The sequence below is a fragment of the Protomyctophum bolini genome (genome assembly GCF_963924005.1).
Source record: "Protomyctophum bolini genome assembly, chromosome: 2".
NCBI classification, from domain to species: Eukaryota; Metazoa; Chordata; class Actinopteri; order Myctophiformes; family Myctophidae; genus Protomyctophum; species Protomyctophum bolini.
Window position 1 is genome coordinate 4,541,051 of NC_137863.1, and position 72,089 is coordinate 4,613,139.

Here is a 72,089-nt window from a genome sequence, read left to right on the forward strand (position 1 = left end):
GCTCCACCATGACCTCATAGGTCATAGGTCATTGTGTCTTACTCACCGCACTCCACCATGACCTCATAGGTCTTACTCTTGGGCTCGCCCTTCAGGCCCAGCTTGCCGCGGGCTCCCGTCAGCTCCTCCTGGCTGACCAGAGGAGGAGGACGCTTCTTCTTCTTCAGCACCTCTCCGGGCTAGTGGAGGAGAGGAGGGAGGTTACACACAAGTTAGACCATTCTGACCTGAGATCAGATTCTATAAAATGTTCTTCTACATCCTGACAGTTTTCTGAAAAAGCTATGTTTCTATGTCAGTCGATTTTTCAAAAGTAGCAGACCTACAAGCTCGTAGCGCGCCACCGAGTGGCGCGCTACGAGCTTGTAGATCTGATATTTTTCAATAGCTAAAGCACACCAAAAGGGGTTCCCACCCAAAATGGGTTAGAGATGTACCCCTGTTTTCCCTTTCTGACACCGATATAAGGATAAGGAAAACGTTACTGTCCATTACGTTTACATAAAATGGCCAAATTTGTCTTTGGCACGTCACCGGCAGTCAGTTACAATAAAATACACAGATTCATTAAAATACTACCATATATGAAATGCATTCACATAAACACAGCAACTAGTGATCATGAACAGTGGGTGTTAGGTGAACTATTTAAACATTTTCTTATCTAAAATGTCCACAGCAGCATATCCAGAACTTAGCGGTCGCGATCGATCAAACCATACTGAAATTAAAGTTAGAATACCACTGATCTAGGAATAAATGTAAATTCTGTTAATACTTGTTAAAGTGCAGCTACAAAGTTAGTACAATAATTATGTAAATAGTACAGTAAGAACTGAAGCACCCAAACAATGTGATAAATGAGGTGGTATCGAATGGCGTGGACTAGCATTAACATATACCGATGGTCCGATACCAGAAGTTTAGGCAGTATATTATGCCTATATATATATACGATATGGGTGAATTAACCACTTAAATCCCAGCGTCCGTGTTGTGGAGGGAAAAGCAGCCTTCACAGATAATAGCTTGTCGACCGGCTATTTGCGGGTAAAGCTTTCTCCATGGCCATACAAGATAAAACAGAACAGACACTAGAATAGAGCCCTGAGGGACTCCGGTCAACCATGTATACAATAGGGTTTAAATAAACTAGAAAGCTTCTGTGACGAATTCTCTTACCTGTGACATGGTGGTGGTGGTCGTGTGTGGTTATAATCCCAGGAACACTCTTATCCGGTGTGTGATAACAAAACAAGCAGCAAGTTGTTATTCTGATCCTCTACTCAGGGTCCAAAGAAGCCCGACCATTATATAGCCTTGGTCCAGACCCCCCCCCACCCCTCCGTACTCGTATCAGTTCAGTCGGACCCCCCCCCCCTCCCTACGCTACCCCTGTACCACTCTGTGTTGTTGTCAGTATGTATTATTAGGAGTGTGATGTGATGTCTTCCCTTCTTTCCGATCATGGGCTTATATAAAACCAACAGCTGATAATGCAGGGCGCCACACACACAACAAGGAAACATGAGAGGCTTGATAGCACACAGTAAGCAGAAGACTATGAATGAGTGTCTGCCACTGACTCACTATCTACTCTACAGTATATGGTGGTCCAGTGATATAGACTAGAGTATGCGCGTGACATCATCATCAAACCTGGAAGTTATGCAGGAATGCCTCCTGAGTGGCAAAAAACTACTTTCTGGCCTTGACAGCCTATGCATCCAAACAGAAAAGTCCAATCTGATTGCATTAAACAACATTAAACAATGTTAAACTCAATTTGCCTGTTGCTTTGCCACTCGATTTGCCACTCGATTCACTTTAAGCGTGCGCATACCCTCTACTGTATACTATATGGATCAAGGAGACCCCCCTACTCCCATGGCTTGGATTCTGTTCGGGGTCTTGTAAAAGGTTTTAACATTTGTCAAGTGTTTTGGCACACAGCTTGGGCTAAATCTGACTCCCCCCACCGATTACTACGACAAAGTCCAAAGTAAATTTTATTTGAGTAAAAGGGGGTACATACTTTAGTTTAGACTAGTCATTGGTTAAGGTTAGGTTTAGGTGTGCTGCCCCGTGGGAGGTTAGGTTTAGGCGCCTTTAGGGTGAGGGTTTGAGATAGGTTGTAGTTGTAGGACTAATGACTGGTCTAACCAATGACTAGTACAAAAAGTACTTATCCCATTAGGACTTGAAGTCAATTCTACAAGTAAAAATAAATCCAGTTTTGCCATGTCAGTGGTGCTCAGAACATGCTCATGTCGAGGACTCGAGGGCCTCCAACATGTCACACAGAGCTCATACCATCAGTCACAAAGAATGACATTCTTTTTTTTTTAAATTTTTATCCCACGATTTTGTAACCCAGTTTTCTTTTCACCCAGTGCCAATTATCTAATGTAATCCTGGGCGCTACACTTCCTCTGCCAACCTGGGGGGGCAGCGGACTGACCTCATGCCTCCTTCTATGCATGAGGAGTCCAAGCTGCTTCTTTTCACCTGACAGAGGGGAATTTCCCCGGCCGGACGTAGCGCGTGGAAGGGACACGTTATTCCGACCAGTTCCTTTCCCCTCCATCAGGCGCCCCGGCTGGCCAGGGGGAGGTAGTTTTAGAGACCAGGATTACTGCATGTTTTTTGTGAGGGTACCTACCCTAGGGGACACGGGGAGAACATGCAAACTCCACACAGAAAGGCCCTTTCGCCAACCCCCGCCTCGGGTATGGGCACTGATGACGCGGAGGAGGAAACACGCCACCAGTGCCCACAGCGTCCCCAGCGGGAATCGAACCCAGGACCTTCTAGCTGTGAATGACATTCTAGTCCACAATTCAGCAGAGGTTACGTTAGACATGTTACAAATGCACACCGCACCACACATTCAGTAGACTAAATGCTCTACACTACGGAGCTCCACGTTACAAAATGCCAGGGTGCCAATAAAGGCTTCATGCCAGTATCATATCATTTTAAAGTCAGCTCCTAAAATAAAACCAGGCCGAACCCTGCGTGTTTAGCTAGCAGAGTACTTGGTACTTGATGACTCAGGATGATGCTTTCATCGATGTACTGTATGCACTGTAACAGGACTCTATGACGTGGTTTCTCAAAGTGTGTGTAGTGGCACGGTGACACCGTAGGGCAGTGGCTCCCAAAGTGGGGTCCGGGGACCCCCAGGGGTCCTTGAGGGAGTTCCAGGGGGTCCCCTGCAGCTAAATGATAGTTTGGAACCAAATGGACCCTTATGGGGTCTGTAACTCTAAGAGCGTACATATGGAAACATAATGGGTCCATTTGGTTCCATTTGTACACTCTCAAGAGTTAAATTAACATTGATTTTACAATATACATTGGGGGTCCCAGAAATAGAAATGCCATTAAACCGGGGGTCCTTGAAATTAAACGGGTTGAGAATCTCTGTTGGAGCCGTAAAAATCTTCTCTTATGGGGAGAGACAGTGAGATACAGTACATGGGGGTCCCTGGCATATCTCTTCAAACAGGGGTCCGCGGGCTAATGAGTGTCAATCTGGGGGTCCTTGACATGCAAACGTTTGGGAACCACTGCCGTAGGGTGCTGCGAGTGACCCATGTCCAAGGGTCCCACAGAATACTTCATACTAGTACGAGTACTATTAGAAATGCATTCATATGGCCCGGGCCTTTACTGCATGTCACTCCCCCATCTCTCTCCCCCATTTCCTGTCAGCCTACTGTCTGTCCCTCTATAAAAAATATAAAATAAAAAGGCGAAAGCCGCAAAAAGAACATAAAAAAAAAAAGAAAGCATTCATATCACTTCAACAGACAGATCCACTATGCTTGGTATAAAACAAGCTCCAGAGTGGTCAAACGTGTAAAGTTATTTTCAATTAAATAATTAAGTTTTCTGTATAAATAATATATAATTAAGATACTGTATCTTAGGGGCAAATATTTACATTTTAAACGCACCGTAATGGGATAAATGTAAGGTGCTAAAAAGTAACAATGCAATCAGGATGCAGTGGATGAAAGGGGTGGGTTTTACAAGTGTGCCCTGAGGTAAAACAATAAGTTTAACCCATTCCGACCTGAGGACAACTCTAAAAAATATCTTCTAAATAGACAATATTCTGAAAAACCTCATGTTTCTATGTCAGCGGTTCTCAAACTATTTCTTATACGTTTTTGGCCTCCGACCCGCATCTGAAAATAGGTTGTTCCAGCGACATCCCAGAAGCAAATATTTGAGTTAAAAACGTTTGCTCTGAAAGAATATATATATATATATATATATATATATATATATATATATATATATATATTCAAAGATTTGCTCTACATTTTCACGATTTTTCAAATAAAGCAGACCTACCCGTACAAGCTCATACACGGTGCCGTGCTATGAGCTTGTAGATCTGCTATTTTTCAATAGCTAAAGTATAAAATAATGCTTAAAACACCAAAAGGTCCAGCTATATATGTTGGTGTGTGCGCGCGTGTGCATGTATAATACTACAAAAGGCACAGGCACAAAACAGAATGCATCTGCTGTGTGTATATGAGAACATGCCGACGTAGGGACTTCGGGAACATGGAAATGACACTCTCTGAACTACCTCAAAAGTAACCGTGGTGTTATTCACTCTCGTCTATACTTAAAAACACCACAAGCAGCTTTGGAAATCATTCAGCATTGTGTTTATGTGAACCATAAACATATAGCTACTAGAAAGAAAAAAAAGATAAATGCCAGTCTGAAAAAGGATATGGCTGTTGTGTTGGTCGGTACTTAAAAACACTGTGAGGTCATGTACTAATACATGATTTCATGTAGGTCTGCTGTACATGAGCAACGTTTAAATGTGTTTTACAATACAAACTACATAAGTAGGTACATAAAACATGTCTATGATGACTATTTGTTTTTGTGTATGTCGTGTACCGTGTAGTCAAAGCTATTTCAGGACACAATCATTATTGCAGGTATAGGAAAACTCGAGTGCGTGATCTAAAAGGGAAACTGAAATTGGTTCCACTTCCACTGTGCAATGCCAAAAACACAATTAAATTGATAATTGCAATTATGCAAGAATGACTTAAATATTTTAATCATGGCAGCCCTATAGCGATTTCAGGACATAATCCTTATTCAAGATGGGAAATCTCCTGGCTAAGCCTGGCTCTTTTCCCCTCCTCGTCTGCATGTTCTTTTAGTTTGTGAGAAGTACTGTACATACTAATCCCTAAATGTACGTGAACGGTCACGATAAAGATAACAAAAATCTTCATGTTTTGTTTTTTAAAGAATCAGTCTGCTTCTCTGAACTCACATTTCCGCTGGCGGCGTCATCAGTGCCCATACCCTGGGGGGAGTTGGCGAAAGGGCCTTTTCGTGTGGAGATTGCATGTTGTCACTGTTGTGATTGTTCTCCCCATGTCCTCTAGGGTAAGTACACTCACAAAGAAAAGTGTTATTTTTCTCCACTAGATTTTGATTTAGTATTTTGAATAACACACCATTTGGCCGTAGTCCCATTTTGTCTTCTGAAATGGTTTAGTCTTAATCGACTAAATATCAAATACCTTAGTCTTAGGGCCGATTCACACTCTTATTTTACCGCTGTTTCGGCGCTGTAGTGCCGAAATGATTTTGGCTCGTGAACACTGCAAAAAACATCTCTCTCTAAACCACCACCCCCTGGCCAGCCGGGGCGCCTGATGGAGGGGAAAAGGAACTGGTTGGAATAACGTGTTCCTTCCACGCGTTACGTCCAACAGGTGAACAGACTCCAGCTTGGACTCCTCATGCATAGAAGGAAGCACAAGGTCAGTTAATTGCTCTCCCCAGGTTGGCAGAGGGAGTGCAGCGTAGCGCCCAGGATGACATTAGATAATTGACACTATGGGTGAAAAGAATGGAGGCAACAGAGTCAGAGCCTTAAGGGTCAACTGACACACACACACACACACACACACACACACACAGTGACACCCACATGTGTTAGAAAAGTATAAGATGGGACAGAAAATCAGTTAGAACGGAGAGTGAGAGACAGCAGAGAGAGACAAGGGGGAACCTAGGCGCTCTGCCTGGGACGAAGGCCTCAATATGCTGTAACCATGGAACGAATGCTTGGAACCTGTAACTGATTTCTGACCAATACATGGAAAGAAGGAAATGTGCCTGCTTGGATCTCCTATTCATCTCAACAGCAACTTCAACAAGGGAAATTAGGTCAATTCATCCACAGAGCCCTGTAAGAAAAGACACATCAAAAAAGAAGAAAAAAAAATAACTCACATTTGATATACTTTATTGCAAAAGCATATATGATATAATAATGTATAGGTCTCATTGTTTTGTCAGTCATTTTAATCATCAAACCTTATGTTTTGTTTTTTTGTTTTGTGAAACTTAAAAAGCCCTCTTTGTCCTGGTTTTGAGCCGCGGGGTAACCATGAAAGAGTCCATGATGCTCTCATTCCTTGAAGCTGCATTTACGTCTCTTTGTCCTCTCCAAGAACGCAACATTCAAATCATTACAATAACCGGCACCATGATCATCACAGCTCCCCCTCTCTCCTTGTACCACAAGGACACAAATAAAATAAAGAAAAACAGGCACACATTCACACGCGACTCCGCGAACACACACACACACACACACACCATTCTCTCCTACATCATCTGGTGGTCCACAGTCAGTCACCAACAGTCTATAGAGGTCTGTGTGTTTCTCTCCCAAAATGCTCAACATCTAGAGTCTCGCGAGCCAGACCGTGTTTTGCCTCGGACAATTTTCAAATGCTTTCAGTCCGGCGCAACTCTGAAATGATTAGAAGGATAAAGTGGATGTGATGCATTGATTCTCCCTATTTTTCAAAGATAGCAGACCTACAAGCTCGTAGCGCGCGCTATACGAGCTTGTAGGTAGGGTAGTTGTAGGTAGGGGTCAGACTATAATATTCCTATAATATAGGACCAGATGGAAGCCTTATGTTCCACCGGGAATGAAGAGGATTAACCCATTCTGAACGGGAACCCATTTTGGTTAGCATCACGTTGTGCTTTAGCTATTGAAAAATAGCAGATCTACAAGCTCATAGCGCGCCACCGAGTGGCGCGCTACGAGCTTGTAGGTCTGCTATTTTAGAAAAATCGAAAGAACGACTGACATTTTTAGAATCTGATCTCAGGTCAGAATGGGTTAATCAGACCAGTGTGTGTCCAGTGGAGTAACAGACTATTGTAAGTAACAGAGCATTGTGGAGATTGTGGAATAGTTATCTGGCTGCGCGAGACTAATACTCAACATCAGAACCTGCTGAATGCTGCATGTATTAAATGTCTGAAGGTCAAAGGTCGGTCGGAGCTTCTGGTTTGAAACAGCCAGATATAGACGGGAGTTAAATATTCACTCAGGCACATCGTCGGGAAAAACAAAAGAGCAGACAAGAACAAAAAATCACCAAAAGAAAATCCCTCCCACCAAAAATACATTGCACTAACACAACGATGACAGAAAATGAAAAAAAATGTGCAAGATGGATGTGTGTGTGTGTGTGTTGGAGGTTGTCGTTTTGGAGGTTGTCATTTTTCCAAAAATAGCAGATCTACAAGCTCATAGCGCGCCACCGAGTGGCGCGCTACGAGCTTGTAGGTCTGCTATTTTTGGAAAAATCGAAGAACGACTGACATTTTTAGAATCTGATCTCAGGTCAGAATGGGTTAATCAGACCAGTGTGTGTCCAGTGGAAACCTTTGTATGAATCTGATCTCAGGTCAGAATGGGTTAAGGAACACTTCCGGAGGAGGCGTTGTCTCCCCTTTTTGCCACCCCTAGAATAGCACGCACCGAAAGGACAGAAAGTAAACATAGGATCCGTTAACAGTTACAGAGAGCTCTTATTGCCTTCCCTGCAGGGACAACAGGGAATACAGTAGGTGGACCAAAGATCACAGCTGATTTAATTAGTACCAGTGGACTGTATTAGGGATGGGACGGTATGAGAGTTACACGGCACCATTATTGTGGCAAACATTATATATATCGAGATCAATGACATTCATTAAGAATTTGCTGAACATCTTTTTGTTAACCCATTCTGAACCGGAACCCATTTTGGTGTTATAGCATCACGTCGTGCTTTAGCTATTGAAAAATAGCAGATCTACAAGCTCATAGCGCGCCACAGAGTGGCGCGCTATGAGCTTGTAGGTCTGCTGTTTTTTGAAAAATCGAAGAGCGACTGACATTTTTTAGAATCTGATCTCAGGTCAGAATGGGTTCATCAGACCAGTGTGTGTCCGGGTGGAAACCTCGTATGAATCTGATCTCAGGTCAGAATGGGTTAAACAAATTCCCCAGCATACCTATTCTGGAGGGGTAACATTTGGCCAAAGAAAATTATAATCAGATCAAGCTTTTTGAAACCGACTCCTCGCCACTCCTCCCGACACACTCGGTTTGAGCAGATATATAAATGACGGCGCCGGACTGCAAGTTGGGATGGGAGTGGAATTCAGGCGCCGTCTCTAATTATTAATAGATCTATGCCCTAAGTGTGTAGGCCGTAGGGAGAGTGGCGAGGAGTTAGTCTTAAAAACGGGGTGTACCAAATGCACTCTTCACCGGTCCGTTTTTTTTAGTATAGAGGGCTTTGAGTTTGCAGCTCTAAAAGAACAAATAAACTCGCGGTTATTTTTTTTTTTCATAATATAACGATTACGATGGGATATAACGATCATCGTCCCATCCCTAGTAGAACGATGAAGATTCCCATCATCTTCATCAACGAGTGCTACCGCTTTCTCTCCCCCTCCTCCTCCTGGTACAACAGTCACAACACACGTTCACATGACAAGCATTACAGACACACAAGATATAATTATTATACGGCACTATGTTGTGTAACAACAGGTTAGGTAGCGTTGGAAAAGGGTTAGGACGACATCAACCAAACATTACATTACATCCTAGGGGTGTCAAAAAAAATCGATTCAAATTAGAATCTCGATTCCCATAACGAACGATTCAAAATATAGATTCATAATTTCCAAAAATCTTTTTTTTACAGTTACAGGAGTTTTCACTACATGGTGTTTGTGATGTGAAATGTAAGCTTACACCCTAATCACAGTAACATTTCAAGTTACTGTAGTATAGTTACTTCAGTTGGCTGGAGTAGATTGTGATGAAATCCTATGTATTGAATCGAGAATCATTTTGAATAGAGAATAGTTTTGAATCTGGATTGAGAATCGAGTTCAATCGAATCGTGACCCCAAGAATCCGAATCGAATCGACTCAAACTGCCCCATGGGGCGATATGCACTGAGAGGAGCCAGACTCAATCTGCCTCACAGGGCGATATGCACTGAGAGGAGCCAGACTCAATCTGCCCTATGGGGCGATATGCATTGAGAGGAGCCAGACTCAATCTGCCCCATGGGGCGATATGCACTGAGAGAGGAGCCAGGCTCAATCTGCCCCATGGGGCGATATGCACTGAGAGGAGCCAGACTCAATCTGCCCCATGGGGCGATATGCACTGAGAGGGACCAGACTCAATCTGCCCCATTGGGCGATATGCATTGCAAAAGGCAGATGAAGGCTGGATATGCGAGGCTAATACTCCCCTGCACGCTATGGTGGTTGTTAAGTCTACGCATGAAAAATAAATGTTTTTAAGACATAAAAGGAATCTTACATGAGGCATACATACATACACGATCACTTTGTTTGGGATGTGGCCACTTTATATATATGAAAAACAGGATGACAAAGAGGTTTTTATCGTGGATAATAAGTCAGGCTGTTCACAGTTGTTCTGCCGTCCCACCCCCCCCCCCCCCCCCCCCCCGTGAAATCTTACCAATATAATTATACTGTTTAGGCTCTCTGTGCACAACTGTAGTCCCCGTTTGAAGAAGGGGTCACACCTAGAACTAGGCCGGACACAATTCGCAATTAATTGAGATTAATTCATTATAATCGTCACGATCATTTCCATGTTCAAAAAGTGGTGGAAATAGCCGATCTACAAGCTCATAATGCAATTAATTAATTAATCGGAAAGAAAGATGGAAATCTAGGTTTAGGCCAGCACCTACGCAATGTCATTTAGTGAAGAATCGTGCAGCACTAGTTGGCTGTCCAATTCATTTTAGTTATTTTGTTAGTTTATTTTTTTTAATAAATATGTAATATTATTTAAAAAATGTTTTTTTTACCAATGATTTTTATTTGTGTTGCATAATCGTCAACGACCGAAACACCAATCAATCGCTAAACTCACTTATTTGAGCGAAAATTAAAAAAAGAAAAAAGGCAGGAAAATGGAAAGAAGAAATGGAAAGAAGAATGAAAGGTACACAAAGTACATGCATAAACTTTCCTTAATGATTATATCTGGTCTCAGACGTATTCATTTATGATTTTCTCTAATATTAAGGCTATTTTTGCAGTCAGTTTGTATTGAGGTTGGGGAGAGGGGGTCGCAAGACATGGCCAAAACATTTCCCGGGGGTCCCCAGCCCAAAACACGCAGAGAACACCCTGCAATTATGTGCTTTTTGTGTTGTCCTTTTTACCCCTTATTAATAAAGAATTCAATCAATCACAACTGGAAGAGCCACCAAGAAAACTGGGACTCCAGGTATGCACAGAGCTGATGAAAACCAGTGTCAACAGCTTTTCCCTATAATAATAATAATAATAATAATACTCACATAAATGACTTAGTATATAATGGTCATAATAACATGATAGCACTCTTAACGCCCTTATGTGTCGTTAAAGAGGATGGGGGTTGAGCCAATCATAGGCTCCGTAAGTGGTCCGTTAATTGGTACGGGGTTGAGCCAATCATAGGCTCCGTAAGCGGTCCGTTGGTACGGGGTTGAGCCAATCCTAGGCTCCGTAAGCAGTCCGTTGGTACGGGGGTGAGCCAATCCTAGGCTCCGTAAGCAGTCTGTTGGTACGGGGGTTGAGCCAATCCTAGGCTCCGTAAGCGGTCCGTTGATACGGGGGTTGAGCCAATCCTAGGCTCCGTAAGCGGTCCGTTATGGTACAGGGTTGAGCCAATCGTAGGCTCCGTAAGTCGTCCGTTGGTATGGGGGTTGAGCCAATCCTAGGCTCCGTAAGCAGTCCGTTGGTACGGGGGTTGAGCCAATCCTAGGCTCCGTAAGCCGTCCGTTACGGTACAGTATAAATGTGCTTTAAACGGCAGAAGAAGAACAACCCGTTTGTTTCCCAGTTTCTCGAATCGTAGTTTAGAGACAAACATGCAAAAGTCCTGTCTTCAGTAGAGGAGCATCCGATCCGATGGGCTATGGGTTCCTATATTCCATGTTCCACATCTTCAAAAGTCCTGTCTTCAGTAGAGGAGCATCCGATGGGCTATGGGTTCCTATTATATTCCATGTTCCACATCTTCTCGCGACGCCGCGGTCCACACAAGTCTGTGGGCGGCGTTTTCAAAACGCCATGTCGATTCCGAGACATATAGGGAGTGTGTGTGTGTGTGTGTGTGTGTGTGTGTGTGTGTGTGTGTGTAGGGTTGGGAAACTTTTAGGGTTTTAATGATTCCGTCTCCTAAACCATTCCCCGTCTCAACGGTTCCATTCCGTAACGGTTCCCTTTAACCATTCCTACCAAAGGGGTTCCAATTCCAAAATGGATCCCGACAGGTCTGTGTAACTCAAGAGTGTACCACATTTTACACTCTTCCCGAGTGTTATTGTGGTGGTTCTTGAAAAAATAATAGAACCACTGGTATTGAACATTGTACTGTACATACATACCGTACGTGAAGTCCACGTCATGCCAGCCTCTGACAGTGTGACGATGAAATGACCCATTTCTGGGGAAAACGGTTCCAAATGCGATGATGGAACCCATACCGATGCCGGTGTCCCTTAATGTTGGATCCCAACCCTACTGTAATGTAGGCGGAGAAGGGAGGAGGGGGGGGTACCAGTGCAGGTCTTTGAGACCACCAGACAGGGAGGGGGAGGATGGGTGGGGGGGGGGTCTTTGAGACCACCAGACAGGGGGGGGGGGGGGGGGGGGGGAGGGGGGTCTTTGAGACCACCAGACGGTTGACCGTTGGTTCACTTCAAACAGGAATGCCCATCCGATGCTTCTTCTTCTTCACGGTCTTCAGGCCGGCGAGCCGACGGACGTCGTCCTCGTCCGACTCGTCCATCTCGTCGTCCGCAGAGAAGAGGATCTGAGAGGGACAGAGAGGACCAGAGGACAGGTTAGAAGAGGATCTGTAGAGGGACAGACAGAGAGGACCAGAGGACAGGTTAGAAGAGGATCTGTAGAGGGACAGACAGAGAGGACCAGAGGACAGGTTAGAAGAGGATCTGTAGAGGGACAGACAGAGACAACCAGAGGACACGGTTAGAAGAGGATCTGTAGAGGGACAGACAGAGAGGACCAGAGGACAGGTTAGAAGAGGATCTGTGGAGGGACAGACAGAGAGGACCAGAGGACACAGTTAGAAGAGGATCTGTAGAGGGACGGAGAGAGAGGACCAGAGGACACGGTTAGAAGAGGATGTGAGGGGGACGGACAGAGACAACCAGAGGACACCATTAGAAGAGGATCTGTAGAGGGACGGACAGAGAGGACCAGAGGACACCATTAGAAGAGGATGTGAGGGCGCTCACTGGACTAGCGGTCCAGGCACATCATGCCACATAGAGGCTCTGGCCTGACAGCGCGTCGCGTGTTCGAGTCCCGTTCATGACGACCTCAGCTGCATGTCTCTCCCCCTCTCTCTGTCTACTGGAAAAGGTTCCCCTATAAAGGGTCATCTTAGAGGGATGGGGAGGGACGTACTTGTTGTGTTGTGTATGTAATGTTATGTATTTTAAAGTATTGTTCCGTTCAGTGTGAGAGGACCTCAGTGGAAATAAGTCTTTGGACCTTGAATCGCGAAATGTTGTATTATGATTGCTTTTCTAAATAAATCAAATCAAATCTCTCTCTCTCCCTCTTTCCTGTCTGTCTTCACTGTAACTATCAATAAAGGCACAAAAGCGAAAAACTAAAAAAAAAAAAAAAGAAGAAGAAGGACAGAGGACACGATTAGAAAAGGATGTCTGAGGGACGGACAGAGAACGAGAGGACACAAGTAGAAAGTGTGGCTCTGCTACTCTTGGTGCTAGTGTGTGTGACGCTTAGTATGACTTAATTAAAAAGACAAGAATACGGAGTTAAGCGGTTCTTGACAGACATCGACGATAAACAAAATGTTATTAACCTAGGATTTATCTACATAATGTACTAAATCCATTTCAGGTGAAACGTGTGACTTCATGTGTTGGTATTGAGTAGGAGAACAGAGCTGTTTTTATAGGCCTGTTAAAGTGACTGGCTGTGGCCGTTAGCTGGAGTGATTAACAGCCTGTGTTTGTACTCTCTCTCTCTCTGCCAGAGGGTTAGTCAATAATGAACTAAAGACCTACCCTTTTTAACAAGGCTTTCCCCCAAACACACTGATTCTATTCCTTGAGCCATGCCCTCATGTTCAATAACTGTTTTCCTTGATGCTAAATTGTGTGCTTTTGCCTACCGTTTTATATTTTTTGTCTACTAGGAATCCATTACTATTATTATTATTGTTATTAATGCTCAGTACAGACAGGAGAGGTCAGGATGAATGGTGCACACACGGTCCAGTGACCGTCACACACAGGTACAACTAGAAACAGGTGCTCCTCGGAGCACAGGTCTCCACCAGGTCAGGTAGGTTCTTGTGGGTCAGCAATGTGGGGTGGCAACGCTTTTCCGACACACCAAAGGTCCGAAGCGCGGGGACATGCGATGTGAAAATGCAATGGTCTGATATGCGCTGCTCCCGTGCTTGCGGTTATGGTTAGGTTAGGGATTGAGGTTTCGGATCAATAGTATGTCGGAACTCGGAACTAAAGCCTGTACCCAGCAATGTTAGGAATTCAGTCATTACATTACAGAGGTGAGTGGAAATCTGTAGAAGTTGAGGGGTTAATGGTGATGAAGCACAGACACAGTTCGTGATTTGAGGGGTGATTTGAGGCGTGCTTTGAGGGATGATTTGAGGCATGATTTGAGGCATGATTTGAGGCATGATTTGAGGGATGATTTGAGGCATGATTTGAGGCATGATTTGAGGCATGATTTGAGGCATGATTTGAGGCATGATTTGAGGCATGATTTGAGGGATGATTTTGACACAGACAGTGGGATACAAACAGCCACCGTGGGCACAGAGACAGTGGGGGCCAAGCTGCCGGTTTGCGTTCTCTCTTGAAAGACCCTGACATTTAAATGTTCCAACCGTTGAAACATGCTTGTTTCAACCTGTAGGCCTGTAAACGAGAGTGCAGCTCAGGCCAGGTGTGTTGGTAACCTGCGTTCCGTTTTACCACCCTAAATACACTCACCCGTCCTAGAGCCACAACACTAGGGCGAGCGACCATGCTCTGGCACCACCGAAAATGTAAAGGAGCATTCAGTGATTTGTTTGATTTGGAAAACCCCCGGTCCGCCCGCCCGGTAACAAGATGTGCACATGCACGCACTACAGTGGGGGGGAGACGCAACAGACCAACAGCATGTATGTTTCTATGTCAGTCGTTCTCAAACATTTTCATGTCAAGGACGCCCAAAAATATATGTAATTGGCCGCCCAGAAGCAAAGATTTGAGTTAAAAAGAATATATATTCCAAATGTGCGCCACATTTTCACGAACAGGAGACCTACAAGCTCGTAGTGCGGCACTCGGTGCCGCACTATGAGCTTGTAGATCTGCTATTTTTCAATAGCTAAAGTATAACATAATGCTTTAAACACCCGCCCAGAATGGGCTAATGAGAGTGCAGCTCAGGCCAGGTGCGTCGGTGACCTGTAGCACCCTAAACACTGACCTCAGATTCAGAGTCGTCGTGGGAGAGGGTGACCTGTATCACCCTAATCACTGACCTCAGATTCAGAGTCGTCGTGGGAGAGGGTGACCTGTAGCACCCTAAACACTGACCTCAGATTCAGAGTCGTGGTGGGAGAGGGTGACCTGTAGCACCCTAAACACTGACCTCAGATTCAGAGTCGTGGTGGGAGAGGGTGCGCCTGTAGCACCCTAAACACTGACCTCAGATTCAGAGTCGTGGTGGGAGAGGGTGACCTGTAGCACCCTAAACACTGACCTCAGATTCAGAGTCGTGGTGGGAGAGGGCGACCTGTAGCACCCTAAACACTGACCTCAGATTCAGAGTCGTTGTGGGAGAGGGCGACCTGTAGCACCCTAAACACTGACCTCAGATTCAGAGTCGTGGTGGGAGAGGGTGACCTGTAGCACCCTAAACACTGACCTCAGATTCAGAGTCGTGGTGGGAGAGGGTGACCTGTAGCACCCTAAACACTGACCTCAGATTCAGAGTCGTGGTGGGAGAGGGTGACCTGTAGCACCCTAAACACTGACCTCAGATTCAGAGTCGTGGTGGGAGAGGGTGACCTGTAGCACCCTAAACACTCACCTCAGATTCAGAGTCGTCGTGGGAGAGGGTGACCTGTAGCACCCTAAACACTCACCTCAGATTCAGAGTCGTGGTGGGAGAGGGTGACCTGTAGCACCCTAAACACTGACCTCAGATTCAGAGTCGTGGTGGGAGAGGGCGACCTGTAGCACCCTAAACACTCACCTCAGATTCAGAGTCGTGGTGGGAGAGGGCGACCTGTAGCACCCTAAACACTGACCTCAGATTCAGAGTCGTGGTGGGAGAGGGTGACCTGTAGCACCCTAAACACTCACCTCAGATTCAGAGTCGTGGTGGGAGAGGGTAACCTGTAGCACCCTAAACACTGACCTCAGATTCAGAGTCGTCGTGGGAGAGGGCACGCCTGTAGCGCACTTTGCCGTTCCCCCGGGCGTCCTCTTCCCGCTCCTCCAGCTTGTCTTTTTTCCGGTGTTTCTTCATGAGGAAGTTGTCCACCACCCAGAACATCAGGGCCTGGCAAAGACACGGTAAAGACACGGTAAGTCACAGACAGTCAGATAGTGTTCATTTTGTCGACTAAAGCCATGGCAAAAAATGTTCCTCCTAACACATTTCACTGAGGTGACTAAAATGTGACTAAAACTAAATTAAAACTATTCAAAAGACTACGACTAAAACAAAAACTGACAAAAACAACACTGCAGTCAGTGTTCATTTTGTCAACTAAAATGCAGACTACCTTTTTTTCTCCCCCCCCCCCCCCCCAAATACAAAAAATAAATAAAAACGTCAACAAATAAAAAGTAGACTAGAATATCATGGAGGGACTAGCGGTGAAGAGATCCAGTAGAACTAAGACATTTTTTTTAATGCTTTGTTGCTCGATAATAGGCTAGCCGGTCTACAAATTGAAATGTATTTCGGCAGATTAAAATAATTAATGCCCAGTCTGTAGATTTAGTCAACTAAAAATATATGATATTTTACTTTAAAACGGACTAAAACTAGGCTAAAATTAAAAACATTACACATGACTAGAATAAGTTAGCGTCACGTAGCCAGACAATAATCACTGCGTTGGCAGATTCGTCTGGCTATGCGAGGCTAAACGTATGTATAAAAGTATGAACAAAACTAGGTGGGGTGGGGGTAAGGAGTAAATATATACATATTTACAAATAGTATACATCTCCAATGCGGTAAGTACCTGTGAGGCAATAGAGCGTCGCAGTGCCCAGGAAATGATTCCTCATATAATAAGACTTTTCAAAAAGTATTTTATTTAAAAGACCTTTTAAGCGTCGTACAAAGCCAACTCGAGTTGTGACAAATCATCACAACAAACTCAATTTCTTTGGGCCGATCAAAGAATTAGAAAAGAAGAAGAAAACGGCAGGTTACAACACTTTTTTTTGTTGTTTTTCTTCTTTGTAATTATTTGTTTGGTCCAAAATGTTGTGTTTGTGTTGTCATGATTTGTCACGACTCCAGTTGGCTTTGTCCGCAGCGTAACAGTCTTTAAAAAAAATACTTTTTGAAATGTCTATGAGGGAAAAATGCATTGGGAACAGATTGGGAATGATTTCCTGGGCCTGGCGTCGTCATGAAAGCGGGCGGGACTGGGACGCTCTATACAGCTAAAATACAGAAGGTAACACTATTTCACCACAAATTAAGTGCCCCACATTAAGGCCTAGTTTTCGGTAAAGAGGTGACCACTGAAAACTACAACATGACGTCAAGCCGGTGGTCACCGCTCATATCTCGGTTACCTCTCAACCGAAAGCTGGACTATGGGTAGACCTTTAGTCTACACAGAAAACGAGGTGGAGGCTGTACTGCCTGCTCTATAGTGGGTAGGCCTTTAGTCTACACAGAAAACGAGGTGGAGGCTGCAGTGTACTGCTTGCTCTAGTATAGAGGGTAGTGAGACCAGGGTTTGAATTCTTACTGACCTCAGTTTCCTGTCAGTGTCTCGCTCATTTCTAATGAAGCAAACATTGCCAAAAGATGTATAAAAAATAAAAAATAAAATAAGACTGTTAAGACAAATTTTGGGCACTTTATTATATCATCTGTCAGGTGGAAAACTGTTGCTGTTCAGGGTTAAAAATTCAAAAGTAGCAGATCTACAAGCTCAAAGCGCGTCGCTTCACATCACGATTCAAGTTTGCAGATCTGCAACTTTTTAAACTTGTGTTGTGGTGCTGTAGTATGACCAAGTATGTAGTATGACCAAGTATGTAGTATGACCAAGTATGTAGTATGACCAAGTATGACCATTCATTTTAGAGAGAAAACAACCAGTTGATATGGATACAGGAGGTTTATGGCCGGCAACAACGAGGTAAAGATAAACTTTATAAAATCACAAAAGGAAAATAAGACTCTTACGTTAACGAAGAATGGAACGATGAGCATGACGATGGCCAGTTCCAGATGAGGATTCTCTATGGGGAGAGCTATCTGTGACGCACACACACAGTCGCACACACAGTCGCACACACACACACACACACACACACACAGTTTAACACACATACACTATTTGACAGACAAAAATGCGTGACCAAAATATCTCACTCACTAATTGTCTTGAGATTTTAATCATGTAAGGTCACGTGTTGTGAGCTTCATTTTTTGATTTTTGTGTCCATTTATATTTATCTATACCTAAAACATCGGCTAACATTCGTAAAACATAGTCGTGTTCTAAAAAATACATACTGTACATGATAAAACACATGTGGTAAGTACATGTATATCCGCTATTTTTGACAATTCATTTGACTCATTTTTAAAAATCTAAGAAACATTTTTCAACAGGGATGAGGTTCGAGATGTTCTAATAAGGTTAAGCGTTGCTGCTGACCTGCTTCCACTGGGGGATGAGGAGGATCTTAATAATAGGTCATAGATGATAAGGTTAAGCGTTGCTGCTGACCTGCTTCCACTGGGGGATGAGGAGGATCTTAATAATAGGTCATAGATGATAAGGTTAAGCGTTGCTGCTGACCTGCTTCCACTGGGGGATGAGGAGGATCTTAATAATAGGTAATAGATAATAAGGTTAAGCGTTGCTGCTGACCTGCTTCCACTGGGGGATGAGGAGGATCTTAATAATAGGTCATAGATGATAAGGTTAAGCGTTGCTGCTGACCTGCTTCCACTGGGGGATGAGGAGGATCTTAATAATAGGTCATAGATGATAAGGTTAAGCGTTGCTGCTGACCTGCTTCCACTGGGGGATGAGGAGGATCTTAATAATAGGTAATAGATAATAAGGTTAAGCGTTGCTGCTGACCTGCTTCCACTGGGGGATGAGGAGGATCTTAATAATAGGTAATAGATAATAAGGTTAAGCGTTGCTGCTGACCTGCTTCCACTGGGGGATGAGGAGGATCTTAATAATAGGTAATAGATAATAAGGTTAAGCGTTGCTGCTGACCTGCTTCCACTGGGGGATGAGGAGGATCTTAATAATAGGTAATAGATAATAAGGTTAAGCGTTGCTGCTGACCTGCTTCCACTGGGGGATGAGGAGGATCTTAATAATAGGTCATAGATAATAAGGTAAGCGTTGCTGCTGACCTGCTTCCACTGGGGGATGAGGAGGATCTTAATAATAGGTCATAGATAATAAGGTTAAGCGTTGCTGCTGACCTGCTTCCACTGGGGGATGAGGAGGGTCTTAATAATAGGTCATAGATAATAAGGTTAAGCGTTGCTGCTGACCTGCTTCCACTGGGGGATGAGGAGGGTCTTAATAATAGGTAATAGATAATAAGGTTAAGCGTTGCTGCTGACCTGCTTCCACTGGGGGATGAGGAGGATCTTAATAATAGGTAATAGATAAGGTTAAGCGTTGCTGCTGACCTGCTTCCACTGGGGGATGAGGAGGACCAGGATGATGAGGATCTTCTCAAACATCATGATGAGGATGTAGAGAGCACACTGCCCCGCCCAGGCCACGCACTGCACCGGCTCCCCTAAGAACAAGAAATAATAATAATAATATGAAATTGGCTGCCGACCCCCCACCGGGAACCCCCTCAAGGACCACTGGTGGTCCCTGGGCCACTGGTTGAGAACCACTGGTATGGCATATTTCAACAACAAGGCAGTTCAATGTGCTTTACACAGAGCATCAGGCATAGGAAACAATCATACAATGGCATTAGGATGCAATAAAACAGAAGTTGATAGGCCTGTTGAGGTCGTGTTACATTCATTTAAAAGAAGCCCCAGACCAGCCCAGACATGCAAGTCATTCTCACCAAACATTGGTTTTCAAGATTTCAGCGTGCACATTTTCAAAACACTTTTATCAAGAAATGTCTTTAACCCATTCTGACCTGAGATCAGATTCATACGAGGTTTCCACTGGACACACACTGGTCTGATTAACCCATTCTGACCTGAGATCAGATTCTAAAAATGTCAGTCGTTCTTCGATTTAAAAAAAAATAGCAGACCTACAAGCTCATAGCGCGCCACTCGGTGGCGCGCTATGAGCTTGTAGATCTGCTATTTTTCAATATCTAAAGCATAACATGATGCTAACACCAAAATGGGTTCCCGTTCAGAATGGGTTAAGCATTATTAACAAGGTTCTTTAGCATATTTTCCAAAACGTGTCCATAGAAAATCTCATTACCGCAGTCTCATTGTTTTTTTTCCTAATGAATACATTTTATATTTTTACTGAACGTGAATGTGGACAAAGCAAAAGGACATATTGTTCTTGTTCCCGTCTCTGCTTCTGTGATTTATGTCCTGTAATGTATCTTGTAAGGTATTGTGTTCATGTCTTGTCTGTATCTCAAACGGTGACGTCATGGACACAAAACAAATTCCAGTGAAAGCTGACAATAAAGTTGTGTCGTATCGTTAAGTTACAGATCCGGTTACAGTGCAGAAGATAAAAGAAAACAGAGGACAGTGTAAGGATCTAGGAAGTGGAACTGGAGTGATATGCTCCACTTTCTTGTTAGTAAGGACTGGGACCGTACAATATTATACACTTATCCGAGTACAACATTTGCCTCAGATAAGTGGAGCAGAAGTAAAATAATGTAAAATTGGAAATACAAAGTATTAAATACCTCAAACTTGTACTTAACACAAATCTGTGAATATAATATTATTCTTTCAGAGTGAACGTTTTTAACTCATCTTTGCTTCTGGGAGGTCACATATGTTCAGATGGTGGTCGGTCGGTGGCCGAATACATTTCTAATTCTGGGGGTCCTTACATGAAATAGTTTGAGAATCACTGACATAGAAACCGTTTTTTTTCCCAGAAACCTGTAGAATTGTTAAATTTTGGTCAGGTCTAAATGGGTTAAGTACAGTACGTAAGTATATGCATTTAGTTACTTTCCTCCACAGCCTGCAACGCATATCATTACCACAACAATTATTGTCTTAATCATGATACACAAACTGTGCAGGACATGACAATGCAACACTGCTGCAATAAGTGGTGTGGTGTAGGGGGAGATACTGCCCTCCGCTGGACGTTATGGGTATCAGCCAAGTGGAGGATGGCCTGTACTCAATGTTCTTCTAATCTGGAACTAAACAGTCCACCAGATACCATTCCAGTCCGTCTACCAAAAGGACCTTGCTAAATCCTATAGTCCGGCAGTCGGGGTTGACGGGTGGGAAATTTGGTATATTATAGTCCTTTTTATTGGCCTAAAATATTGTCTATATACATATATTTATGAATCCACTTGCTGACCGGCTGTGGTGTGGGTATTAGGCAATTTATTTTATAGGGGTTTCTTGTGACCCTACCATTAACATCCTATGGCAGGCAAAAATGTCAAACTCTCCTTTTGCTTCAAGTAGCTTCATGATTCTGAATCCATTCCAAGCATTAGTTTTGCACAGAAAAAAACACTCCTTGGACTAAAAACGGCCATAGAAGTCATGACAAAGGTCAGCACATTTGGGCAAGTGGCTATTGCTGTGGCTGTATGTATATAGACAATATTTTAGGCCAATAAAAAATAAATACTGTAAATACCAAATGATCCCACTTTAAACAAAAGAAGCCTGTCGGCTGCCGGTCTACTATGGATTTACAGTGCATTTGATTACAGTGGTTCTCAGAGGTCCTTGAGGGGGTTCCCACTCTGTATGATATCATAATTTTAATCACATTACCCATTTCTATGTTGGCATTTCATGCTGCGCAGCGCAGCTTGTACATCTGACATTTGTTTTTAAACCTTGAAAGTGATGCATTTTTTTTTTTTAAACACAAATCTTCTCTTCTGGAGGTCACTGGCACCAAACATTTTCAGAAGCACTGCATTAAAAGGGACACTTCACCCTTTTTGCAAAACAAATATATGTGTTAATGATGTTTCGTCTTTACAGTCGCGCACATTTATCCAAATATAAATATAAAACATCTCAGCATATATATAGCTTGTTGCTTAGCAGAAAAGGGAAAACAAATCAGCTCTAAAGATATTTTAAAATATATTTTCGTGAACGGAAATGGCAGCTTCCGTTACTCAGCTCATTCGGAGATTGTGGAGATCTACAAGCTCGTAGCGCGCCACCGAGTGGCACGCTACGAGCTTGTAGATCTGCTATTTTTGACTGACATAGAAACATGTTTTTTTCAGACCTCAGTCCAAAATGGGTTAATACATAATGTCCGGTTCAAATAAGCGAATAAATAAACTAAAAGAAAGCGATGTTCTCTCTCTCTCTCTCTCTCTCTCACCGTATTCTCCAAAGCGTAGAGACTCCCACTGCCTCCACTCCACCACCACGCTGACCGCCCTCACCCCGGCATAGATCAGAAGCATGCCCAGAGACGCGTCCAGCAGGAAGTTGATGAGGTATCTGGAAGGGAGAGGGAGAGAGAGAGAGATTACACAAATAAGTTAGCGGTTAATTGATTTGTCACACAGATAACTGCAATTAGCCATTTAACCTGTTTAGACCTGTTTTTTTTTTTTCGAAGTCTCCTGAACTTGAACACAGTATTTTGCGTTGAACAAATTTGTTTTAGAAATACAATGTCGTTACACACCGCATCTCCACTAGCTAAATTGTGCTGGGTTGTGCCCCGAAAATAGCTGATCTACAAGCTCTCAACGCGTTGCGCTGTGACGCGTTGAGAGTTTGTATATCTGCTATTTTCGCTATTTCAGTCCAAAAGTGCTCTCTTCTTACGTGATTTCAGCCCCTGCCTCTCTCTAACGCTCTCCATTTTATTCATGTTTCTTTATTTTCTTATCATTTTTATCCCACGATTTTGCAACCCGTTTTTCACCCCCTGTGTCAATCATCTAATGTGATCCTGGGCTCTACACACCCTCCACCAACCTAGTCCCCATATATGGGGGACAAGGGGAGAGCAACGGACTTGAACTCATGCTTCCTTCATGCCTGAGTGTCCAAGTTGCTCCTTTACACCTGACAGGGGGGAGTTTCCCTGGTTGGACGTATAGCGCGTGGAAGGAACACGTTATTCCAACCAGTTCCTTTCCCCTCCATCAGGCGCCCCGGCTGGCCAGGGGGAGGCAGTTTAGAGACCAGGATTGATTTATTCATGTTTCTACTAGGGCATTCACTTCTAGTCATTTTTACTAGTTGACTAGTTTACTAGTTGTTTAACTACCTTTTTGGAAATAAATATTTGTACATTTAAAAACTGTGCACATGGTGACTATAACCATAATCTACCTGATCTTGAGGCCTACAAAATAAAAAAATAAACCTTTTTTTTAATCAACTAGTCAACTAGTACCAGCAGGGTCGACTAGTGGATTTATTAGTCGACTAGTAAACTAGTCGGCTTAATGCCCTAGTTTCTACCGTAACTCACAGCGAGCAGGGGTCCTCCTCTGTGAGGTCAGACAGGAAGACGTTGGCGAAGTGGATGAACAGCATCCCGATGGCCTGTTTGGACGTGTCCAGGAACCTGGGAGGAGGAGGAGGAACAGTGGAGGTGAAATCAGTCTTATTCGCACCACATTTCCAGCTCGCAAATCTACCACTTTGGATGCTTCTGTGCGACGCTGTAGTGCAGTGGTTCCCAAACTTTTTTCGTGTCAAGGAGGGGTGCATACTTAGTTTAGACTAGTCATTGGTTAGACATGGGTTAAGGTTAGGTTTACAGTAGGGTGAGGGTTTGATATAGGTTGTAGTTGTATATTGTATTGTAAAATCAATGTTAATGTTTAACTCTGAGAGTGTACAAATGGATTGGTTTTGAAAAGGACATCATCCGCTTGAGATGCATCGTCAAAATACAGCAAAAACAGTAGACGGAACAATACAACAAATCATTCCATCATGCATACAGTGCATAAACGTTGGACAAGTTGCTGTCTTTACTCACCATATCTTCCAGGGTCTCCGCTCATGCTTGGGCTCCCTGAAGCGTTTCACTGCAGAGCAGACAGACAGACGGTATGTGAGTTATTACTGTAAAGGCTTAACATTTAAGGCATTTACAGTACTGAGGTCGATTTAAAAAAGGCTTCTAAATCCTGACAGTTTTCTGGAAAAAAAACCTCATGTTTCCGTCAGTCGTTCTCAAACATTTTCATGTAAAAGGACCCCCAAGATTATTATGTAATTGGCCGCCGACCCCCCCATCTGAAAATATCTTGTTCCAGGGACCCCCCCCCCCCCCCTCCAGAAGCAAAGATTTAACCTAAAAACGTTTGCTCTGAAAGAATACATATTCAACGATTTGCGCCACATTTTTCAAAAATAGCAGACCTACAAGCTCACAGTGCTCAGTGCTGTGAGCGGCACTCAGTGGTGCGCTGCGAGCTTGTTGATCTGCTATTTTTCAATAGCTAAAGTACAACATAATGCTTAAAACACCAAAAGGAGTTCCCATCCAGAATGATTAAAAGCATTCTCTGCTACCATATCATATCATATATCATATCATATCATACTGTATCATATCATGGCCACATGATGATTCAACTGGGAAAGGTGTCGACATGAGGTGCATCTAGATTACCCTTAAATTAGAATTGAGAGTGAGGATTGAACACACATCATGCACTCAGTGCAAGTGAGAGACACACACACACACACACACACACACACACACACACACACACACACACACACACACACACACACACACAGATCAAACGGAATCCCCCCCCCCCCTAAGCAATTCATTAGTTTACACAGTATATCACAGGGCTCCAGGGAGCTGTCCAAAGGGCCTGCTCTGCATTCTAACAGTGTTTGTAAATGTAATGGCAGCTTTTACTTCCCTCCGATGCACCGTGGTGGTGTGAACTCTAATTCCCTGCCCTGCGTCAGAACAATGCCCGGCCGGCATTATTTATGACGATATCACAGGGATGGTCTGACTTCTGTTTTCACTTCCCCATTCGGGTCGTTTATTAAACTGTCAACAGCAAATCTTAGTAGTTATGATGCATAATGCAAGTAAAGTGTATGAGTCAGTGAAGCAAGGGTGAGACTCACTGGAGCAAGGGTGACATGCTATTTGAGAAAGGTTCGACAGTGCAGATAAAAACATAAAGGAACAGTTTTGATATCGATATAGCCGTCATCGGTGGAGAAACGGAAACCTTGCATGTCCATGAAATGCAACGGAAATGAAGGTCTACGAAGTTCGCGATGCGAGCTTGTATATCTGCTATATGTTCACTGCTTTTGTAAGAGATCCATTCAGAACGGGAACCACCTTTTGGTGTTAAGCATTATGTTATGCTTTAGCCGTTGAGAAATAGCAGATCTACAAGCTCATAGCGCGGCACCGAGTGCCACACCAAAACCGTGAAAATGTGGCACAAATCTTTGAATACATATTCTTTCACAGCAAATGTTTCTAACTCAAATCTTTGCTTCTGGGTGGTCCCTGGAACTACATATTTTGAGATGGGGGTCCGCGGCCAAATACACATAACTCCGGGGGTCCTTGACATGAAAAAGATTCAGCACCACTGTAATAGAAACATACGGTTCTTTAGAAAACGGTCATGATTTAGAAGGCATTTGTAGAATCGTCCTCAGGTCTAAATGGGTTAAACATTATTGTCTGGGCATTAAAAATATGGAGATATAAGGTTTCTGCCCGACAGCAACGAATGATGAGTTTGAAACGACAGCAGCTGGTAATATAATACAACATTTTAAGCAGCACAGCAGAACTGCAGAGAATCTGAATCCGACAAGCTATAAGCAATTGGGGAAATGTGAAATGGAAAAGTGAGTCGGACGACTACTGTATATTCTTTTGTGTTTGGTATTCTATGGGGCCTCGCCTAGAAACGTATGAATACAGAATCCATATAGAATATGAACCCAATGTTGTACCATGGTGCCTCGGCCGACCGGCTTCTACTTAACCACTCATGTCAAAGTAGTTTCCCTATTTTGGGCAAATCATTGAAGGCAAATCTTAAAAAAACAAAATAAAAACACGTCCGTGTGAACTGAGTGGTGCAACTCCCCTCTCCCCCTGCCTCTCTCTCTCTCTCTCTGTAATAAGCACTAGGCAACAGTGCAACACTATCTCTCTCTCTCTCTCTCTGTTTCTGGCACAACAGCACCACTTTTGCCCCTACTGGTACTCATAGCCACACACATAGGTTAACACATAGGTGAACACGGACATTGCTGTTCCTTGTAGTGTGGTTGGTTGCACCACTAAAAAATTAACATTTAAAATGGAGGGTATGCGCGTGACATCATCATCATCATACCAGGAAGTTATGCGGGAATGCCTACTACTGAGTGGCAAAAAAAACTACTTTCTGGCCTTGACCGCCCATACATCCACACAGAAAAGTCCTATTTCATTGCATGAAATGACTTTAAACAACATTAAATTCACTTTGTCACTCACTGCGCAAGTGCGCATACCCTCTATTAAAATAACAAGATCGACAAGTGTTGCAATATGTAATGCTGCATTCACACTAGGTATAGGTAGATACAAAGATACCATTATATTTCTCAATGGAAGCCAGCGACATGAAGATAATAAGACAAAGACAAATCCAGTTACAAAGCTACAGAAAACCAAAACAAAGGTTGGGCAGCCAGGTTTCAACTTCAGCTGCAAAGACACAAATATGCTGCTGTGTGGTTTTGTACGCATTGTGAGCGATTTCCGCGACCTTTTAACCCATTTAGGCCTAAGGCCGATTCTAAAAACGCCTCTAAATCCTGACCTAAGGTTTCTGAAAAACTTCAAATATTTATATAGCAGCATGTGGAAAATGAACGGAGAATCATTTCCTGGGCCCTGGTAGGGGGCGGGACTGCAACGCTCTATATATATATATATATATATAGGACTGATTTATGGACTTATTTTATTTTTAATTAATCTCTGTGTGCGAGAAACGACATGATGACAGTTTTAAGAAGCCTCTGAAGGCAGCAGTGTCAGCTATGTGTGTGGCTGACAATAGTGGCTTGTTTTCCATCGTGTGTGTCAAACTTCTATGACACAGAGATGCCAGTAGGATGAGAGAACTGCTCGTCTGACCAATGCATTGGCTTTGTTTCTGTACTGGATATCTTAAACTCACAATCACAAAAGTGTAATGAAGTTGAAGTCCAGATCAAGGAAAGGTTTAAAAAAGTGTTGAGAACACAACCACGGATTGATTACAAGAGCGCTCCTGGAGAATGACACAACACCAAAGTATATCATGACATGATCTCCCAATTACAAGTTTCTCTTATACAATTTGAGAGAGTTCCCAAAATAAAAACGCACATGGTTGAAAAGCAACAACACTCCTTTAAAACATGGCCTTATATGGCTGTTCTTCCAGTCTGCTAGAATTCACACAAATAGGTTTTTGACTGCTGGTAACAGGTGAAAGAGTTATTCACCCTACTACCTCTGTCAGCAGTTATCTTACATGGACTGAAATGTCATTTTCCCATTACATTTCTCCAACACCGGCCAGACACCAGATGTGGCAACTAAACACTAGGATGAAAAAAGTTTTTCGACCTCAGTTTTTTTTTTAGGGACGAAACCTGAAAACGATGATGAAAACTATAAGAAAATAATGCTGACAATTTCGTCAACAAATAAGAAATAAATTACAGTAGAACTAGGACAAGTCATTTTATGCTTGGTTCTGTGTCATGCTCCGAATCTACAAGCTCACAAGCTTGTAGCTGATTTGCTTACAGATCTGTCATTTTCGCTTGAAGATCTGAATGAATGAGGCATTGTTGTGATGACTCAATCACGGCCTGTGATTGCCGGGAAAATAAACTGTAAATGTAGAGAACTATAATCATACATTTAGTCACCTAAAACTACACATTCAGGTGATTAAAATGTGGCTAAAACTAAATGGAATTTCATTCAAAAGAAATACAATAACTAAAACTAAATAAATTACACTGAACGACATGGCGGTCAGTACATTCTAAGTGTACGATCTGTGATGTCCATGTTTTTACAACGATCCAATTCCCTTATATTACATAAACTCAGTATGGTGACAGCAGTCACAGGACGACCACATCATTAGTGGCCACGTGTCAGAAACGACACTGGGAGAGGGGGGGTGGCCTGGCCTCTGGCTCTGAATGCACGGCAGGCCGGTGGCGGTGTGTCTAAATAAACATTAACCCAAGGGCTTTCCAAGTCCTCGTGTGTGTATGTATGTATGTATATGCTGTGAACTGTGACCTCTCGCTTTCCTGTCGAATGGACTGAATTCTGCGAGGACAGACAGACAGACACACACAGACACCCCCGTCAGCCGCTTGGCATGCATTTGGATGTTGGGGATATTTGATGCAGGCAAAGACAGACAGAGGAGGAGGAGGAGGAGGAAAGAAAAGGTAGTCGACGAACATTTTGTGTCATAGTTTTTGTTTGACGAAAACACCACTGCCTGCCTGGCCTGGAGGCTCGGGCCACGGCATGCAGAACCCAGCCCCAGCTTAACACTGCTGCCTGGCCTGGAGGTCTCGGGCCACAGCATGCAGAACCCACCCAGCCCCAGCTGAAAACACCACTGCCTGCCTGGCCTTCGAGGCCCAGGTCACGGCATGCAGAACCCTCCCAGCCCCAACTGAACAACACTGCTGCCTGGCTTCGAGACTCGGGGCACGGCATGCAGAACCTCCCAGCCCCATGCAGCTGTACATTCCTTCCCTGGTGCTGGGGAGGTTAGGCTGAAGGCTCTAACTCTTAACCGTGACACTGAAGTATACTGGACCACCACCAGACAACTAAGGACACTGAGGTTCTGGGCAGTGCTAAAAACACTGGCTTTGAAGCAGGAAACCACAGTGGAAACAAGGACTTTTTGTGTTCTCCTTTTCAGTGATAGTAAATAGGTTTGTGTTCTCCTTTTCAGTGATAGTAAATAGGTTTTCAATGTAATGAGTCCCGGGATGCAGGGATGGTCTTTTAGATGAGTTCCAGGGACATTTTATGAGTCCCACTTCAACGATGTATAGGAGTCATATTTTGCCATTTTTACAAATTACAGCATTTAACTCAGATTCATTTAATCTATATGGTTATAATGTGCTTATAATATTCATGTAGAAAACAGAAGAATAAATCATTATTATAACTAAAGCTAGCAAAATAAACTAGAATAAAAAACAGCACAGTAGTACAGTAGTGCATCCCGTGGATGCAGAGGTCGTTGTTTTATTGCGTCCCTTATCTATAAACTGCGTTTTGGGATGCAAAATGCACCCCATTTTAATCTCTCGCCTTTTAGCGCCGTTGTAAAATTGTACCACTGACTGTACCATTTTGCAAACTGTTAATAAGTGTCCAATCCATCAAAAGCTGCTCTACTAGTTTGAGTGTAATGGTTCATAAACGCTAAAGAGCATGATTTACACACATTGTGTCATTTGCCAAAGGCAAATCAGCTTAATCACTCAATTGTCTACGGGTTGGGGATAGAAGGAAGGAACACAATGAATATTCGAAGCAAAAACAAACGAATTGGATCAATAATATTGCCCTGGCGTCATTGATTAACCCAGGAGCTGTGATTGGATCATTGTCCACTTTCTCTCGGTCAGCACCTAAGTGTCTGATAATAGGACAGCTGGGCTGGCTCCCCCGTCTCACATGATGAGAGTACTGGCAGTATGTCGTCTGTCGTGTCGGGTGGGAACTTCTTAAGTCTTAACCCATTCTAGGGGGGGGAAGTTGGGAACCCCTTTTGGTGTTAGCATTATGTTATAATTTAGCTATTGAAAAATAGCAGATCTACAAGCTCGTAGCGTGCCACCGAGTGGCGCGCTACGAGCTTGTAGACACAGAAACGTAGCTTTTTCAGAAAACTGTCAGGATGTAGAAGACTTTTTAGAATCTGATCTCAGGTCAAAATGGGTTAATAATGTCCAAAACTGTTACTCGTCAGGATTCAAATTAATTCACGTAACCATCAAAAGTAGCAGAGCGTTGAGCAGCTTGACGTCGATCTTCCACTTCTGACGCTTTTGCGTGTCGCTCGCTGTAGGCGTTAATTTACGAGAGAAAAAAAACGTAACAAAAACTAAATAACGCACATAAAGTTGTTAGAAAATGGAGATAAGGTTTCTGCCCAACAGCAACGATGTACTCACTGACATAGTAGCGTATAGAAGGCATGTAATCACACATCAGTGCAGTGAATGAGCATGTGCTCACATGTCACTGTACAGACATTTAAATAACATCAGTGTACTGTAACTGTACCAGGGCCGACATGTATTCACACGCACGTGGTGTGTTCCGTGTACTGTACAGTACACACACACACACACACACACACACACACACACACACACACACACCAGTGTGTAACACAAAGGCATGTTACAGAATACAGACTCAGACCGATCGTCGACATATTTTTTGGGGGGGTAGAATGCAGACAGTCCCAGGCAAACGATCACTGATGCTTTATATGTCTGTCCATAATATGACCACGGAAACGATTACTTAGTTTGAATGTTCTCATCATCACGATGAAAATGCGCAGCTTTGTGTCTGTCTGTCTGTAGAGCTATATGCATAGGAGAGCCAAGTCCCTCATCATTGTGATGAAAGCAAGGCGCCGCTCCCTTCACACGGGTGTGATTTTTACTTATTTAGGACACAAGTGTCAGCTGCATACAAGGACCACAATGGAAACAAGGCAAAGACCTCAGGCCTTTTTAGCATCATTGTATAATCATACCACTGTGTACTATTTGCAAAGAGTTCACACACACACACACACACACACACACACGGCTGGCTTGCAGTCTTCACTATACTCAGTCACACACCAGTGAACTCACTGAACTGTAGATAGTACTACCGGTAAAATGAACACATCGGGGGGGTTGAGCTGTACAAAAACAGTGTATCGTAGAGTATCGTTTAGAAAAAGTCAAAGGTATCAGAACCGAGCTACAGGTGATAAACTCTCTTGCACGTAACATTTTTAGATAGGGCTGAAACAAGACAACAACTGCTTAAATCAGGCTTAAATAAAATGTACTAGTCCAGTCAGTCAACCCCATGTCCACATGCACAGTACTGCATCCGTAAGAATGCATTGGGAATGTGAAAGCATGGTACTGGGCTGGCTGACTTCATAAGCTTTGTAAGCAGTTGAGTCTCAAGGACACTTCGACACTTAACTCCGGGGGAGCCAGCCCAGTCCACAGGGATGGAACTGGGAGGGAACCTTCCAGTCAGATGGTTCCCATCTGTTCCACTGACTCTAGCACCTGGGCCACTCACACATCAGTGTACTGAAGACACAAGAAATAATAATACTCAGTTTACTCACACATGGGTGGCAGTGGCTCAGTGGGTTAGAGTGAACCCTGTGGGCTCCCCCAGAGTTAGTGTGGAAGTGTCCTTGAGCAAGACACTGACTGAACCCGTAATTGCTCCCGATGTGGTTAGTTGGTTGGTTGGTGGTGCCTTGCATGGTTTCCTCTGGCATCGGTGTGTGAATGGGTGAATGTAATGCACAATCTAATGTAAACTTAAGTGCCTTGGATAAAGGCGCTGTATTAATGCACCGAGGCGTTATATAAATGCACCAGTGTACTGAAGAGTAGACACTAATAACACACACATCAATCAAAGTGTACTGAATGCACCAATAATACTCACACATCAGCGTACTGAAGGCCAGCAGGGCGAGCAGCCCCTGCAGGAAGATGCCGAAGGAGTTCATCAGGGCGCCATTCTTGCAGCCGCGGTCGGGGTCGGCGGTGGCCGACACGTTGGTGGAGAAGACGGCGGCGGCGGCGGGCCCAGCGCCGGCCACGTTGCCCCCAGACAGCCCGCTCACAGACATGATGATGATGATGGAGGTAGGGGTCACTGACTGAAGAGGCCAGTCCAGTGGATGATGAAGGTTATAAACACTAGGCTAAGTGGATGTGTTTGTTTGTTTGCGCTGTGGCACACAGACAGATGTCAGTCAGTCAGTCCTCCTGCAGCTGTTTTGGTCAGCTGGTGGTGATGGACCCATTTAAAAGCAGGAAGGTCTTCCTCAGTGACAGATGGCAATGAACCATCAACATCCCGCTGGTCTGTTTGCAAACTCATCCGCTTCTTAACAATTCCCCACATCCACGACTGACTTGAGGCCGTCTTTACACATGTTAATAAATAACGCACATTGGAGGAGCGGAGCAGCCCAGCCAGACAGTAAAGCAAAGTCAAAGCCCTGATATGAGGAAGAGGATGTTGAACTGAGTTTTTAACACACTAAACTTGACGCCTCCTCTCCTCGTCGGGGTTCAACAGCAGCAGGGTGACACTGTCCTCCTGACACGGAGCCGTGACCAGAACAACAACACGTAGAGTAGCTGCTGCTGCTTGCACACTTTGATGCAACAAACGAAGCACTGGCAGCTGTTATTATAATAATAATAATACTAAAACGAACCGTGGTGAAGCTCCCGTTACTGCTGCTGCTGTGCTGCAGCTGTAGGGTCATCCTGATTATATCCTCCTCCGCATGAGCTGCTGAATAGCCTCCGGAGAGACGACCCGACCCGCCGGAGATTCATTCACTGTAGCATTGTTTGTTTATGATATTCTAACACAAGCCTGCTTTGTTAAAAGTCCATTTATCTAGGGGGGGAGGGGTCCGTTTTAACACGCGAGGAGGAAGGAGAACATCTGTTGACGTATTTATTTTTAACGTCAGGCGATCTCTGCGACTACCTACCTATCGCTCGCGCTGGCTAACACCACAGGCTAGCTAGCTTTAGCTAGCCGTTAATAGCTAATAATGTTCCACCAACAACAACCAACCTAGATTCTTCCATTACAGCCTGGCTGTCTGCCGCCGCCGCCGCTTGGGAACCTCTAGCTCCTCCTCGGCCGCAATGCAACGACCGACGCGCGAAAGGTGTTCAGGGTTCAGCTCCGACGCCACGGTCCTCTCGGTGTGACATAACAGTCAACATGTACAAAGTGGAATATGGGCATTTTTTTTCCAGCTGTTGGAGCATCGCGTACTTCCAGCTGGGGGATTTTTTTTCTTCCTCTACAGTGGGAGGATCATGAGGATGCTATTGGTCAAGCGGTGGCCACTCATGTTGACAGACGCACTGTCACGTGATTGACGTCAACCCCAAAGGCACTCTGGGAGGTAACAGGACAACTCACCCCGTTTCTGTTTTTCCTCCCAGAATTTCCCCCAGTGAGGGGTGGGAGAGGCTCGCCGCTGGACAGCAGGCGGCTGGATTTTGAATTTCTCTAACTATAAACTTTCATGACAGCAGACAGCCCAAGTACAAATATAAAAAGCACTTAACCTGCCAGTTATATGTCCATTTATTGGAAACACCCAAGTTGAGCTCTTCTATGATTAAAGCGCCAAACAGAAAAAGATAAGGAGGGACTTGAAAGCAAAAGGAATGCCCATTTAATTATGCCCATAGCAGATGTACCCATCATAGGGATGGATGCAGTGGAAGACCAATATTGGAAAATGGTCACAGGAAAAATGGAGAGACTGAATGAAGGACTATAGTTTAGGCATAATATATTCTGAATTACCAAAAAGAGGACACATGCGCGCGTGCATGTCGTGGATGTGCATGTGTCGTGCGCGTTTGAATTAAATTAATTTGTCAAAAAAGTTTGGCCGCTACATCCACACGTGATCTTGTAAATCGGCTAGTTGAACTATTCAAAAATGTTTTTCTTTCAAAATAGGGCCTTAAATATCTTCAGATGGGGTATCGTGGACGTCAGCAAGGGCATGCTGTCACAACGGGTTCCTAACGCCAAATAAAATGGCTTCAGATCTGACCCAAGTCTCCTGAGGAGAAGTCTGAGGCATGTCCTGGACGCGTTATCACCACCAACGTTCAAGGATGTGTTTACAAAACATTGCCGGGTTTGTTTACAAACATTTCAGGGTTTGTGATTTGTTTACCTACATTGTGGATTTGTTTACTGTAATTTTGATATTTGTTTATAAACATTTGGGATTTGTTTATAAACATTTGGGATTTGTTTATTAACATTTGGGATTTGTTTATAAACATTTAGATATTTGTTTATAAACATTTATATATTTGTTTATAGACATTTGGGATTTGTTTATAAACATTTTGGTATTTATTTATAGACATTTGGGATTTGTTTATAAACATTTTGGTATTTATTTATAGACATTTGGGATTTGTTTATAAACATTTTGGTATTTGTTTATAAACATTTTTGGCATTTGTTTATAAACATTTGTGATTTGTTTATAAACATTTTGACATTTGTTTATAGACATTTGGGATTTGTTTATAAACATTTTGGTATTCGTTTATAAACATTTGGGATTTGTTTATAAACATTTGGGATTTGTTTATAATTTATTTTAATTTGTTCATATCGTTACACAATGCACACCATTAACTTCTAGTCTAGTCCAAGTCCAGTCCTGTAAAATCACTTTATTTGGCATTATTGTGAGTTACAGTTTGTGTGAAATGTCACAAATCAAACATCCATGAATGCATCCGACAGTGATATTTAATAATGATCTACATTACATTACATTTACATACATGTATTTGTACAGCACTTTTCATGACTTTTCAGAGCTTTACAGAGCAATAAAAATCACACCTGTGTGAAGTGAGGGGTGCTCTCGTCGTCATACTGTACACCATCTCATTCCGGCCAATCACAATGTGCGTGCGTCCGTCCGTCCCCCCCACCCAAATCCCCTGAACAAGCACGGGACAAAGGCTGAGACACAGGCAATATGGACGCCACGGCGAAGGGGGACATCTGGTGGCCACACAGGGAAGCACAGCACTCCTGGTCCATCAACAGCATCACTTACTTCCTAACAGGAGAAGAAGAACAACACCGCTGCTGTGAATAACCATATCTGTGCAGAAACACACATTCAGATTTTACGGGGGCCAGTTTCAAATTGCAGCCGTCGGTAGGTGCCCTTTGAAGGCAGTTTTGAAGGAGTCAAGGGATTCGCATGTCTTAATGACTGTTGGTAGGGCGTTCCACATTTTGGTGGCATAGGAGCGAAAATAATTGAATCCCTTGTTTGTGCCGAATCTGGGTTGCACATGGTTTGTTGAACTCCCTCTGGTGTTGTGGGTGTGGACTTAGTTTACATTAAGTAAGTATTTAGACAGGTACATGGGTATCTTGGTGAAGTATTTAGACAGGTACATGGGTATCTTAGTGAAGTATTTAGACAGGTACATGGGTATCTTAGTGAAGTATTTAGACAGGTACATGGGTATCTTGGTGAAGTATTTAGACAGGTACATGGGTATCTTAGTGGTGTTGTGAATCTTGTGGACCAGACCCATTGCAAGATGCTCTACTCTGTCATCAACCCAAAGCCATTCCAGCCTGTCAAAGTGGACAGGGGTGAGGTGGGTTCGGGGAGTGAGGCCAAGTAGTAGCCTGACCAGTTTGTTTTGGGAAGTCTGGAGCCTTGTTTTAAGGGCTGATCGTACATTAATAAATATGTACAGGTTCACAAAGGTTCTCATCAATCTGTAGATTAACATTGTAATGAAAGTGTGGGGCTCTTGGGAATCAAGAGGATGAATTATAATGATTCAAATAACACGGCCCGAAAAGCTCCATTCTCTTGTAACTTCTGAAATACCTATATGTTTCTGTATCAGTGGTGCTCAATATTTCATGTCAAGGACCCCAAAAATTATATGTAATTGGCCATCGACCCCCATCTGAAAATAATATGTTGTTCCAGGGACCTCCCCAGAAGTTAAAATGTTCACTCTGTAATAATATATATTCAAAGATTCGAGGCACATTCTCACGATTTTTCAAAAAAGACCTACAAGTTCGTAGCTTGTAGATCTGCCATTTTTCAACAGCTAAAGTATACAGTAACATAATGCTTTAAAACACCACAAGGGGTTCCCGCCCCCGCCCCAAAATGGGTTAATTAAATGCAAATGACTTACAGATCTTCAAGGAGAGAACGCTCGTATTCCTGGAGAGCTTTGTGCAAAGTGTCTCTGGCTCTGCTGGAGGTCAGGAGAGCATAGATTGCCCTCATCTTGTCCTGAGTGGTGGGATTGGACATCACATTGCTGTAGCCCTCATTGTCTAGGATGTCCTTCTCAAAGAGTACATCTAGGATGGGACCCACGTTCCTCACCCTGTCGACCAGGAAACGCCGATGTTGGTCCACAAAGTGTTTCGCTGAAGTTAAGGAGGATTGAACGTTGAGTTGTTGGTTTTCATTTGACATTGTTTTAAAATGGAAAGTGCCATATAGGAGCTAACAATTCTTATTCTAAAAATTGCAATAAAGTGATACAGTTTGTGCTGGTAGTATATATATATATATATATATATATATATATATATATATATATATTATACACACACACACACAGTGTGTGTGCGTTATAGATATCGTTATAGATCGTTGCTGCAGAAATCTCTTATATCTTATCTCCTTATTTAAACGTGTTTGTTCATGAATTAACGTCCAACTTCACTACAGCGTCACGCTAAAACATCCAAAGTAACAACAGATCTACAAGCTAGAGACTCACCTGGTATGGAAGTAACAACAGATCTACAAGCTAGAGACTCACCTGGTATGGAAGTAACAACAGATCTACAAACTAGAGACTCACCTGGTATGGAAGTAACAACAGATCTACAAGCTAGAGACTCACCTGGTATGGAAGTAACAACAGATCTACAAGCTAGAGACTCACCTGGTATGGAAGCAGCCGCTCCTGTAGATTGTGCTGGTATGGAAGCAGCCGCTCCTGTAGATTGTGCTGCAAGAAATAAAAGTGTTCAAATTATGAACAGAAACGAACCATCGAGGCCCATCTCACCGCGGTGAAATAGCACGGACTGGCAAGTCCCGACATAAACCCCCACAATCCCTACATGTTACACTACTACTGTTTAAGTCCCTACATAAACCCCCACAAGTTACACTACTACTGTTTAAGTCCCTACATAAACCCCCACAATCCCTACATGTTACACTACTACTGTTTTATACATAAACCCCCACAATCCCTACATGTTACACTACTACCGTTTAAGTCCCTACATAAACCCCCACAATCCCTACATGTTACACTACTACTGTTTTGACCGCGACAGATTGCTATTTCACCGCGTGAGGGAGAGGGAGAGTGAGATCGGGTGTTTTCTAGGTGTGTATATTTGAATTGTTAATCTGTGCCATTTCACCGTATTTGGGTGAGAGGGTGTCTTCTGCCGCGAGACTCGCTGTGCGCTGAACGCGTTGGCTCTGTTGTCGTCTCACAGCAGAAGCTGAAAAGTCAACGCAGCTTTCCCACGCACAGACAGTGTCGCAGTCCCTTAGAAGCAGCTCGACCATCTTCATCCTTTTCTTTAAAGTCACTTGAAACGTGGAGATGTAATTGTGATAGCACGATTCGTCGACTTCAAAGCCTGCTCTGTGTGGTTCAATGACGACGGCATCATCCCGATGCGAGGTGGAGAGGGTATATGTCTTCTTTGGGATTAGTACGCAGGGAGGCTTTTCGATGTAACTCTCTTCTCCGAGCATCTCCTTCCTTTCCTTCTTCACGTCACTCAGCACCACATTGTTGGGTAGCAGCAGTACATTCAGCGTTGACATGGGGTCATCATCATGCTCAATCGGTGGGCTATAAAACAGTGCCACCAGTGCCTTGATAGGCCTGGGCCCGAACAGCATCTCCATGATGAGACCAAATAAAGACAACCCGGTTACATCTATGATAACATGAGTTTCTGTGACCACACGGGGTTTGATCAGCTCAACGCCGTCATCATCCACCACGTGGACAACAGACAAGGACTTGCCTCCACCCGTGGAGAGGATCTCACAGTGTGGAAATTGCAACTGACACACGGACCCCTGAGGACCTTTGATGTCAAACAGTGGTCCCGCGGGCCTCTTGCTCAGCTGGGACAGAAGTCCCCGGTGCCACGGGACTGTCCCGTAAGTCACCTCTCCCTCGGTCTCCATCTTCAACCCCAGGCCGGTCACGCTGCATTGGAACAGTCCAGCGTGGGTGCAGTGGAACCTGTAGCGTTCCTTGTTCTCCACAAGAACGATGTCGGGTGTAAATGTCTGTGTATTGTCCTGTAGTAGTGTGACATCGTTTACGCTCTTGTTCTCTAGACGTGGGATTTGGCTCAGTGACGGTAAGCTGTGAGAACCAGGCAGGGAGACGGATTCTTCTATCCTCAAACCACTGAAGCATGAACTTAGCTCAGTTTCATCTCGGATGTCCAGAGAGGACAGTGAATCTGTAACAGCATGAACTTCCAGAGAGGACAGTGACTCTGTAACAGCATGAACTTCCAGAGAGGACAGTGACTCTGTAACAGCATGAACTTCCAGAGAGGACAGTGAATCTGTAACAGCATGAACTTCCAGAGAGGACAGTGACTCTGTAACAGCATGAACTTCCAGAGAGGACAGTGAATCTGTAACAGCATGAACTTCCAGAGAGGACAGTGAATCTGTAACAGCATGAACTTCCAGAGAGGACAGTGACTCTGTAACAGCATGAACTTCCAGAGAGGACAGTGACTCTGTAACAGCATGAACTTCCAGAGAGGACAGTGACTCTGTAACAGCATGAACTTCCAGAGAGGACAGTGACTCTGTAACAGCATGAACTTCCAGAGAGGACAGTGAATCTGTAACAGCATGAACTTCCAGAGAGGACAGTGAATCTGTAACAGCATGAACTTCCAGAGAGGACAGTGACTCTGTAACAGGACATTCTTCCATCTCGCCATGCAAAGGCATCGTACCCTACAGAGAATATAGAGAAAGGGAAAATAAAATCAGTAATTAGACAAAGATGAACCCAAGACTTTTCCACAGCGTCAGCTCATACAGATGTAATATCCTTGCTAACTGACTGCTGGCTGAGTCCTGACTCTTTGGCCGATGTTATAACATGCGTTGCCAGTAGAGTTGTCAATTTCTGCCCGAACCCGACCCAACCCGACGTTTTCGGGCAGGGCCTAGCCTAAAATGGCTCTGAAAGACACAACAAAGCAGACAGGAAATGATCAGTGTCTTTCCTGATGTTCAGTCACTGTGATTATTGTGCAGAGGAGATGGTTCTGTCCTCATTATGTCCATGTTGGAATGATGGAGTCTAGAGGGTTCTGTCCTCACTGTGTCCATGTTGGAATGATGGAGTCTAGAGGGTTCTGTCCTCACTATGTCCATGTTGGAATGATGGAGTCTAGAGGGTTCTGTCCTCACTATGTCCATGTTGGAATGATGGAGTCTAGAGGGTTCTGTACTCACTATGTCCATGTTGGAATGATGGAGTCTAGAGGGTTCTGTCTTCACTGTGTCCATGTTGGAATGATGGAGTCTAGAGGGTTCTGTCCTCACTATGTCCATGTTGGAATGATGGAGTCTAGAGGGTTCTGTCCTCACTATGTCCATGTTGGAATGATGGAGTCTAGAGGGTTCTGTCCTCACTGTGTCCATGTTGGAATGATGGAGTCTAGAGGGTTCTGTCCTCACTGTGTCCATGTTGGAATGATGGAGTCTAGAGGGCTCTGTCCTCACTGTGTCCATGTTGGAATGATGGAATCTAGAGGGTTTTTTTTTTTTTAATATATTTTTCATCCCACGATTTTGTAACCCATTTTTCACCCCTGTGCCAATCATCTACTGTGATCCTGGGCTCTACACACCCTCCACCAACCTGGGGAGAGCAACGGACTTAACTCATGCTCCCTTCATGCCTGAGTGTCCAAGTTGCTCCTTTACACCTGACAGGGGGGAGTTTCCCTGGTTGGACGTAGCGCGTGGAAGGAACACGTTATTCCAACCAGTTCCTTTCCCCTCCATCAGGCGCCCCGGCTGGCCAGGGGGAGGCAGTTTAGAGACCAGGATTACTGCATGTTTTTGTGAGGGTATCTACCCTAGGGGACACGGGGAGAACATGTGAGGTATACCCTAGGGGACACGGGGAGAACATGTTAGGGTACCTACCCTAGGGGACACAGGGAGAACATGTGAGGGTACCTACCCTAGGGGACACGGGGAGAACATGTGAGGGTACCTACCCTAGGGGACACGGGGAGAACATGCAAACTCCACACAGAAAGGCCCTTTCGCCCTCCCCGCCTTCGGGTATGGGCACTGATGACGCGGAGGAGGAAACACGTCGCCAGCACCCACAGTGCCCCCAGCGGGAATCGAACCCAGGACCTTCTAGCTGTGAGGCGACAGCACTACCAACTGTGCCACCGTGCCCCGAGTCTAGAGGGTTCTGTACTCACTGTGTCCATGTTGGAATGATGGAGTCTAGAGGGTTCTGTACTCACTATGTCCATGTTGGAATGATGGAGTCTAGAGGGTTCTGTCCTCACTGTGTCCATGTTGGAATGATGGAGTCTAGAGACGCGCGCACACGCACACGCACACACACACACACACACACACACACACACACACACAATAAAATTATAGATTCCAACTTTGAGTGACAATGCTGTGTGTGTGTGTGTGTGTGTGTGTGTGTGTGTGTGTTATTATTTCGGGGTTCCTCAATTCAAATATGATTATTTTTGGTTTCCTCAATTCAATTCATTAATAAATATGTACAGGTTCACAAAGGTTCTCATTAATCTGTAGATTAACATTGGAGGATGAATTATAATGATTCAAATGGCCCGGAAAGCTCATTATCTTGTAACTTGTTAAAAAAATTAACCCATTTAGGCCTGACGTCGAAATGTATAAAATGTCTTCTAAATTCTGACAGTTTTCTGAAATACCTATATGTTTCTGTATCAGTGGTGCTCAATATTTCATGTCAAGGACCCCAACAATTATATGTAATTGGCCGCCGACCCCCATCTGAAAATAATATGTTGTTCCAGCTCGTGCTCTGTACATCCGATAGCGTTGTTATTAACCCATTCTGACCTGAGATCAGATTCTAAAAATGTCTTCTATATCCTGACAGTTTTCCATTCTGACCTGAGATCAGATTCTAAAAATGTCTTCTATATCCTGACAGTTTTCCATTCTGACCTGAGATCAGATTCTAAAAATGTCTTCTATATCCTGACAGTTTTCCATTCTGACCTGAGATCAGATTCTAAAAATGTCTTCTATGTCAGTTGCTCTTCGCTCTTTCAAAAATAGCAGACCTACAAGCTCGTAGCGCGCCACTCGGTGGCGCGCTATGAGCTTGTAGATCTGCTATTTTTCAATAGCTAAAGCACGACATGATGCCAACACCAAAATGGGTTCCCGCCCAAAATGGGTTAAAGTAAGTGCGTATGATAGCAGTAAACTAACATGAAGTAAAAAGTAAGGCTAAAAGATGTTAAAAAGTGGTCGGTTTTGGACGAGCTGCTGTCAGACGTCACCGAACGCTCGCGCATGCGCTACACAGCTATGATTATTTTATAAATATGATTATTTTGGGGGTCCTCAATTCAAATATGATTATTATGGCAGGTCCCCAGTTCAAATATGATTATTATGGGGGGTCCCCAGTTCAAATATGATTATTTTGGGGGTCCCCAGTTCAAATATGATTATTTTGGGGGTCCTCAGTTCAAATATGATTATTTTGGGGGTCCTCAGTTCAAATATGATTATTTTGGGGGTCCCCAGTTCAAATATGATTATTTTGGGGGTCCTCAGTTGAAATTAAATCACACTGTGGAGACTTTAAGACATTCTTTCTGCCCCCTGGTGGTTGGACTCTAACACTTCACCCGACAGTGACGATCTTCTTTATTACATTTTAATTGTATTGAGTCTTAATTTAGTCGACTAAGACTAGACTAAGACTAAATAATGTACAAATGACTAAAATAGGACTACAATTAAATGTGTGTCCATTATACTTACTGCTCACACAGACACGCTGAGGAGGAGCAGAGGGAGGACCAGAACCAGAACCCAGCATAGAGAGGTCCAGTGGACCTGGTCTGGAATTACGTGTGTGTGTGTGTGTGTGTGTGTGTGTTACCTGTTACGTGTGTGTTACGTGTGTGTGTGTGTGTGTTACGTGTGTGTGTGTGTGTGTGTGTGTGTTACGTGTGTGTGTGTGTGTGTGTGTGTGTTACGTGTGTGTGTGTGTGTGTGTGTGTGTGTTACGTGTGTGTGTGTGTGTGTTACGTGTGTGTTACGTGTGTGTGGGTTACGTGTGTGTGTTACGTGTGTGTGTGTTACGTGTGTGTGTGTGTGTGTTACGTGTGTGTGTGTGTGTGTGTGTGTGTTACGTGTGTGTTACGTGTGTGTGTGTGGACGTGGTCTGGAATTAAATGTGTGTGTGTCCATTATACTTACTGCTCACACAGACACGCTGAGGAGGAGGAGGAGGAGGAGGACCAGATCCCAAACCCAGCATAGAGAGGTCCAGTGGACCTGGTCTGGAAGGTGTACAGGTGTCTCAGTGAGTCAGAGCACACTGTGTAGAAGGACAGAGTCCCAGCGGGACGGTCCACATACACGGATACTCTGTTGGAGCCTTTAGAGGGACTGACAGGGAGGACAGTCCTCTGTCCGTTGTGGAAGACAGAGTAACTGGAACCAAGAACACCATTACAGTTCAGACTCCAGGACTTATCATTCCCTCCAAAGAAACAGTCATAACCACGTCCTTTCCTGCTGATTGTTCCGTCAGCCACTGCTATATGAACCCATCCACTGCACTCTACCTCCCAGGAACAGCGTCCAGTCACACTCTGTGAACTCAGAACTTGTTCACGGACATCAAACCTGTCTGGGTGATCAGGAGGACGCTGACCCCCTGACCTCTGTGACCCCCATGTGACCTTCCTGTTGTCCTCAGACAGAGAGAGGTCACAGTGTGCTGTGTTTGAGTCCAGTGTGAGACGCTGGAAATCTGATGAGAAAACAACACAGTAAACATTAAATACATCATTCACTGACTGACACCGACATGCACGCACACACACACACACACACACACACACACACACACACACACACAGACACACACACCCGCACACGCACACACACACACACACACACACACACACACAGACTGATCTACAAACTCACTGCAGTGTTAATACAGATTTAGTCCTATTTCAGTCATTTGTACATTATTTAGTCTTAGTCTAGTCTTAGTCGACTAAATTAAGACTCAATACAATTCAAATGTAATAAAGAAGATCGTCACTGTCCAACCACCAGGGGGCAGAATGTCTTAAAGTCTCCACCAGGGGGCAGAATGTCTCTGCACCCCTGGGCAGAGACATTCTCCAGTGTGATTTTATTTGAACTTGAGACCCCCAAAATAATCATATTTGAACTGAGGACCCCCAAAATAATCATATTTGAACTGAGGACCCCCCAAAATAATCATATTTGAACTGGAGACGCCCCAAAATAATCATATTTGAACTGGAGACCCCCAAAATAATCATATTTGAACTGGAGACCCCCAAAATAATCATATTCGAACTGGAGACCCCCAAAATAATCATATTTGAACGGAGGAACCCCCCAAAATAATCAACATTGACAAGCACTTTGAATTGTAGGCATTCCATTTAGTTTGAGGCATTGTGAGCTTGTAGATCTGCTATTTCCACAATATTTTCCACTATTTGACATTTTTGGCCAATTTGGCCATCTGGGGACCCCCCACAATAATCTGGAGATAATAATCTCTCTGTGTACCTGTCTGTCTGTGTGTACCTGTCTGTCTGTGTGTACCTGTCTGTCTCTCTGTGTACCCGTCTGTCTCTCTCTTCCCTTCCCCAAAATAATCAAAGTACAGTACAGAGCACAGTACACTACAATACAGTACAGAGCACAGTACACTACAATACAGTACAGAGCACAGTGCAGTACAATACAGTACAGAGCACAGTACACTACAATACAGTACAGAGCACAGTACACTACAATACAGTACAGAGCACAGTACACTACAATACAGTACAGAGCACAGTACACTACAATACAGTACAGAGCACAGTGCAGTACAGTAACTATAACAGTAAATGTATAGTTGCACCGCTCAGTTCACACAGGTGTGATTTATATTTCCGGTTGTCTTGTATGGTGTTAAATAGAGCGTGGAACCATGCCAATGACCGACACGGTCAAACCAAAACGAGATCCACCTGTGATCTGCACACATCACGGCTCTGCACCACCTTTCATGCATCGCACGTCAGAACTGAACTTATGCCAATATAGACGAAATACATGTTGTTTACGACCAGGTTAGTGAATGAGGCCCATTGTTTCTGTCAGACCACATGACCTCATCTTGATGTGTTAAGGACCAGGCCAAGAGCAGAGAGTAGAGAGCACAAGAGTTTTCAGGACAACATCAACCAAGTATACAGTGTATAAAATGTTAATGCAGACACAGATACTCACGTTTTGTAATGAGTTGACTCAGTTGAGGATTAGTAAGCCAATCTTCTCCTCCATGTTTCACTCTGTAGGAAGTAGAACAACAATGCATCAATGTCTAACTGTCTAACACGTCTCCACTAGCTGACACTACAGTGTTTCACTCTGTATGAAGTAGAACAACAATGCATCAATGTCTGACTGTCTAACACAACGTCTCCACTAGCTGACACTACAGTGTTTCACTCTGTAGGAAGTAGAACAACAATGCATCAATGTCTAACTGTCTAACACAACGTCTCCACTAGCTGACACTACAGTGTTTCACTCTGTAGGAAGTAGAACAACAATGCATCAATGTCTAACTGTCTAACACAACGTCTCCACTAGCTGACACTACAGTGTTTCACTCTGTAGGAAGTAGAACAACAATGCATCAATGTCTAACTGTCTAACACAACGTCTCCACTAGCTGACACTACAGTGTTTCTCCTGTCATTATCTTGGCCCTGCAGCTCATCCAGACATACTCACTGCTGCCCAGTTTGGATCTCATCACCTCCTCAGACTCCACCTTAACCCCTATAGCACTCCACTGTCCTTTTATACCTTTGAGGCACTGCATTGTGTTGTTGTTCTTCTCATGATTTGTGACTTTGGGCTGTATCGTATCCCATGCCTTACCCGCAAGCATTAAACACTTTACGTGAATTACTCATTTAGGAGCTTCCACTATGCGTAAACGTTATCTTGCAGCCACACAACCCACTATACATGTGTGCGGCTGGAGGCGTGTCTGTACGCGTGTTGATGCGCTTTCCCTATATTTGCTATCTTATGCACACAAGTTTAGGACAACGGAAATCGTCTCTTCAAACCACCCGTAATGTGAACACACACAACAACCCTCTGTATCTAATTTAAATGTATTCCAAGGCAGCACGCGTTGCTCTTCCATAAGGTTCACTCCAGGTATAATGGATTATGGTACCTGGCACACTGATTGTTTTAAGTTGCGTAACGCCCAAACCACACCTATGCATAATGTAACGGGTAGCGGAGGTGTTTTAAGGATTTAGACTGTGGCACAAGAGAGCTAATTTAATGGGGGAACGCCTCTTACACAATGCTAAATCCCCAAATTACGGAGAAAGTGCCCCTGACGCAAGATAGGGCCCTTTGTGTCAGAGATACACTGTTAAGGGAAACACTGCACTGTCCAACATGGACACACAGCCCAAGTCTACTCACTTGCAGTTCTCCAGAACTGAATCATTCACCACGTTGAGGCTCAGGTCCAACTCTCTTAGGGAGGGATTAGAGTTTACAGCTGAGGCCAGAGCTTCACAGCATCTCTCTGACAGGCCGCAGTTAGCCAGTCTGAAACACCAGATTAAAACATACATAAATAAATTAATGAATGAATTAATAAATGTTTAATTCGCCGTTTTTTAATAATTATAAAATATCGGATTTGTCGTGGACATATTATTAACCCATTTTGGTGTTAGCATCGTGTCGTGCTTTAGCTATTGAAAAATAGCAGATCTACAAGCTCGTAGCGCGCCACCGAGTGGCGCGCTACGAGCTTGTAGGTCTGCTATTTTTTTTAAATCGAAGAGCAACTGACATAGAAGACATTTTTAGAATCTGATCTCAGGTCAGAATGAAAACTGTCAGGATGCAGAAGACATTTTTAGAATCTGATCTCAGGTCAGAATGAAAACTGTCAGGATGTAGAAGACATTTTTAGAATCTGATCTCAGGTCAGAATGGGTTAAGAAACTTGATAACTGTGGCGTAGCTACAGCGGGTCGCAAGACAAAAATAGCAGATCTACAAACTCCTCAACGCGTTGTGAGAAACGCTGTTATATGATGAAGTAGCCGATACCTTCGCCTTAAAGAGATTTTACACTTTGAAACATGTTTGGGGTAATTTTAACGTCTACTCAGGCACATAGGCTTGGGTTACCATGATATCAAGCTTATTAATACATTCTCACCACAGCATTCATATTATATTAACATAATACAGTACACAATAAAACAGTGATAATTGTCTTTGTCTCTAATATGTCTACAAAATGAAACCATACTTTTGAACCTGGCTTTATCTTATCTTCAGATTTATCGTCCCGGAATGTATGCAAATTAGCACATATAATGCCTAATTTGCATATTTAAACATATAATTTCAGAAAACTTGTGTGACAAAAGCACATTATTTATGTCATTCTGCTTTATTGTTCTGTACGTGTTATTTATTTAAGGAGAAATGTAACATGTGAAATGAATGTGATAATAAATAAGGTTTCCTATTCATGAGGAAAAGGTAACGGGTCTGACACATGGGTGATTGACACGCCACTAGTGTCGCCACCCAAGGTTACTTCAAGAGGAAGTGACACACGGGGGAGAAGGAGGAAAAGCATAAACACAGTGTAGGCCTGCACGGTTGAGAGAGGAGCTCCAGGCGCCAGACAACTTTTAGAATGGAATAATGTTTAAGCATAGTGTCTGCAGCCAATACTAAGGACAGCCTGCGCATCGGGAGAAGCAACGAGAGTGGTTCTGTACCGTGGGATTATCGGCCGTTTGGAAGCAGTTGCCGGCGTGCGGGAAGTCGGATAAAGACGTCGCTTACCGGTGAGATCGTTTCGAACGTGTTCCTTGTTGGAGGATAAGCCTTGAGGGCTACCCCGTTCACGTTTTCTTTTGGACCGCCCGGAGCGGACGGACTTTAGTTTTTGTTGGATCAAAGGAACTGTAATAGACTGTATAGCGTGCACTGCTATTCGCCTACCATGTCTCACCATCAAGCTTATTTTGACCTGAGATCAGATTGTAAAAATGTCTTCTACATCCCGACAGCTTTCTCAAAAAGCTATGTTTCTATGTCAGTCGTTCTTCGATTTTTCAAAAATAGCAGACCTACAAGCTCGTAGCGCGACACTCGGTGGCGTGCTATGAGCTTGTAGATCTGCTATTTTTCAATAGCTAAAGCATAACATAATGCTAACACCAAAAAGGGTTCCCGCCCAAAATGGGTTAATACATTCTCACCACAGCATTCATATTATATTTACATAATACAGTACATAATAAAACAGAAGTGATCAAAATAAAATTGGTAAATGTATCTTACTTTAGAACTTCCAGTCCACAGTGTGGGCTCTTCAGTGAAGCACAGAGCAGCTCCACTAGTCCTGAGTCCCGCAGGTCGTTTTTACTGAGGTCCAGTTCTCTCAAATGGGAAGGATTAGAGCTGAGAGCTGAAGACACAGCTTCAACACCTGTCTTACTGAGATCACAGCCAACAAGTCTGTAAATGCAGATTAAATAAGAGATTGTTAAAACAAATGATACCTAGTTAACTGTCATGGAAGTTAACTAAAACATCTCCTATCTAGTTATCCAGACATAAACAGTATTGTGGAATAGACCAGGGGTTCTCAACCTTTTTGGCCGGGGACCCCCAGGGATGCTTTGGCCATGTCTCGCGACCCCCCCCCCCCCCCCCCCCCCCCCCCCCCATGAACTAGTTCAATTCATCATTCAATATTTTGAACTAAAGTTCATGGTTCCAAAAAATGAACAATTTTAGTTATTTTCCTTTTTCTTTCTTCTAAATGATTGCCGCAGCCCATAGCCATAGAACCACAGACTTTATTCCTATTGGGAATAACATGGGGATTAATAAAGTTACAACTTTTACAATTTTTCCATTACCATTAACCAAATTAATTCCATATTATATATTTGTTTTACATTTTGGAAAAGATTGCTGTGGAATGCCACAGAATTCTTAATCCTTTTCCTTGTCTTAATTATGGGCCAACTTGTGAAAGCTGCATGCTTTTATTGTGAAGACATTGAAGCAGTCCTGTGCATGCAGACAGGGTTGACATTGAAGCAGTCCTGTGCATGCAGACAGGGTTGACTTTGAAGCAGTCCTGTGCATGCAGACAGGGTTGACTTTGAAGCAGTCCTGTGCATGCAGACAGGGTTGACATTGAAGCAGTCCTGTGCATGCAGACAGGGTTGACATTGAAGCAGTCCTTTGCATGCAGACAGGGTTGACTTTGAAGCAGTCCTGTGCATGCAGACAGGGTTGACTTTGAAGCAGTCCTGTGCATGCAGACAGGGTTGACATTGAAGCAGTCCTGTGCATGCAGACAGGGTTGACTTTGAAGCAGTCCTGTGCATGCAGACAGGGTTGACATTGAAGCAGTCCTGTGCATGCAGACAGGGTTGACATTGAAGCAGTCCTGTGCATGCAGACAGGGTTGACATTGAAGCAGTCCTGTGCGTGCAGACAGGGTTAACATTGAAGCAGTCCTGTGCATGCAGACAGGGTTGACATTGAAGCAGTCCTGTGCATGCAGACAGGGTTGACATTGAAGCAGTCCTGTGCATGCAGACAGGGTTGAGATCGGGAAAACATGGAATCGGCTGTATAAAATGCTGCGTCATTGTAAATGGTGCATTTATGTATCACTTTTATCCAAAGCACATTTCTGTTTAAATTGAGGTGGACGGGAGGCAGACTTTCACTTCTGGTTCATTTCTGGTTTTATCTGTTGCCTAGCAACATTCATACAGTACGTTGATGAAGAGCGCCATCTATACTAATCCACTGTAAAGACCATAGGACACAATACTGCGCGCTTGGCAGTCAAGCGATGGATTCGATGCGACGTAACATGACGTGATTGGCAGTCAAGTCAATGTGTTAACTACTAACCGAGCCTTTCTGCAGTTCCTCACAGCTGGGACCAGTCTCCTTCGCCCCTCCTTTGATGCGTTGTATTTGTCCAGGTCCAACTCCTCCAGAACCTCCTCTGACATCTGCAGCATGACGGCCAGAGCTGAACACTGGGTCTCAGACAGTTTCTCTGTTCTGTTCTCTGACTTCAGGAACTGTTGGATCTCCCGATGTAATGAGTGGTCATTCATCTCCATCAGACAGTGGAAGATGTTGATACATCTGTCAGGAGAGACATCTTCATCACGTAACATCTCCTTCAGGTTCTGGATGGCTTTCTGGATCTCCTCTGGACTGTTCTCTGTGTGACCCAGCAGGTCTCCTAACAGACTCTGGTTGGACTGCAGTGAGAGGCCATGAAGGAAGCGGACTAAGAGGTCCAGGTGGCCATTTTTACTCTCCAGGGATTTTTTCACGGCAGCTTCCAGGAAGTCTGAGAGGGAGATGTCATCCTCGTAATCATCATCATCGTCGCTGTCGTCGTCGTTGTAAACGAATGGTTTCAGGACCTCCATGTTCTTCTGTGTGAAACAGTGGAACAGGTAGACTGCAGCCAGAAACTCCTGGATGACCAGATGAACAAAGCTGTAGACCGTTTTCTGGAACAGCACACTCTCTGTTTTGAAGATCTGTGTGCACACTCCTGAGTACAGCGCGGCGTCTTTCACATCAAGACCACACTCTTCCAGGTCTTCTTGGTCGAACACGATGCTACTTTTCTTCAGGTGTTGAAACGCCAGCTTGCCCAGCTTCAGAAGAACATCCCTATCAGTCTTAGTGAGCTGCTGTTGAGTCCCCTTTTCTTTGTCTTTCTTGTTCACACCATGAGTCCCGTCATACTTCTGCTTCTTCGTGTTTGTCTGAACCAACAGGAAGTGGCAGCACATCTCAGTCAGGGTCTTGGGCAGCTGTCCTATCGTGGTGTGTGTCCTCAACATGTCCAGCAGAACGGTAGCAATGATCCAACAGAAGAGTGGGATGTAACACATGATGTGGAGGCTCCTCCATGTCTTCAAGTGTGAGAGGACTCTGTCGGCCAGCTTCTCTTCACTGAATCTCTTCCTGAAGTACTTCTCCTTCTGGGGGTCTGTGAACCCTCGCACTTCTGTCACCATGTCAACACATGCAGGAGGGATCCGATTGGCTGCTGCGGGTCTGGTGGTTATCCAGAGGAGGGCCGAGGGGAGCAGATTCCTCTTGATGAGGTTCGTCAACAGAGCATCCACCGATGATGTCACCGTGACATCAGAGATGATTTCATTTGTGTCGAAGTCCAACGGAGACCTGCTTTCATCGAGGCCATCGAGGATGAAGCAAACTTTCCAGGCAGCGAGCTGCTCTGCTGTGACCTTCTTTAACGTTGGGTGGAAATCATGGATCAGGTTGAGAAGACTGTACTGCTTATCTCTGACCAAGTTCAGCTCCCGGAATGAAAAGGGAACCAGGAGATCTATATCTTGATTCTCCAAACCTCTTGCCCAGTCCAGAGCAAACTTGCGTGCAGAGAATGTTTTTCCGATGCCAGCGATGCCATTGGTCAGAACTGTTTGGCTGGGTTCCTCTCTGCCAGGGAGGATGATCTTAAAGACTTTACAGCAGTCGATTGCATCGTCATGGAAGGTCTTCATGTTGGAAGTTCTCTCAAGCTGTATCACCTCATGTTGGCTATTAACCCCTTCACTCTGTCCTGCTGTGATGTAGAGCTCTGAGTAGGTGCTGGTGACTGAGTCTCCAGACTCTTCCGTCATGTGGTTTTTCACTCCATCAAGACTGTCCAAACTGACCTTCAAACTGACCTTATAATCATTCAAATCATCTGAAATGAGAAGAAAATGTATGTTTTATTATAACTATACACCTTTACGGCACAATTTTACAACACAATAGGCTACCAGTTGATTTTTTCCCAGAGTTTAAAGTTGTTTAGCTTCATTATTTGCACTTGAATATAATTGTTGATACAGACAATAGTTAGAACATCCAATGTATTAGCATATTTTACCTTGTCCAGGTGTGGTTTGACTGGGTGTCTTCAGTCCAGGTGTGGTTTGACTGGGTGTCTTCAGTCCAGGTGTGGTTTGACTGGGTGTCTTCAGTCCAGGTGTGGTTTGACTGGGTGTCTTCAGTCCAGGTGTGGTTTGACTGGGTGTCTTCAGTCCAGGTGTGGTTTGACTGGGTGTCTTCAGTCCAGGTGTGGTTTGACTGGGTGTCTTCAGTCCAGGGTTCTGCTCAGTCACAACGCTGTGGACATGAACACAATATTTATTATGTACTTGCATGTAGCCCAGTGGCAAATATGCCTGCAGTTCTATGTAAATCCACCAGGTGGCACGGTTACTTTAGGAGTGCCATTTTCTGGGGGTCAAGGGTTACACTGTGTTTGTGGGGTTTATTTAAAGAGATCTTGATGTAAAAATGCTTTACTTTCATTGTAGATTTTCAGATACACACATAAGCACATTGTTGATGCAGTATATATTCTTTCATGAGTTTATGTCAAGATGATTAAGAATACATGTTGATGGTTGCAGATTGTAAACAAGAAGCTGTGAATAGAATACATGTTGATGGTTGCAGATTGTAAACAAGAAGCTGTGAATAGTCGTGCTTAAAACTTGGCTGTGTTTCTTTGTAAGTCCTGCTTCTTTGTGTTGTTGTGTCAACATCTCATGCATAATTTATTTTATTATGATGTAAGGAAATTGCAAGTTTGTTGATAATGTTGCTAACGTGTTTCTCAGTGGAAAGGGATGAAGCTTTTGAGTTTAATGTATATATATTTTTTATCGTAAGGGATTGTGATATCTTTCCTCTTTGTTTGTTTTCCCTAGAAAGAGCCTCTACCGTATGTTGTGGGTTTTGAATGATTGATCTACACACATTCATAAAGTGTAGTGCATAGTGTATGCAGATTATACTGCCAATTATCCTGTGTGTGTGTGTGTGTGTGTGTGTGTGTGTGTGTGTGTGTGTGTGTGTGTGTGTGTGTGTGTGTGTGTGTGTGTCATATCTTCACTATATATATATATATATTCATAATAACTAGGCTATGTAAGTTTGGCCACCGTGCTAATTTGATGGTTAGTGGGGTGAGACACATTGTCTAGTCAGAGGGGCTGGTCTGAGAATCTTCCTTCACCTCAGAGGATCTCAGCCCAGTACCCTGTAAAGAAAGCCATTGTCCAAGTCCTTCTGAAGCTTGGTGTGGTGTTGGAGAGGTGTTGAGACAACATTATATAGTCTATTCTCTGCTGTGTTGGAGAGGTGTTGAGACAACATTATATAGTCTATTCTCTGCTGTGTTGGAGAGGTGTTGAGACAACATCACTATAGTCTATTCTCTGCTGTGTTGGAGAGGTGTTGAGACAACATTACTATAGTCTATTCTCTGCTGTGTTGGAGAGGTGTTGAGACAACATTACTATAGTCTATTCTCTGCTGTGTTGAGACAACATTACTATAGTCTATTCTCTGCTGTGTTGAGACAACATTACTATAGTCTATTCTCTGCTGTGTTGGAGAGGTGTTGAGACAACATTACTATAGTCTATTCTCTGCTGTGTTGGAGAGGTGTTGAGACAACATTACTATAGTCTATTCTCTGCTGTGTTGGAGAGGTGTTGAGACAACATTACTATAGTCTATTCTCTGCTGTGTTGGAGGTGTTGAGACAACATTACTATAGTCTATTCTCTGCTGTGTTGGAGAGGTGTTGAGACAACATTACTATAGTCTATTCTCTGCTGTGTGTTGAGACAACATTACTATAGTCTATTCTCTGCTGTGTTGAGACAACATTACTATAGTCTATTCTCTGCTGTGTGTTGAGACAACATTACTATAGTCTGTTCTCTGCTGTGTTGAGACAACATTACTATAGTCTATTCTCTGCTGTGTGTTGAGACAACATTACTATAGTCTATTCTCTGCTGTGTTGAGACAACATTACTATAGTCTATTCTCTGCTGTGTTTAGACAACATTACTATAGTCTATTCTCTGCTGTGTTGGAGAGGTGTTGAGACAACATTACTATAGTCTATTCTCTGCTGTGTTGAGACAACATTACTATAGTCTATTCTCTGCTGTGTTGAGACAACATTACTATAGTCTATTCTCTGCTGTGTTGAGACAACATTACTATAGTCTATTCTCTGCTGTGTTGAGACAACATTACTATAGTCTATTCTCTGCTGTGTTGGAGAGGTGTTGAGACAACATCACTATAGTCTATTCTCTGCTGTGTTGGAGAGGTGTTGAGACAACATTACTATAGTCTATTCTCTGCTGTGTTGGAGAGGTGTTGAGACAACATTACTATAGTCTATTCTCTGCTGTGTTGAGACAACATTACTATAGTCTATTCTCTGCTGTGTTGAGACAACATTACTATAGTCTATTCTCTGCTGTGTTGGAGAGGTGTTGAGACAACATTACTATAGTCTATTCTCTGCTGTGTTGGAGAGGTGTTGAGACAACATTACTATAGTCTATTCTCTGCTGTGTTGGAGAGGTGTTGAGACAACATTACTATAGTCTATTCTCTGCTGTGTTGGAGAGGTGTTGAGACAACATTACTATAGTCTATTCTCTGCTGTGTTGGAGGTGTTGAGACAACATTACTATAGTCTATTCTCTGCTGTGTTGGAGAGGTGTTGAGACAACATTACTATAGTCTATTCTCTGCTGTGTGTTGAGACAACATTACTATAGTCTATTCTCTGCTGTGTTGAGACAACATTACTATAGTCTATTCTCTGCTGTGTGTTGAGACAACATTACTATAGTCTGTTCTCTGCTGTGTTGAGACAACATTACTATAGTCTATTCTCTGCTGTGTGTTGAGACAACATTACTATAGTCTATTCTCTGCTGTGTTGAGACAACATTACTATAGTCTATTCTCTGCTGTGTTTAGACAACATTACTATAGTCTATTCTCTGCTGTGTTGGAGAGGTGTTGAGACAACATTACTATAGTCTATTCTCTGCTGTGTTGAGACAACATTACTATAGTCTATTCTCTGCTGTGTTGAGACAACATTACTATAGTCTATTCTCTGCTGTGTTGAGACAACATTACTATAGTCTATTCTCTGCTGTGTTGAGACAACATTACTATAGTCTATTCTCTGCTGTGTTGAGACAACATTAGTATAGTCTATTCTATGCTGTGTTGAGACAACATTACTATAGTCTGTTCTCTGCTGTGTTGAGACAACATTACTATAGTCTATTCTCTGCTGTGTTGAGACAACATTAGTATAGTCTATTCTATGCTGTGTTGAGACAACATTACTATAGTCTGTTCTCTGCTGTGTTGAGACAACATTACTATAGTCTATTCTCTGCTGTGTTGCTCTAGTTTACTTTTAAAGCTTCATCACTAACTTTAAAAATGTAGGCCTATAGGAGAACCGGAGAAATATCAGGAGCACCCACCAAATTGTAAGTAGCATCATTTTTTATTCATTAGGAAAAATAAATAATAATGTAACAGTGCAGTTTAAGTAAAATAATATGTATAGCAGGATTAAAATACTTTAGCAGGACATAATAATGTAACACTGGGGTTTATACTAGTAATGGAGGATTAACATACTTTGTATGTGGAGACTCTGCTCTGTGGACGAGATGTTTGTCAGCTCCCTCCTCCTCTCTCTCCTCACGGAGACTCATCTCTGCTCTGTGGACGAGATGTTTGTCAGCTCCCTCCTCCTCTCTCTCCTCACGGAGACTCAACTCTGCTCTGTGGACGAGATGTTTGTCAGCTCCCTCCTCCTCTCTCTCCTCACACTGACTCATCTCTGCTCTGTGGACGAGATGTTTGTCAGCTCCCTCCTCCTCTCTCTCCTCACACTGACTCATCTCTGCTCTGTGGAGGAGATGTTTGTCAGCTCCCTCCTCCTCTCTCTCCTCACGGAGACTCATCTCTGCTCTGTATTAAACCTGTCAAGATCACATAGTCACAATACACCAGACAACAGTCAATGTTTGCTGTATATCCCTGTAAAGCCTGGATTCATTTCTACTTGCAAAAAAATAGATACTTTTTAAGAGAAAACTAATTTTTACTACTAGGACTTATCAGAGGAAATGTTATGCACATTTATAATAATTATTAAAATAATAATAATAAATTCATAATTTACATCTTTCACTATAATAAATATAACATGTTTCAGAGATGTCCAGAGATTTTTAATTTGTGTGAATTTCAGCCTCTGTGGGGGGGGGGGGTATTTATATGCAAATATCATGACCAATGGCATTGCAATGAACATCAATGATGACGTTTAGGTGACAAAAAAAAACCTACATTAAATATATTAATTAATTAATTAAAATATGTTGCATTATTGTAACGCTCGGTGTTACAGGGATATACACAATGTGCGCACACGCCCACACACACGCACACACGCACAGCCGGAGCAGGGGTGGTGTTGTGTTACAGCCGGTTTCTAACTTCAAAAGTTGAGAAGACGACATACTGTCCACTGTAGGCTACCAAGACATCAGAGACACATACTGTCCACTGTAGGCTACCAAGACATCAGAGACACATACTGTCCACTGTACGCTACCAAGACATCAGAGACACATACTGTCCACTGTAGGCTACCAAGACATCAGAGACACATACTGTCCACTGTAGGCTACCAAGGCATCAGAGACACATACTGTCCACTGTAGGCTACCAAGACATCAGAGACACATACTGTCCACTGTAGGCTTCCAAGACATCAGAGACACATACTGTCCACTGTAGGCTACCAAGACATCAGAGACACATACTGTCCACTGTACGCTACCAAGACATCAGAGACACATACTGTCCACTGTAGGCTACCAAGACATCAGAGACACATACTGTCCACTGTAGGCTACCAAGACATCAGAGACACATACTGTCCCTTTTTGTTCTATTTAAAACAATCCCAGGTAGGCATTCTTTTGGCATAGCCTATGCCTTTTCCTTTTGGCATTATAGGCAAAGAATGGCACCGTGGCCATCCAATCAATGTTAAATGGGCCAATAGTCTTTCATATTCATACAGTAATAAATATAATAATTATTATTATCATCATATTCATACAGGGGAAACTGAGTCGTTGTCGACGTCCAAGTGGAAAGTGGTTCGTCCAGAATAAAGTAGCGCGCACCGCACAGTGCGCACACACATAATTATAGGTTCTACAAGCTCACGAACAGATATTTTGGGTGTGCGGTAGGCCGGTAGCCTACCACCGCAACGAAGTCTAGGCACAATCTAGCCCTGGTCCAGCGCTTACAGCGAGTCTCTCTCTCTGACGCCCTGTGGAAGCTGGGGACCTGAGATGCTTCCCAGCTACGAGAATAGACTTTTACCTTAAGGTCTAGCAGGCTTTGTGTCGGTGAGTAGTTACATCGTTTTGTTTATTTGCTGGGAATTGTAAACACTCGCACGGGAGTGAGAATATCACCAGAGGGCTGCGGAAGGGACTTCCACAGAGCGTCAGAGAGAGACTGGCTGTAAGCACTGGACCAGGACTAGGAACCTGGACCAGGGCTAGGAACAGGGCCGGATCTACCATATGGGCACTTTGGGCACGTGCCCAGGGGCCCTTGGGCACCAGGGGCCCCTCAAAGAAATGTGCTAGAATAGGCGACCGGAAATATTCCAATATAACGGCATAAAACTGCCCCAAAACGGCTCCAAAACAGCAAAAATGTTGCGCGTGCGCCGTGCGTGAAGGGGGGCCCTTCGATCTTCAGTGCCCAGGGGCCCTCAGAGGTGTTTATCCGGCCCTGGCTAGGAACCTGGACCAGGGCTAGGAACCTGGACCAGGGCTAGGCACAAATTGCACAATCGAAACTAAAATGAGAACATGCAGACTCAAGAGATTCATTCATTCATTTGGTGGCCTATGTCATGTGTCACGTATGTGTATGCGAGTCTCTCTCTCTCTCTCTCTCTCAGTCTCTCTCTCTATTCAATTCAATTCAACAGGCTTTATTGGCATGACGTTTTACAAGTGTTGCCAAAGCACAATCACAGATATGACAAACAACAACATATAACAACATAATATCAATGACATGAAAAATAAATAAAAATAATATAAAATAAAGCAAGTGGTGCATAAAATAAAACATGGCATACTGTATGTGTGTCCTACTGGTTGTCCCTTTTCCTGTGACAGGAATTGACATATTTTGCAGCCAAAACTGCACATTATTCTTTCTGTTCCCCCAGAAGGACTGGTAATCTTTCCCTTTCTGTCTAGCCCTAGAACGGCTCTTGTTGTTACATACAGTACATGAAAATTTACGAAGTATAATTAAATGATCACAGGCATTCTAGGTCTACTTTCTGTCATACTTCGAAATTCTGGGAAATTTGTTTAAAATTTTGGGAAGAACTCCTCTCTAATATTTGTGTAGTTTTTACATTGTGTTAAGAAGTGTGACTCTCTCCCTCTCTCTCTCTCTTCCCCTCCCCCCCCCCCCCCCCCCCGCGGGGGTTGTTGATTAATATATTGTTTTGCAAAACAAAAACAAATCAATTGATTTGTTTTGCAAAACAAATCAATTGATTGTGTCATTGTATAAACACTGTAAAAACTGTACAGACAGTAGTTCCAGTATAAAGTGATTAAAACACTTACCCGATCGATGAGGCTATAATGGCGTCCAGAGAGTGATCAGTTCAGTTGTCTCAACTTGCCTGTCTTCGTCTCCGGCGGACAACAATTCCACCGTCAATTCCACGGACGAAATTAATACCTGCGTCGACGCCTATTAACTTTAATACTTTAAATATGCTACTTATATTCCCGTTGTGTAATGGTGAATGAACAGGCGTTTCTTCAGGCAGGTACTCTATTTACACTACCAGTGTAATGTATGCTGGGAGACAGACGGGTGGAGTTTTAGTGTTGTTTGAGGAAGAGGAAGTGAATTAAAAACGTGTTTACTCCAGGTTTGACACTCATATTGAGCAGTTGCCTAGCCCTGGGTTGTCCACATGATGGCGCCATTTGACCAGCTATTTTTTTATTTATTTTTATTGATTGAAATATTTATATAAATATAGAAGTGTCTATTTGTACGTCTCTAAATGTTTTGATGAATTGAACATGGTGGACCCTGTTGTAAACAAGTGTAATGCTTAAGTTGCACTGGAAAGTGTATTTGGATGGCTGGTGCAAGGAGAAGTCACCACGCTAAAAATATCATAACTGAAGTTGTGGACATTGAAGTGATGCACATCAGCGTCGGAGAGGAACAGGCACTGTCAGATCAGAACTTTTGGGAAATCGAATCCCTTAAATCCACATGAAAGAAATGCATTCTGAGAAGGAAGACATGGCAACTTCCCAAGCCGAATCAGCCTCATGGTGGCGCTACAACAGGCCAAGTTGCGTCTCACAGTACACACAGTCACAGACACACACACACACACACAGGTGGAGACCTGTGCCCAGAAGGAAACTTTTTCTAGTTAATTTCTGCATAAAATTATATAGTAGGAGTATAAAAATACGTACATACTACAGACTGACGGAATGAATGAATGATAGGACAACTCTTGTCATTTTAATATCGTTGTTTTTTTTATTATTGCAGTGTTCTTCTTTTAAATAATTCACAAAGATTAAATCAAAAGTAATTCCCGCTTTGTGTCCAGATGGAATTACGGAACAAGCAATTAAAGTACCGGTAAACATTTTTTTCTTTTCTCACACAAAATCAAATATCACAATCTTCTGCTGTAAATCCACAAAAAGGAAAGGGAATTCTGACAGTGATGTGCTGGATCAGTATTAAGTACATCTGTTTGCTTTTTTTATTTTAATTAAACAAAAGAGAATAATATGAAAAATTCATACAGCCTATATAGCTGCTTTAAAATGTCTTCAGTCTCAACCATTTCTGGATCAGGATCCACTTGATAAATCATGGAATTTTCAGTTTGTTTTAACGGTGAATCAATCAAGTGTGTTCCGGCTATAGGACCCATGGGACACAAGTAACCAATTTATTCATAGGAATCACCATGAAAACACATTGTTCAAGGTTTAAAAACAAAACAAAAAAGTATAATATCATACTTTGGTGGCCCACTTGCAATACCCTGACAGCCCACCAGTGGGCTCCGGCCCACAGGTTGAGAATCACTGATGCAGCAGGCCAGGCCAGGCTCCTGAAAAACAAGCACTCAGCCTTTGGAATTATGCTAACTAACTACAGTACAATCTGAGGATCCCATCGTCAAATATTCGGGAAAACAGCAACAGTCTGTCTTGAGAGACTAACTACAGTATGATGAAGCAGATTTGACTTATTTTATATTTTTCTCCATTTGGAAGATACCCTGGCAGGCTATCTACGCCCAAAGCAAATTGTTCCGGCCTATGCTGTGCAAATACCCAAGTTATTTTTTACACACTAGGCTGGACATTGGACAACAAAGAACTACCTCTGAAAGTGTCTAAATGGAAGTGAAGGGCTACAGCCCCCATTTTAAAATATGCCAGGGACCGTCATGAGAGAAGATTTGTACGGCTCTAGCAGAGATTCTCAACCCGTTTAATTTCAAGGACCCCCAGTTTGACATGTATTAGTCTACTCTATACGGACCCCTCCATTTAATGACATTTCTATCTCTGGGACCCCCAATTTATATTGTAAAATCAAGGTTAATTTAACTCTGAGAGTGTACAAATGGCATTTGGTTCCATTTGTACACTCAGAGTTACAGACCCATAAGGGTCCATTTGGTTCCAAACTATCATTTAGCTGGGGGACCCCCTGGAACTCCCTCAGGTACCCCTGGGGGTCCCCGGACCCCACTTTGGAAACCACTGGGCTACAGGGCTATAGGGTGGGGATCATGGATCCAGAACCGGACCCAACATTGAGGAACCGGAGTCGGTTCCATCACATTTTGGAACCGTTTCCCGGAAGTGGATTTAAATTATCACACTGTCCGAGTCATGGTACGGTACGGTACACAATTACAGTAGTGGTTCTCAAACATTCTAATTCCATGGACCACCAGGAACAGAACCGTGTGCACAAATGGACCCATTTGTACACTCAAGAGTTACAGACCTGTATTAAAGGGTCCAAAGCTATGTATCCCAGAGGGGGTCCCTGGACCTCGTTTTGAGAACCACTAGAATAATATGCAGGCAATACTGTTAGTACATATGATTTACAATTATAATGAAAGACAACATTTTACATATTTAAAAAAAACAAATATATACAAATCATTAAAGGGAATCTTTAAGGAATCAGACCGTCAACCAAATAAAACCGGGAAAGCTCATATGTAGCTATAAGCTAGACAACATGTACACAACATGTTGTACTTCCAGTCAGTGGCGTGCACAGACATTTAGAGGGGCAGGTGCTCAAGTAAAAAAAAAGGGCACCTTGTGCAGCATGTGGAAGTGGAACCGGCCGGTTGCCTTAATAGTGTGAGATTTATAGATTTTGGGGCCTAAATAATATATTATTAGAAGCTTTTTTTTATCAAGAATTGATCAATGTCACCATTGTCCACATACTGTACTGTACAAAAAAAATATGAAAACACGTTTTCTTTAGTTTTTGTCTCAAAAAGGGCACATTGCTGTCCAGAGGGAAAGGGGCAGGGGTGCTCTAGCACCCCCTAGTGTCTATCTGTGCACGCCACTGCTTCCAGTTAGGACACTTTTGGACGGTAGTTCTGTGCCAGGATTTAAACTGGGAACAAGCATCACTCTACACAGTCTAGTCTACACACACAACACTGGAGGAGATGGCCAATTGCTTCGGTAGAAAATCGATCTAATAATCACCCTGTTGCACTAGAAGAGATTTGATATATGTACACTTATATACAAAACACATGCACTTTTATATACATTTTTGCATACCACTGTTCAGTACATGGCTCCAACTTGTGCTTTGCTGTAAAGGATCCTTGCATTGTCAACCGCTCTTAACCCATTCTGACCTGAGATCAGATTCATACGAGGTTTCCACTAGGACACACACTGGTCTGATATTAACCCATTCTGACCTGAGATCAGATTCTAAAAAATGTCAGTCATTCTTCGATTTTTCAAAAAATAGCAGACCTACAAGCTCGTAGCGCGCCACTCGGTGGCGCGCTATGAGCTTGTAGATCTGCTATTTTTCAATAGCTAAAGCATAACATGATGCCATCACCAAAACGGGTTCCCGGTCAGAATGGGTTAACCCATCTGAGGTCGATTAAAAAAAATCTGAAAAACACATGTTTCTACGTCAGTGGTGCTCAACCTTTTTCATGTCAAGGACCCCCAGAATTATCTCTATTGGGCCACGGACCCCCCCCCCCATCTCAAAATATGTAGTTCCAGAAGCCAATATTTTTAGTTAAAAATGTTCGCTCTGAAATATATATTCAAAGATTTGCGCCACGATTTCACGACTTTTCAAAAATAGCAGACCTACAAGCTCGTAGCTATGAGCTTGTAGATCTGCTATTTTTCAATAGCTAAAAGTATAACGTAACGCTTAAAACACCAAAAGGGGTTCCCGCCCCAAAATGGGTTAAGTAGTAGTACTACAGGTCTAAATATGAAACCTTCTGGTCCCTTATCATAAAGACTGCGTACGTTCGCTCAACTCTCAAATATGTCTTTTTCTACTTAAAGGGGGAACACCGCTCAACTCTGGTATAGTTAAGAGCATGTATTATTCACGTGATACAAACCATTAATAAATGGTTAAACACAAACACTCGCTTGAAATTAGAGAGGTTATTATTTGGATTGAGTTGCTATAACACTGTAAATGCATTTAGATTAGATGATCAGTGTTGTGGAAGCAGGTTATAGGCTGGACCTTAACAGATGGCCTGCACAACGATAATGCAACGAACCCTCTATATAAACATTCTTGGATATATACGTATGCTGCCGCGTATAATCGTATATGTTACATTTCACAACTTCGATTCTCTTCGTATAGCGTTGAAATCCCATGTTCTATAAGGACCACTTCGCCTTTTTTTTTACAAACGTTCCAGACTATGGAAGATGTTAAGTATAGTGCATTTCTCCCACAACACACACACACACACACACGCACGCACACGCACGCACACCCAGCTGCCCTGGGTCATATACCACAACAAACATGTTTAAAATCGAGCGTTATTCTCCTTTCAAGACAGCGCAAGGCGGGTAGAAATTAGAAAACAACACTAGATGAGACACAAGAACAGCCCAATGTGGTTGTTGTTGATGTTGTCACCCTTGGAATGAGGAACAGAAACCGCCGGCTCCCCTTCGATCCATCACGTGTCCACGCATGGCGCACTGCCGTGGACCCCCTCCCTCCCCCCCTTCCTGTGGACCCCCCACTCCCTTCCTGTGCTGGAACGCAGGGTTCAAAAGAACGTGCGGCTGGCGGCAGAACGGCGAAGGCGCCAACACGGTCCGGTCTGTTTCTCGGCCGGCTTCTCCAGACGTACATTAACCCATTCTGACCTGAGATCAGGTCCTGAAAATGTCTTCTATACATCCGGACAGTTTTCGGAAAAAAGCTATGTTTCTATGTCAGTCGTTCTTCGATTTTCTTCTCAAAAATAGCAGACCTGTACAAGCTCATAGCGCGCCACTCGGTGGCGCGCTATGAGCTTCACCCTCTGGATGTGGGCTATGTGGCGAACTGCTGATAGAAGGCCAGCTTCACCCTCTGGATGTGGGCTATGTGGCGAACTGCTGATAGAAGGCCAGCTTCACCCTCTGGATGTGGGCTATGTGGCGAACTGCTGATAGAAGGCCAGCTTCACCCTCTGGATGTGGGCTATGTGGCGAACTGCTGATAGAAGGCCAGCTTCACCCTCTGGATGTGGGCTATGTGGCGAACTGCTGATAGAAGGCCAGCTTCACCCTCTCGATGTGGTGGCACAGCTTGATGGCCGGGCCCAGCTTCAGGTCCATGCACTCCTGCACGGTGGGGAGGTTGAGGAGGAGGAGGGCCTGTCCATCGATCTCCTGGAAAATAAAATAAAATAAATAAATCAATTTGATTATTATTATTAGGGGTGCAACGATTATGAAATTATGACAGATATGATCCGATCTCCGATTATCTGCAGGGTCATATTATCTGCCGATAACCGATTCTGACCGATTCCGATATTATACAGAGGACCACAATGGAAACAATAGGGGCTTATTGGTCCAAAGCCTGTTAATAAAGTATTCAATCAATCCAAAAATAGCCTATATACTCTTTTCCAATTGTCTGTTTTCACAACTAAATGACACAAATTAAATGTAGATTCCATTTTTAATTTCTATTTTATTTTCCTGGTGAAAACCGATTCAATAATCTGTATTATTTTGAGACCGTTCTGATACGATATGGCATTTTTATGGCCGATTTACGATTATGCTAATTATGATCATCAATGCTCTTTCCACAGTTGTGAGGAAAGCATTAGTTCTAGGCAGCCAGATGTTAAGCTTAAACCCATTAAAGCCCATTAAATTGAAGCAGAAGTGACACGCTGTGAGCTTGTACATCTGCTATTTTTTGAATATCCAATGTTAAAATCAAAAAATTGCACATAATTATACTTGGTTGCAGGTGCAGTTGTGGTGCATCAAAAAATAGCAGATCTACAAGCTCACAGGGCGGTGGGCTCTCGTTACCTGATCTAAGAAGATCCGTGCCAGCGGGGCACAGTCAGTCTTGTTACCTGATCTAAGAAGATCCGTGCCAGCGGGGCACAGTCGGTGGTCCTGATGAAGCGCACCACGTCCGTGACCGTCCACTCCAGGGGGCTGGTGTCCAAACACAGCTTCTGAGGAGCCTCTATTTTAGCGATCTATAAACAACACAGTCACAGGAGGACAGTCAGGACACGGCGTAGTGCATAAGCCGTTAGAGCTACTATTGTGTCCCAGTAGCTCATTCGGTAGAGAACTCGCCTTTTGACCAGAGTGACCAGGGCGGCAGTGATCAGTTAGTGACAAAGTGTCCTTGAGCAAGACTGAATAATAAAAGCGCTATATACTTTTAAATGCACAATTTAAGGTCATGGGTTCGATCCCCGGCACCGCCAACTCAGCGAATTGAGTAGCACGGCTTGGGCGTGGCAAGTTGTGTGGTACAGTAAGTACTGGGAGCTTATAGTTCCAGTCTAGCGCAGCAGCGCACTGTGAAACTGATACCAACAACAAATTGCCTCTTCGACCTACATACTTAGCTCTAGTCACACATAGTAGAGTGGTCCACCTACCAGCCTACTAGGGATGTGTCCGATTAATCGATTATCGTTAATAGGACCCGAAATCGATTATGAAAATTAATAATCGATAATCGATTTTCTTAAGATACAGGTTTGGAGGATTTAGCAGGTGTTGGGAATTGACCTAATCAGGCCTAGGCTGGGGTTGCTATGGTGATCAATTGGCTCAACACTGGTCCAGGGACCACCAGTGGTCCCTGGACCAGTGTTGGTCCAGGGACCAAGTCCAGGGACTTACTAAGATGGAGTTAGTAACCAAATGGACCCTTATTAACTCTCAAGAGTTAAAATTATTGTTAATCATCTACACCAGGGGTTCCCAAACTTTTTTGACTTGGGGGGAAGAATTGTTTTATTAAGTTCCCCCCGATTAATCGTTAATATTGAATTATACAAATCGATTTTCATTTTGGACACATTTACACATCCCTACAGCCTACATTACACATTTAATCACAGATTAGTTTGAGTCTTTTTTGGAATAAACTTATGACCAGAGCGGGGAAAGAAAAGATGCAAAGCACACACACGGGTCATGGTAGAAAGGTAACGTGGTATACGTAGGTACCTTTGGCGAAGGCGGGCGGTTCTCGTCGTCAGAGAAGGAGGGAGAGCGAGGCTTCCTCCGCCGGCGGGTGGGTCTGGGCGTGGCGGGCGGCGAGGGCGAGGGCGTCGGAGGCTGAGATTTACCCACGGAGTATTCAGAGTCGTCCTGGAGGTCGTCCGGCAGCTCCGACCCCGAATCCTCACTCAGGGAGTCGTCCTCGTCCAGGTCTTCCTCCTCTCCGCTGCCCTGTGGTGTCAAACACAACACATGGATGGATGGAAGGCATAAAGAAAACAACATGCCTGGCGAATGTTTGTGTGAATATACGGTACGTACTAGTGCTAGTTCTAGTTCTGTACAATACAGTTGTCTCTGAAAACGCTCCATTCACATTTAAATAAATGGCCAGAATGCGTCCTCATAGGTAGAATAAAAGTGCCGTGTGACCGTGCCCTTAGGAGGCTATTTGTAGGTGTTGGGTTTTTTTCAATACAGTCCTAAAATCTTGATGTCGTCGCAAGTAATACTAACCAGTGTGTGTGTGTGTGTGTGTGTGTGTGTGTGTGTAAGTAAATTATATTTATAGAGCACATTTCACAGACATCAGTCACAAAGTGCTTCACAACAATAAAAGCAAAACATATCAATAGTAACAATAGTAATATTAACAATACAAATAAGAATAATGAAAACAGAACAAATGGCACTGGTAAAAAATAATTAATAATAATCAAGAGCCTTGTGGGTGGAACGACCAGCAGGGCTTGGGATGAGGATCTCAGAGGCCTTCTAGGTACATAATGGGTGGAGTAAGTCAAGAATGTGTGTGCGTGCGTAACATGCGTGTGTGCGTAACGTGCGTGCGTTACCAGTGGAGAGCCAGCGGGTGTGTTGTCCAACGACGCAGAGGAGCGTCTCTTCTTGTGGACAAACAGCTGCTTCCTCCTCTTCCTCCTCCGCCCCCTCCTCTTCACCCCTCCCCCCTCCAGGTTGGAGTGGCCCCCGGGGGGGCGGCCCACCCGCCTGCTCTTCTTCTTACCGTAGTAATACGCTGGAGATTATAATAATAAATGTTAATAAAGTAATACGCTGGAGGAAGAGGAGAGAGGTTCTCATTAACCCATTTAGACCTGAGATCAGATTCTAAAAATGTTCTTCTACATCCTGACAGTTTTCTGAAAAACCCATGTTTCTATGTCAGTGGTTCTCAATATTTCATGTCAAGGAACTCAAAAATGATATATGTAATTGGCCGCCATCTGAAAATATGTTGTTCCAGTGACCAGAAGCAGTTATGAGTTAAAAACGTTCGCTCTGAAAGAATATATATTCAAAGATTTGCGCCACATTTTCACGATTTTTCATTTTTGAATGTCTTATTTTTCAATTGCAGACCTACAAGCTTGTAGCGCGGCACTCGGTGCCGCGCTATGAGCTTGTAGATCTGCTATCTTTCAATAGCTAAAGTATAACATGATGCTTGAAACACCAAAAGAGGTTCCCACCCAGAATGGATTAATGAAGGACTCCAAGTGAAGGCCCTCCGACAGGTTCAGTGGTTAGCAGTGCATCATTAACAGGACACATACTGTATGCATCTTCCAACAGGCAACATTTACATGAATGCATAATGCAACAGAATACTGTTACCGTCCCACCACATGCTCATGTGGTTCATGAATCTACTTTGTATATATTCATTCCCAGACTTTTAGCGCAAGAGCCAAAAGAGAAATTACAGTAGATGTTTGCCTAGGACGTACACAAACAGCAGATTGTGATTTTAACTATTTCTTAAGCATTTATTTTCGATTTATTTATATGGGAATTATTTGTTTTTAAGATTGTGATTATGAAATACTTTTGAAAAATGTTGGAATTGTTTTTAATTTTTGAAAAGTTGAGACTTTTGTATTTATTTAAACTGTTTCGGTAACCCATTTTTCACCCCTGTGTCAATTATCTAATGTGATCCTGGGCTCTACACACCCTCCGCCAACCTCCATATATGGGAGACAAGGGGAGAGCAACGGACTTGAACTCATGCTCCCTTCATGCCTGAGTGTCCAAGTTGCTCCTTTACACCTGACAGGGGGGAGTTTCCCTGGTTGGACGTAGCGCGTGGAAGGAACACGTTATTCCATCCAGTTCCTTTCCCCTCCATCAGGCGCCCCGGCTGGCCAGGGGGAGGCAGTTTAGAGACCAGGATTACTGCATGTTTTTTGTGAGGGTATCTACCCTAGGGGACACGGGAAGAACATGCAAACTCCACACAGAAAGGCCCTTCCGCCAACCCCACCTCGGGGTTCTAACTTACTGTATTTGGTCTTGGTGAGGACAGAGCAGTTCTACAGTAACTTACTGTATTTGGTCTTGGTGAGCACGGAGCAGTTCTACAGTAACTTACTGTATTTGGTCTTGGTGAGGACGGAGCAGTTCTCCGAGCAGTGCTCCAACACCATCTTGGGTCCAAACAGGTTGGGGCAACACTCCAGCTTGATGCAGGTCTTCCTGCAGAAGTCGGCCACGCGGTCGGCCGTGCGGACCACCTCCACCGTGGCCCGGTAACTCTTCCCTTTATACCTGAACCACGGGAGAGAGAGAGGAGAGGTAAATGGTGCATTTATATAGCGCCTTTATCCAAGGCGCTTTACATAGATTATGCATTACATTCACCCATTCACACACACACATTCATACACCGATTGCGGCGGAAGCCATGCAAGGTACCAACCAGCACATCGGGAGCAATTTGTGGTTCAGTGTCTTTGCCCAAGGACACTTCGACATGTAGACAGGAGGAGGAGCCGGGATTCGAACCGCCGACCCATGGATCATTGGACGACCTGCTCTATACCTCCTGAGCCACAGTCGCCCCGAGGAAGCAATGTGGAGGGAGCTCTATTTATTTAATATTCAGGAAGTGTTCATGAAAATGTTTTTTGTGTATATCGTTGCCTTTTGGGAAGAAACCTCTTATCTCCATATTTTATTTCTCCAAGATTATCTGTCGTTTGCGCCGCATTTCACGCTTCAGATCTGCTACTTTTGATGCTTTTGAGTGACACTGTAGTGTGATCAAGTGTAGGGGCGTTTTTCAGGAAAGATCAGGATTTGGAAGCAGTAAGAAGATAATCTTCTTGCCTCTTGAAGAGGGCGGACGATGCAAGAAAGATGAGAACACTGCTGAAGGACTGTATACAGTAAAAAAAAAAAGTGCTTTCTCCTCACTTGGCTTTGAGCGTCTCCCCGTTGCCCTGGTAACGAGCCTCCTGGTCCAGCTGGAGTTCTCTCAGCACACGGCTGGGCTTGTACGCCGAGTTGATCAGCAGAGTCAACACCTGTACCATTAAACACAGAGTCAACACCTGTATGATTAAACATATGATCAGCAGAGTCAACACCTGTACCATTAAACATATGATCAGCAGAGTCAACACCTGTACGGTTAAACACATGATCAGCAGAGTCAACACCTGTACGGTTAAACATATGATCAGCAGAGTCAACACCTGTACGGTTAAACACATGATCAGCAGAGTCAACACCTGTACGGTTAAACATATGATCAGCAGAGTCAACACCTGTACGGTTAAACACATGATCAGTAGAGTCAACACCTGTACCATTAAACACATTATCAGCAGAGTCAACACCTGTACCATTAAACACAGAGTCAACACCTGTACCATTAAACACAGAGTCAACACCTGTACGGTTCAACACATGATCAGCAGAGTCAACACCTGTACGGTTCAACACATGATCAGCAGAGTCAACACCTGTACGATTCAACACAGAGTCAACACCTGTACCATTAAACACAGAGTCAACACCTGTACGGTTCAACACATGATCAGCAGAGTCAACACCTGTACGATTCAACACAGAGTCAACACCTGTACGATTCAACACATGATCAGCAGAGTCAACACCTGTACGATTCAACACAGAGTCAACACCTGTACGATTCAACACATGATCAGTAGAGTCAACACCTGTACGGTTCAACACATGATCAGCAGAATCAACACCTGTACGATTCAACACAGAGTCAACACCTGTACCATTAAACACAGAGTCAACACCTGTACGGTTCAACACAGAGTCAACACCTGTACCATTAAACACAGAGTCAACACCTGTACGGTTCAACACATGATCAGCAGAGTCAACACCTGTACGATTCAACACAGAGTCAACACCTGTACGATTCAACACATGATCAGCAGAGTCAACACCTGTACGATTCAACACAGAGTCAACACCTGTACGATTCAACACATGATCAGTAGAGTCAACACCTGTACGGTTCAACACATGATCAGCAGAATCAACACCTGTACGATTCAACACAGAGTCAACACCTGTACCATTAAACACAGAGTCAACACCTGTACGGTTCAACACAGAGTCAACACCTGTACCATTAAACACAGAGTCAACACCTGTACGGTTCAACACATGATCAGCAGAGTCAACACCTGTACGATTCAACACAGAGTCAACACCTGTACGGTTCAACACAGAGTCAACACCTGTACCATTAAACACAGAGTCAACACCTGTACGGTTCAACACATGATCAGCAGAGTCAACACCTGTACCACCTTTGTATTTCAACCTAAATACAACAACGTTTCGCCCCTCCGGGCTTTCTCAACTTCTTTCTTATAAGTATCTGACCTAGCCTTCTATTCTGCCTTACCTCTTTGAGCACCAGGGCACAGTTCCCTTACCTCTTTGAGCACCAGGACACAGTTCCCTTACCTCTTTGAGCACCAGGGCACAGTTCCCTTACCTCTTTGAGCACCAGGACACAGTTCCCTTACCTCTTTGAGCACCAGGGCACAGTTCCCTTACCTCTTTGAGCACCAGGGCACAGTTCCCTTACCTCTTTGAGCACCAGGGCACAGTTCCCGGGGCCGATGAACTGGGGCAGCTCAGCGATGCGTCCCTTGTTCAGGTACGGTCCGGAGAAACAGCGGTGGTTGAAGTAGATCTGGGGGGAGCTGTACTTCCCGTTCCCCCGTTCCCCTGACGACAACAACAGAGACAACTGTCAGTATAACACAACGACAACAACAGAGACAGCTGTCAGTATAGACACAGTGTCAGTGGTGCAGGTACTCATATGTTTTACTTAAAGGAGTAGTTTTCACCCCCAAAAAAGTACTTATTTTCTATCCAATACACACCCCATGAAGCCTCGAATGTATGTATTTATTTTAGTTTTTGTCTCAATAATGCCAATATGCCAAAACCCTTAATGTGATGACCGGGTAACTCGAAGAGACCCAAAGACTCTCCTACTGAGTCTCCTATTGGCCGATGGCCTGGTCATCAAGACTCTCCTACTGAGTCTCCTATTGGCCGATGGCCTGGTCATCAAGTTATTGGCTCAGGAACGAGACAAAAACTAAAGCAATTGTGATTTTTGGGGTGAACTACTCAATACTGCAACGTAAGAAATAAAAGTCTGGTAAAAATTACTTTTAGTGATTATGCAGAATGTCCCGTTTCACAACTTATCATCTGTAATAAATGTATTGAAATCGGCCATTTGAAAATAGCTGATTTGAAATATTTTTATACAATACATTTTTTTTTAAAATAGGGCTGAAGTGGGTAATCTACGTTTTCTAATAATAATCAAACTCTACAAAGTAACTTGTAACTAAAGTTTTCAAGTAATTAGGTTATTTTAGGAGTAAAATGTACAATAGTTGCCTCTGAAGTGTAGTGGAGTATAAGTAAAAATGTCTTGTAATTGCTCCCGTAAAGTATAAGCACTTTAACCCATTCTGACCTGAGATCAGATTCATACAAGGTTTCCACTGGACACACACTGGTCTGATGAACCCATTCTGACCTGAGATCAGATTCATACAAGGTTTCCACTGGACACACACTGGTCTGATTAACCCATTCTGACCTGAGATCAGATTCATACGAGGTTTCCACTGGACACACACTGGTCTGATTAACCCATTCTGACCTGAGATCAGATTCTAAAAATGTCAGTCGCTCTTCGATTTTTCAAAAATAGCAGACCTACAAGCTCGTAGCGCGCCACTCGGTGGCGCGCTATGAGCTTGTAGATCTGCTATTTTTCAATAGCTAAAGCATAACATGATGCCAACACCAATATGGGTTCCCGTTCAGAATGGGTTAAGCAGGTAACAGTACCTACAGTATGCTACTTTCCACAACTGCCCGATGTAGAACCTTAAACCTCAAAGTGGAGAGAGGAGGGTCACGTGACGTCACTCACCTGTCTCTGATTGGCTGGACACGTGTTGCTTGACGGAGTCGGGCGACGAAGACTTGGGCGAGTTTCTGCTGTTAACGTTACGGGAGGCAAAATGGCAGAGGGTCAGTTCAGAGGGGCGGGCTCTAGGACCTGGAATGACTTCAAACTCTAAAGACACTAAATGGAACTACTGTAGCCGAGCCATCCCTCTCCACTGTCATGTTGTATGTTGTATCGTTGTTATATTGTAATATCTGTACTGCTCCTTGTTTTGGTTTTGTTCTTTTGGGAGGGGGGGAGAAGCGACTAGATATTACAAAATTATATAAATAAAAATAATATATAAATAATATCAATTATTGGAAGTAACCACTTCAAATATATAAGCACGATTTAAAAAAGCTAAATGTATGTGGGCGTAACTAGTATAAGGCATATAAGCCAAATATGTATTTTCTGTTTATCATTGATATTATAAGAAGCACAGCACTACAGATAATCAGTTTTCCCATTGCTATTGTTCTTGTTTTTTTCTGTTCTTTTTTTTCCCTTTTATTATTTGAATCATTAATAAGGTGGGCATAATAAGCTTCGGCTTCAGCCCAAACCTTTTCAGTCAAACTGTAATTGTGTAAACCCTCATTCTGAATGTTCAACTGTATTGTAAATGACTGAGATAAATAAACTAACTAACTAACTAACTATGGATGGAAAGTAGATTTTGTAAATCCGGAATATTTACACGTGCACATGTGTATATGTATTTAATTACACCAATGGTACCCAAACTTTTTAGGCTGTGATGCACCCAAATAAATAATGTTCCAACATGATTGTGAGCTTGTAGATTTGCTATTTTCATGTTTGCGTTCTTATATCAT

The 72,089-nt window shown here is 43.5% G+C and overlaps 4 protein-coding genes across 6 annotated transcripts in view; all 4 read right to left on the reverse strand.

The window, feature by feature from the left end:
* mustn1b (musculoskeletal, embryonic nuclear protein 1b) overlaps positions 1-1,308 on the reverse strand; it is a 9,651-nt gene extending 8,343 nt beyond the window's left edge. The window contains exons 1-2 of the mRNA XM_080793397.1: positions 1,183-1,308; positions 47-179 (exon numbers count right to left, since the gene is read on the reverse strand). Coding sequence (XP_080649523.1) covers positions 47-179; positions 1,183-1,191 — 142 coding nt within the window. The 5' untranslated portion in view covers positions 1,192-1,308. The remainder of the gene's footprint in view (positions 1-46; positions 180-1,182) is intronic.
* An 8,555-nt stretch (positions 1,309-9,863) lies between these two features.
* On the reverse strand, positions 9,864-32,965 carry stimate (STIM activating enhance). Of its 2 annotated transcripts, XR_013966120.1 has the most exons (9): positions 31,620-32,965; positions 23,853-23,901; positions 23,337-23,432; positions 22,227-22,348; positions 19,358-19,470; positions 17,876-17,947; positions 15,851-15,994; positions 11,440-12,227; positions 9,864-11,366 (listed from the first exon to the last, which is right to left on the reverse strand). XR_013966120.1 is itself a non-coding variant. In XM_080793380.1 (8 exons), exons 1-8 carry the CDS (start codon positions 31,804-31,806, stop codon positions 12,114-12,116), a joined length of 897 nt encoding a protein of 298 aa, XP_080649506.1. In that variant the 5' UTR covers positions 31,807-32,965; the 3' UTR covers positions 9,864-12,113. The 2 variants fall into 2 exon arrangements, 1 of the variants encoding a protein (XP_080649506.1); XM_080793380.1 differs by having other exon boundaries at positions 9,864-12,227.
* Positions 32,966-34,704: 1,739 nt separating this feature from the next.
* On the reverse strand, positions 34,705-50,870 carry LOC308326399 (NACHT, LRR and PYD domains-containing protein 3-like; the record flags this gene model as incomplete). The annotated part of the gene is made up of 8 exons (XM_080779276.1): positions 34,705-34,818; positions 35,936-36,176; positions 36,704-36,769; positions 37,197-38,167; positions 42,361-42,543; positions 45,607-45,735; positions 47,503-47,679; positions 49,102-50,870. 8 exons carry the CDS (start codon positions 50,868-50,870, stop codon positions 34,812-34,814), a joined length of 3,543 nt encoding a protein of 1,180 aa, XP_080635402.1. The 3' UTR covers positions 34,705-34,811.
* Positions 50,871-62,815: 11,945 nt separating this feature from the next.
* The window catches only part of sfmbt1 (Scm like with four mbt domains 1), a 39,790-nt gene continuing 30,516 nt past the window's right edge, over positions 62,816-72,089 (reverse strand). For both annotated transcript variants that reach the window (XM_080784519.1, XM_080784518.1), the window contains 8 exons: positions 71,230-71,297; positions 69,850-69,992; positions 68,187-68,296; positions 67,363-67,538; positions 65,825-66,006; positions 64,977-65,201; positions 63,857-63,985; positions 62,816-63,146 (listed from right to left, as the gene is read on the reverse strand). In XM_080784519.1, coding sequence (XP_080640645.1) covers positions 63,006-63,146; positions 63,857-63,985; positions 64,977-65,201; positions 65,825-66,006; positions 67,363-67,538; positions 68,187-68,296; positions 69,850-69,992; positions 71,230-71,297 — 1,174 coding nt within the window. In that variant the 3' untranslated portion in view covers positions 62,816-63,005. The remainder of the gene's footprint in view (positions 63,147-63,856; positions 63,986-64,976; positions 65,202-65,824; positions 66,007-67,362; positions 67,539-68,186; positions 68,297-69,849; positions 69,993-71,229; positions 71,298-72,089) is intronic.

What these genes read in the sequence shown, in the direction of transcription:
- stimate (XM_080793380.1), bottom strand. Translation starts at nt 31,806, where the DNA reads ATGTCTGTGAGCGGGCTGTCTGGGGGCAACGTGGCCGGCGCTGGGCCC. An exon ending in TCTACGCTTTGGAGAATACG is followed by an intron (nt 19,471 to 22,226) that starts GTGAGAGAGAGA and finishes TCTTGTTCTTAG; the next exon opens with GGGAGCCGGTGCAGTGCGTG. An exon ending in ACGACGACTCTGAATCTGAG is followed by an intron (nt 12,228 to 15,850) that starts GTCAGTGTTTAG and finishes TGTCCCTCTCAG; the next exon opens with ATCCTCTTCTCTGCGGACGA.